The sequence below is a fragment of the Leptodactylus fuscus genome, chromosome 9 (genome assembly GCF_031893055.1).
Source record: "Leptodactylus fuscus isolate aLepFus1 chromosome 9, aLepFus1.hap2, whole genome shotgun sequence".
NCBI classification, from domain to species: Eukaryota; Metazoa; Chordata; class Amphibia; order Anura; family Leptodactylidae; genus Leptodactylus; species Leptodactylus fuscus.
In genome coordinates, this window is record NC_134273.1 from 83,601,651 (window position 1) to 83,673,739 (window position 72,089).

Here is a 72,089-nt window from a genome sequence, read left to right on the forward strand (position 1 = left end):
TGACCATGAGAAATGTAAATTTTTCGCACCTGTTTTATAACACATTTGTCTGTATGTAGCTTAGTGACAAGGGGGAAGGTACTGCTCAGTGGTCAACTTAATGTACATTTCCAGGAGGAATACAAGAGGGACGGTACAATGAGGTCTTCAGAGTAAGGCCTGGGCAAAAAGTGACAGACCGGCTGCTAAGGATATGCAGCAGATGTTAGGCAGTGCTCCCTTAGTAACCCGTCTGTCCCAAATGACTCCTTCCTCCACCCCCAGACCATGGAGTGAAGCTGGAGGAAGCGAACACCAAAGTTTTGTTCCAAAATGACTGATAATAATGATTTCTTCTTTTTCTAGAAACTACATTCACGGCCTCCAATGTCACAGAATCCAAGAGTCTATAAAAGACCGCACTGACAGAACCAATAAGTGACTGCGAGGATCGGGCCTACCCTAAAGATCCAAGGACGCCCCTGTAGAGAGACCCTGCCCTGGAATGACACGATCACTCCCGTTGAGCCCAAGCACAGACTCGCCATCGGGAATATCGTGTCGCTCCAAAGCTCTCTCTTCCACTCCACAGATGATGGCTCACGTGTGTATTATACCGTTCTGGGGTGGAAAATACATAATCCAATACAGCGCAGTCTCTGTAGGATGTATGATATCTTATCACTGTCTGACTATGCTTTCATGAATTAAAGGACAATTCCAGATCCAACTAATAAGAACAGAAAATATGTCAGGATGGTAGAGAAATAATAGGACAGATGGATATTTCACTTACAGCTGTAACTCCCATCAGAACTAAGGATGGAGAACAGGATTTTATTTGTTTAAACTGGAAGGTGCTTTGTTATATGTTCTTTAATATTCTAAGAATTAGCCAAAATATCATTATGTCATACTATTATACTTTTCTCCTATGTACAAGAATATAACTACTATAATACTACTCCTACATACAAGAATATAACTACTATAATACTACCTCCTATGTACAAGAATATAACTACTATAATACTACTCCTATGTACAAGAATATAACTACTATAATACTACTCCTATGTACAAGAATATAACTACTATAATACTACTCCTATGTACAAGAATATAACTACTATAATACTACTCCTATGTACAAGAATATAACTACTATAATACTACTCCTATGTACAAGAATATAACTGCTATAATACTGCTCCTATGTACAAGAATACAGTATAACTACTATAATGCTACTCCTATGTACAAGTATATAACTACTATAATACTGCTCCTATGTACAAGAATATAACTACTATAATACTGCTCCTATGTACAAGAATATAACTACTATAATACTACTCCTATGTACAAGAATATAACTACTATAATACTGCTCCTATGTACAAGAATATAACTACTATAATACTCCTCCTATGTACAAGAATATAACTACTATAATACTGCACCCTATGTACAAGAATATAACTACTATAATACTGCACCTTATGTACAAGAATATAACTACTATAATACTACTCCTATGTACAAGAATATAACTACTATAATACTACTCCTATGTACAAGAATATAACTACTATAATACTACTCCTATGTACAAGAATATAACTACTATAATACTGCTCCTATGTACAAGAATATAACTACTATAATACTCCTCCTATGTACAAGAATATAACTACTATAATACTGCACCCTATGTACAAGAATATAACTACTATAATACTGCACCTTATGTACAAGAATATAACTATTATAATACTGCTCCTATGTACAAGAATATAACTACTATAATACTACTCCTATATACAAGAATATAACTACTATAATACTACTCCTGTGTACAAGAATATAACTACTATAATACTACCTCCTATGTACAAGAATATAACTACTATAATACTGCTCCTATGTACAAGAATATAACTACTATAATACTGCTCCTATGTACAAGAATATAACTACTATAATACTGCTCCTATGTACAAGAATATAACTACTATAATACTACTCCTATGTACAAGAATATAACTACTATAATACTACTCCTTTGTACAAGAATATAACTAATATAATACTGCACCCTATGTACAAGAATATAACTACTATAATACTGCTCCTATGTACAAGAATATAACTACTATAATACTACTCCTATGTACAAGAATATAACTACTATAATACTACTCCTATGTACAAGAATATAACTACTATAATACTACTCCTATGTACAAGAATATAACTACTATAGTACTACTCCTATGCACAAGAATATAACTACTATAATACCGCTCCTATGTACAAGAATATAACTACTATAATACTACCTCCTATGTACAAGAATATAACTACTATAATACTACTCCTATGTACAAGAATATAACTACTATAATACTACTCCTATGTACAAGAATATAACTACTATAATACTGCTCCTATGTACAAGAATATAACTACTATAATACTACTCCTATGTACAAGAATATAACTACTATAATACTGCTCCTATGTACAAGAATATAACTACTATAATACTACTCCTATGTACAAGAACCTAACCCTACTACTACTGTTGTATATATTGTAGAGACATAATACAGTCCTGTTGCTGTAGACAGTCAGAAGTTGGTCTGGCGTGAACATAAATTCTCAGATCACCTCTTGGCTGTGCGCAGCATCCTGGGAAAGCAACACACCCCTGCACAGGTTTATAAATCATTATTTCGCTGATAATTTTTCATTCTATTTTATCCAGCAGGTGGCAGTGTTTCACTGCTCTCAATTTTATCAGGGTGGCAGATTTAAAAAAAAAAGTCTATATTATGGAGTCAAAATGTTACTTTTTTGTGATTAGTATAATAGTTTTTAGAAATAAACAGAATATATAATATTACGCTGTGTTATTTATTGAATGGGTTGATGATATTTTGGAATGGCTGGGATACATAGTAGATAGATAGGAGATAGATAGATAGATAGATAGATAGATAGATAGATAGATAGATAGATAGATAGATATGAGATAGATAGATTTGATAGAATAGATATGAGACTGATAAATAATGAGCCCCCTGAAGGACAAGACTCAAAACTCAAGAACTATGTCTTAATATATTACTGCTGTCTCCCAGTACTGCTCACTATTCAGTCATTCACAACACGGGGCCCTATTATGATTCTTGTCCAGGGTCTCAGGGCCTTGTCTACACACAACAGTGACATTTGGGGATCTCTACTGTAACCTCCATATCCCGGCGTTATAGACTAGATGAATAACACAAGTATCATGAAGACGTTTGGAGCCCAATAATAATATTCATTTACTTTTCTCTCCCTTAAGTAAATATCAGTGCGCTTTACCGTTATCACATGGTGAACCAGCAGACGCCGCCAGCAAACGAATATCATTATGAGAACCGAAGATCACTTGTGACTGATCTGCATAGCAAAGTAAATCCCAAGGAAATCGGCTTCAGGGTGATGGAGGCGTCTGGGAAAAGTCCTTCTGTACATAGCTAGGACTATATAACAGACTTTGAAATAATATATATATTGTACATTATGCTGAACCTGCAACTGCCATGTCACCCCCAATATTTACACTGCTGAACAGCTCAAAGTAGGCATTACTACAGTGTTCCCGAAAATCTACTGTAAGCTGTTACACCACAGTCCTGGGCACACAACCAGGGGTAGAATACACACAGCCAATGGTCTCTGGCAAAAATAGGACATTATCCATAGCCTGTTTAGATAAGGACGTCTGGATATTTGCATTGACTTTCATCGTTCTCAAAACAGACATGTGATGGCTGTTAAAACTGGTAGTCACAAGTCCACTTTTCATGTCGTGTGTGTGTGAGGCCTAAGTGCTCATGCACACACAGCTGTGTTATGGCCCTGTACAACTGTCATAAAAGTGAATTACTAGTTACTGTATAAAACTAGTCCAAAACAGCCCGTCTATCATGTGCTAAGGAGCGGTGCGGGGTCTGCCATGTGCCTGAGCCCGGAGGTAAAGATGGATTTGCATATTGTCCTCACCTAACCTCAGATGTGAGCAGACAATATACACTGATAAATTCTAATACAGCTGCCAAAAAATTTCTGCTCAACCTAACATATGTAATATTAACTCGTAGCATGACACGACCTACAAGGAACTGGACGCTGAATTTTATATAAAAAATAATTGACATATTCGAGTGCAGGGGGTCCATGTCCCTCCTGTCTTAGAGCCAGTGATCACGTCTGTATAAAGCTATATAGGTCATTGTTGTTCTAACAATCATGGGAGCAGAGAATGTAAGTGCCCCCCCCCATTGGGGTGTGCGGAGAAGGGTCTGCGCTGCTGGGCGATAACAGACATGGATGTCTTACCAACTTCTTACCATGGTCAGACAGACACAGGAAAGATCCTCTAATGACTTTGTATGAAATTAATTAAACATCAAATTAATTAGACGTTAATAATTATCTAATATTTTATAGGGTTAAGGGGATATTGTCACTCCTTAGGGAGAGACCACCATATAGGTGTGTGGAGACTTATTAAGCCTTTAGCACTCCACTTTGCAAGGGATCATGGGAAGAATATGCAAATCTGTCTTCCATGATGTAATTAGGAAGTCAGGTACCTCAGTGTTGCAAACCAATAGAGGGCGCTCACTGGAATGTGCAAGCCTGTCTTCCCTGATGTAATTAGGAAGACAGAATCTCAGTGATATAGCCCTATAGAGGCTGCTCCCTTTAACATCATGCTCGACCTTCCAAGAGGCCTTTGATTTGCAATGATGCTGGGATTATTACCAGGTATAGTCTCTCAACCGAGGACGGCCGTTTCGATGTTATTGCATCTCGTCAGCCAGACAGAGAAGACTAACCTGGTAGAGGTGAGAGGCTTAGACAGGGTTAAGGGGATATCGTCACTCCATAGGGAGAGACCACCATATAAGTGTGCGGAGACTTACAATATTTTATAGTAATAATTGGTCAACTCATTATGAAGCTGGAGTCTATAACTTTCTCACAGTAATGAATATGACGGCGTATATTTAGTTTCTGCAGACACTGATTGGTGGATCTGATCTTAGGGACCCAAACCCAACCTAAGAATAACTTTCCTTCTACAGAGCATGATTCTTGATATGGCGCCTATATATACATATATATATATATATATATATATATATATATATATATATATATATACTGTATATATATCATATATATATCCCCATTATGTATAGTAAGTATATGATAGAGGCTTGTGTGTCAATGGAAACAAAAGGAAAGATTTGGGATTTCATACTTGCTCTCTTCTCTTTCGTGTTGTTCTTCAGCTTTGTATAGATTGTCCTAATGCTGACAACATGATGGCGGTGATTCCGGTAGAGACCAAGAACTAGGAAAGTAAACAGACTCAGAATCGAACACAATTCACGGTAGTGAACAATTCAGATGATTATGGCAGTGGTTTAGGGGTATAAACCCCCTTCTACATCTAAATCTGCAGACACTACATGCACTGTACACTGGATGCATTACACACGCTACATAACCATATGGTTACGGCCAAATCTGGCCCTCCGGGTCCGAAATGACGTCACTCACTGTCACTGGAGGAATAACGTACGATCGGCCCATAATATCGCTATCAGTGGAATAAGGATTTAGTGCTTGGCCAGGGGGTGGCACCAGCACATGGCGCAGGTACAGGAGGGGGGGGGGGGGGGGCATTTTGGTGCATTTGAAATCGTTCCACATCAGCCTGAGAGATATCTTGGGGCGACCCAGTTCTTGTCAGAGGGAATGGCGACTATCCTGGTGCAGTAGCTACACATTAGCCCACGCGGCATCTCACTTGTACCCACAGAACATGGCAGAGGCGCCCCCACTGAGCATGTGCGGGGTATAATACTGTAATGAGGGATTTGTAACCCCTACAATTACACATGGTGCACATCCTATGGACAAGACAAGTTTGTTTCTATAACAATAACCTTAGAATATTCCAGAACATTGTGGAGTCCATATATATCTACCATGAAGATGCCCCAATGCCCCATATCCTGCACATCCATGTACTGTCTCCCTGATCCAATACACACCAGCACTCAGAATGAACTGTTTGCCACAACCAAGATGGCTCCTTCAGCCACACGCCACTTACTGACGTCACATCCTGCGACGGGTCGCCTTTGGTTCTAGAGCGATTGTCTTCCGTCTGACAACAAGGAAGCGCAGGAAGGTTCCGATACTTTACATTCCGACATGGAGGCTGAGCCCTGCGGCACCGCACCGGTATGGATATCTGAGGCCCTGCGACTACTGAATAACGCACTGCAGGGCTCCTGTGCGCCCTCTACTGTGTGGTACAAAGAAAGCAGCCAGAAGAACCTGAGGAGCAGAGACTTCCTGGTGCCCAGAGGAGCCCTGAAGAAAAGCTTCCCGGACGGAGAGGTGCAAGGAGGGTGCAGGGCATGGGGGTGTAATGGACTTAGAGGTGGCTCAGAAATAGCCGAGGGACTACAAGTACCAGCATGCTGGCGGTTATATGGTGAATAGAAATGCCTCAAATTGTCACATGAACTAAGTCACATGATGCGATTTCTGCTTTGCAGCTTTTACTGTAAAATGTGGCGTATTGTTTTTCGCTTTTGCATAAAATTTCCTTTAACTTCTATGGAGGGTGACGGACATACGACAGCAGCGGATTGTATAAAACTGCACGTCACATTGTATATCCTGACAACCGCACAGCACTACAATACCCAGCATGTCGTGGAAAGTCAGTATTATATCAGGTCCAAGTGCAGCGGGACTGCCGAATTGGGGTATCTAAGCCCGATATATCTGAAGAGGCATTGTAACCAGACCTAGCCTATGAGTCTGCCATGTATGAGACTGTCTGATGGTTTGCGGCTGTATCTAAGCCTGTCATCTCTGATACTGTCTGCTGAGCCATGTATGGCCTCTTACCATATGAGATACAGTCTGCTTCTGTATCTAAGCTTATCATGTACAATACCGTCTGTTGCTGAGCCACTGTATCTTAGCCTATCATATATGATGCTGTCTGCTTCCTAGCTGCTGTATCTAAACCTATCCTTTGTGTTTGCAGGTCCCAGCAGACCTGATCCAGAAGGTGATTTCCCTGGACGCCCCCGGCCTCCCCCCGGTGAAGACCTGTCTGCAGTCTGAGGCTGGACTTGTTGTTCAGTTGGACAGACCTGCAGTTTTCCATCGTGTGCTCAGAGACTTCACTCCATATCTGAAACCCCTTCCCTCTGCAGACGACGGTCTGGACGTTGTCATCCTGAACTGTGCGCCGCTGCACAGCGCTGGAACCCTGGACACACTGAGACTAAGTGACCTGAGGGCTGCGCTCTTGGCCGATCACCTGGCTGAAGTTCTCACATTGAAGGGGTCAGTAAATCCCTTATACTCTAGTCACAACTAAAGCTGTATTCAGTGTTCTCTATCTGCAGGATGAAAAACTAGTTGATTCATTGTCTGCTCTGCTGTATTGTATTGTCGGAGATGTAGTGTATTCTCCAGGCCTTATAGTTGTCTTGACAGATTTTAAATGACATCCGTCTAAATTCTGAATGCAGCTTTGGATGTGAATGTAGAGAAACTAATTATTTTCTTTTCTTTTCTTTTTTTTGCTTTGCTAGAAAACAAGTTTACCGGGTCCCCGCAGGAGTCTGCAAGGAGGTGGAAGAATTCCTGAGTCAGCTGGGGATCTCCTGGCCTTGTACTGTCGATGTATCATCTCTAGAAGAGACTGTTGCACATTTTAAGGACTTCCTAAGAGACTGCGTTGAAAATAGCAGAGATGTGGATTCTGCACCGTCACCGGGTCTATTCAGTGTGCAGCTTAAAACTTTCGCAGAGAAGCACAACCTATGCCTGCAAGGATATGACCCAAACCTAGATTTCTTCCTTGGTAAATCAATGTCAGGTCAACAAAGCCTGAAGGAGTGGCCAAAAGTGACTCCCATTTTGTATCAAATCAATATTATTTTATCAATCAGATTTTTTCATGAGCTGCAATGGCTGCAGTAACCCGTCACCGTCAGTAGGTGTCACTGCTTTGGTGCAGTCTGTATTGAGTTTGATTACTTATTAGAGAACTATATACAATCCTGACATCTGCTGGCCATGTGAGGGTATTGCATCGCCTGCCTTCCTGAGCAGATGAATACAGCGGTCAGCCATAACATTAGAATAAGTGACTAACACTGATTATCTCATGACAAGAGGTCGGATATTTGGCAGTTGGTCATGAGTTCTAAGTACGAAAGGTGTAAGGATTTGCATGATTGTGACAAGAACCAAATTGTGAAGGTGTCCACTAGGTCAGAGCATTGTCAAATTGGCAGGGCTTGTGGGGTGTTCCTGTATGCTGTGGTTAGTACAGTGACAGGGTCTTGGTTGCCCAAGGGTAAAGGAATAAATAAAAATGACCCCTCTTATTGTCTTAAAGTAAATCCCTTCACCTTTAATCGTTTTCTTACCTAGTGAATGAAGATGATCTGAGACAGGTGGCGAGCCTGCAGCGATCAGTCCAGGAGGCCGAGGTAAGCGATGGCATCGGCTACTGATAGATACAGTTGGATTCTCTAAGCTCTGAATGTCCCTATAACCAGGATCTATGTACATTTACAGCCGGGGTCCCCCTGTATGGTGCTGCACATTGTCAGCTGTGAGGAGGAGTTCCACCAACAGAAGCTGGACCTTCTCTGGAGGCTGATGGCCCCCTGCACTGGAGATGTCACTCAGGTACTAACCAGAGCTAGAATCTGAAAGGATAGGTCATTAGTATCAGATGGGCGGGGGTCCGACTCTCAAGACTCCATAGACTGAAGAGGCTGCAGCATTTGGGTGAGTGATGCGGCCCCTTCACTGAATACCAAGCACAGCACTGTATGTTGTGTAGTGGCCATGTTTGGTATTGTGACTCAGCTACATTCCCTTGAATGGGACTGAGCTGCAAACAGGCCATTTGGTCAATGAATGTGACGTCATTGGCCTGTGGAGTGGAAGTAGCCTCCAGCAGCTGATCTTTGGGGGTCCCAGGTGTCAGACCTTCTCCCATCTAATAATGATGACCTATCCTACATGACACCACATGTAGGGGTGGGAGGTGGCTGAAAGCAGCCCCATCTTTGTGATCCTGTACAACCCCTTCAAATACAAGGGTTTAGCTGCAATAGCTATGCCAGTTGTTGTCATGCTGGGTATTGTAGTTCCTCCACAGCTGAGTATCCTCAGGCCCTGATCTTCAGCATTATATGGGGTCTGCATAGATGTGATGAGCCTGTCTGCACAGGGTTAATATGAGCTGTGGGATCGGACACTTCCTGCAGTTGCAGCTCCTGATCCTGCTCTGAGATTACCGGGGCTCAGCTTCCTGCGTCATCTCCAGCCCTGTATAATACTGTAGTACACAGGCCAGATCAGCTAATACCCCAAGGACCTGATACATTTTGGGAATGCAGACTGTATGCAGAGACTTAGGCTGCTGCAGTGTAAAGCATGGAGGATAGAGCGTGCGGCTATGCTTGTTTAGATGAACAGACTCCATAAAGTTGCTTTACATTGCAGCTCTGCTCCTTTAGATTAGGTTGGATGTAGTTTAGGGGGGAAATTGGGGTTTCATTTGTCCTTGTATATAACAGATGTGATGCTTTTCGGGTGTTTGTTTTGCAGAAACATCTGATATGTGGCCCGGTGAAAGTTCTGAACTCCACATCGCCCGTCGCTTGCTCTCAGTACTTTCAGTAAGTGTGTAATAATTTCGGTCTCAGTAAGGGGATGTTCACACTCGCCAGATTTTTTGGAGACGTTTGTGCAAATGAAAGGAGTGAAGTTGCTTTGGCAGCAAGCACATAGAGTTCTGCAGGCCCTGGAGACAAATCTGCCACATAGAAATTCACTTACAGACCCATAGACTGTTATGGTTACAAGCTGAACTTGTGGCAGCCGCGTGTGTCTGAAACCCTGTCCAGTCGCCCATGGAAAGCCTATTATACTGTGTAATCTCGTATACTCGTGCCAGCAGTAGTTTCCTTATGCAGCTGTTGCAGCAGGGGTATACACTTCTCTATATATTAGGTTATATAGAGATGTCTACAGAGCGCCCACTAGTGGTGGCAACATAAAGTGAAGTTTCTTTTAGGCATTTATATAGGGGCACAGTGGAGTGGGGCTCCATAACCTGGTCAGGGCTGCACATCACTGTATTTACCAACATGGGGAGATCGGATCTCACTGCATTTCCTCTTTGCTCCTTTTCTTACACAGACTCCGGAAATCTCAGATGCTGGAGGCCTCGGTAATGAAATACGGAGAAAGTGTTAAAGGTTGTAGACTTTGTATAGTCCTCTATGTAAAGACACATATCCGTGCAATGTATAGGGTATACAGGGTCCCTCTGACAACACTGCACCTGACATGATGCCATCACGTCATCTCTCAGTAGTACAGCCTCAGGCAGACGTGTGGCCCTCACTTACCATGTGTTATTTACTGATGATGTCATATGTTGCTGAGATTATGTGCTATGATGTCATCATGTGCTTGCTTCATGTCCAGGTGAGAGCTGGGATGACATTATTACCTCTCTGACCTCGGCCGCGGTCAAGTTTGAGTTGATGGCGACTCCTCATCGCTCCCAGGTAATGTTCTCCCGCACACGTGTATATCTAGTAGCGGCGTCCTACTGCTGTCAGGGCATGCTGGGAGTTGTAGAGAAACCACTGGCGGTGTAACCCAACTAGGATCAGACTACGCAGTGTCTGTAGTCTGTAACCATGAAGACACATAGATCTGTATAGGTGCTGTATACTCACACCATGTCTATTTGCAAAGTTCCTTCATTTTTTTTATTTTAGGTGTGGACCAATAAGAAGGGGTTGCATAAGTCTACACACCCTGGAGACAACAAGGGTTGCTTTTTAGTCTTTGTGGACTCATGTCTCTTCTTTTTTCTCTTTAAGGTGAATCTGAACTTGGAGGAGGAAAACATCACAACCAAGGGAACGAAAAGTGGAGCGTTTGTGATGTACAACTGCGCTCGGCTGGCCACCATGTTTGACAGTTATAACAGCGCTGTCGGTCAAGGTACAGCTACTTGTGGGCAGCAGGGGCACCGACAAGGGGTCCTGCCGATATACAGGGTGGTGAATATTAGTCTTGTTTCTGCAGGTATATACCCAGATTTCGTGCCGGCTGGAGAGCTGAACTATTCCAGTCTACGTGAGGAGGTGAGACCGCGCTCCATGTTTTATAGGACTTGTATCAGATGGTTATGGAGAGCAGTGCCCCCTGCTGTGTATTATCAGTATTACTGTCTATTTCTTGGACACTGGAGGGGAGATCATGTTCGCTTTTGGATGGCTGCCTATTAGGGCTCGCTCACGGCTTCTGCTTCCTCATACAGGGAGAATGGCTCCTTCTCTTTAATTATATCATGATGTTCCCAGAGGTCCTCAGCCAGTCAGGACAGATGTCAGCGGCCTCCCCCAGGATCCGGGTCACAGCCAACACCGAGGCGGTAAGATATCTCCTGGGCTGGTGTGAGGACAAAGACTGAGACATTACCAAATGCAGGCAGATTAATATAACTAATTTAGCTCTGCTATACCTGTATATTCTGTATAACAGGTTGTGCCATTACAGACACTTATCCCCTTCCTCAGGATTGCTGGGATGCTGGTGAACATGGACCTGAAGGTCCCCCTTGTGAATAAGACGCCAGTGTCGTTGCATGACCAGCCCTCCATTCACTTCAATATGGCTGCTAGAGATGGCCATCCTATTGAAGTGATTGCAGCACGAGCCACACACGTGCACTGGTGCAACATTCACAAGGAGGCCTTAGGGGTCTTTCAGGCCCCTGTTCTCCTCATCGCTGGGGGTCCCAGCAGTCAGGCCTTCAGCAATCCTTTGGATACGGCTAAGTGTCTGTAATGGCACAACCTCTGCAACTAATACCCTGGATTCTAATATTGGGAGAAGGGTCCATTATTGTGACCTAGACATGATGCATATAGGAATCCCCCTCCACTGGCCATGTGTGGCATATTTGCCAATCGCAGGTAACACATGACCAGTAGGGGGCGACTCTTATCTGCCTGGGACACAAGTTTAACTTGCACTGGTTGTCAAAAATATTTTGCCATGTATAACTCCCATCATTGTCTATGGGAGCCGTACACTGCCCTGACTGGTTTATAGGGAAAAGTGATGGCAAGGCCTATCGGTTGTATCATACATGCTGGGAGTTTGGACACCACAACATTAGACATCCCTAAAGCTGTATGATTACAAATCTAAGTCTCCTATCATGGGGGCTGAGATAGGGATGGCCTGACAGTCTGGAGCCCCGATATTAGACCCCTCCACTTCTAGCCGTGTCTGCTGTGTCTGTATATGACTATATTGGTTGCATTTCAGGTCTGTAAGTTCCTGGTCAGTCTCAGTATGGATTTCAGCTGTTATTACAACAGAGTGCACGTCCTCGGGGTGAGTTAGAGCACTCGGCTTTATAAGAGGGTATTGGGGGGTTTCTGTCTCTCTAACTCAGCTACATATTTGATCTTGCAGGAGCCATTACCTCATCTCTTCGGTCAGATGTTTGCTCGCCTGCAGCTGATGAAAGCCGTTCAGACTGTGCTGCATTCTGCGCTGAAGACGTTGCATGTTAGACCATTGACTCAGATATAAAATGGTCCCTGGAGGGTCCCGCACAGTATGAGAGAGAATGAGACTGGTGCGCTACATGAACTCTGAACTGGTCACGGCCTAAGCGTGGACACTTACATGAGGACTGAGGATATCAGGAGGAGCAATAAAGAGGGATGGCCTGACACAGACACTGGAGGAGACGACATAACCAACTACACCCATCACATTACCCCATTGTCCAATCTCCTGAGGAGCAAATGAAGATCCTGACTGATCTGAGAGACAGATCTACAGATAAAAATGTCAATATTTTTTTACAGAGCAAATTGTGATCCAATCTTCTAAGTTAATCTTGTATATTAATACCAGTGAAACATATTACATAAAATATAATAATGAATTGCATTTACATGTATTGAGATTTTACTTACTATAAGGGTGCATTCACACTGAGTATACGCGGACTGATTCTGAACATTAAAACAAGTTCAGAATCAGCGCGTATAAAGCAGATCCCATTCATTTCAATGAGAGACGGCATATGTGCTCTCCCCATTGAAATGAATGGGCTGCTTTTTTCCCTATTGGTTTCAATGTGATACACACTTATCACCACCTCCAATATACAAGAATATAACTACTATAATACTACCTCCTATGTACAAGAATATAACTACTATAATACTGCTCCTATGTACAAGAATATAACTACTATAATACTGCTCCTATGTACAAGAATATAACTACTATAATACTACTCCTATGTACAAGAATATAACTACTATAATACTACTCCTATGTACAAGAATATAACTACTATAATACTGCTCCTATGTACAAGAATATAACTACTATAATACTACTCCTATGTACAAGAATATAACTACTATAATACTACTCCTATGTACAAGAATATAATTACTATAATAATACTCCTATGTACAAGAATATAACTACTATAATACTACCTCCTATGTACAAGAATATAACTACTATAATACAACTCCTATGTACAAGAATATAACTACTATAATACTGCTCTTATGTACAAGAATATAACTACTATAATACAACTCCTATGTACAAGAATATAACTACTATAATACTACCTCCTATGTACAACAATATAACTACTATAATACTGCTCTTATGTACAAGAATATAACTACTATAATACTACTCCTATGTACAAGAATATAACTACTATAATACTATCTCCTATATACAAGAATATAACTACTATAATACTACCTCCTATGTACAAGAATATAACTACTATAATACTACTCCTATGTACAAGAATATAACTACTATAATACTACCTCCTATGTACAAGAATATAACTACTATAATACTACTCCTATGTACAAGAATATAACTACTATAATACTACCTCCTATGTACAAGAATATAACTACTATAATACTACCTCCTATGTACAAGAATATAACTACTATAATACTACTCCTATGTACAAGAATATAACTACTATAATACTGCTCTTATGTACAAGAATATAACTACTATAATACAACTCCTATGTACAAGAATATAACTACTATAATACAACTCCTATGTACAAGAATATAACTACTATAATACTACTCCTATGTACAAGAATATAAATACTATAATACTACTCCTATGTACAAGAATATAACTACTATAATACTACTCCTATGTACAAGAATATAACTACTATAATACAACTCCTATGTACAAGAATATAACTACTATAATACTACTCCTATGTACAAGAATATAACTACTATAATACCGCCCCCTATGTGTATCAGTAAGTACAGAAAGCTATAAGTTAGTTCAGAGATCTCCTTGTAATTCTCGGTTTATTGCAGTTGTCTCATTACCATATACACGTATTTCTGGCGTTGCAGCCAGTGTTGCGGACTCTGGTGTTGAGGCAGCTCAAAGAATGAAAAACTGAAGTTGCGGCTGAAGTTGAGCTCGGTGACTGCGGGGACGGGGGGTAATTTAATATTATGGAATTTATTGAAGGATCGTCTCTTGGTTACTCCGGTTCGGCCCTTGAGTTTGGCTCTGCCATTAGCCTTGTCTTTCAGTGGCAGCGGATCAGAGAAATTCGCCTTCAGGCTCCAGCTGTCCTCATTGGCCGCCTCCTTCTGACTTTGGGGGCTGTCAGCCATGTTGTCAGGTAATGTCTTAGGAGACGGGATGCTTTGCAGGAAACACGTCAGCGATGTCTCAGAAGGAGATGCTTTGACCCATGGCGTCATATCACCGGTAAGGATGGGCTGAGGCTTCTGCTTGCCCCTGGTCTGTGGGGTCTTCAGAGATGGGGAGACATCTGCGCTCTTGTCGGGATTTCGGATGCTTACAGCTGGAGTATAAAGTAATATTAGGTCCAAGAACAAAGAATAACAGCTCAGCATTTTATCACTCGCATGCCCCTTTAAGTATAGAGAAATAGCATTCCGTGATTTACTTCCAGTCTTATTGGGAGAGGCAGTTTCTTAAAGGGATTTTCCAGGATTTTAATATTTAGATTATCACTATCTAATTGTTGGGGGTCTGGCATGCAGAACCAGCTGCTCAAACTTTCCCCTCCAGGCCAGTGCTGTCACGTTCATTGGACGAATTGTCCATTTATAACTCAGTCCCATTCAAGTGAGGTGAAATACCATGCACGGCCACTACACAATGTATGGCGCTGTGCTTGGTATTGAGTGAAAAGGCTGCAGTGCTCACCCAAATGCTGAGCTGATCTGTGGGGAACCTGGGTGCTAGATCTTCACCGATCTGATATTGATGACTTACCCTAAGTATAGGTGATCAATATTACGATTCTGGAAAATCCCTTTAAGAAACAGAATTTTTACATGGGAAATTGTGTTGCAAGGAAATGCTACAATGTCATCCGCCGTCACTATGTAACTTGTCTCTGGTTTGTCTTTTGCTTCTCTATTTAGCACATTTATTAAACTGAAATCCCGGCTGCAGCCGCGCCATTACTAAAGCCTCCGCCATGCCGAGTGCTGGTATAAAGGAGCAGGTGTATATAGATGGATTTGATAGGCATAGATTAGTATACAGCTGGCATCAGGTGTAGGCACCTTTCATGTATTTGTAGCAGAGTCCAGGCGCAGGTAACGCCCCTGACATACAATATGAAAACCATCGCAGTGCGGGGCGAGACTGACAGGTCCCTTAATGTGCCAAGTGCAGCAGAAGCCGGGCTTTGTACCGGACGCACACCTTTCATTACCTCAACTTGTCATTTATGGGTATTGGCAAGTGACCGTGATTTTTTTTTTTTTTTTCATGCAGCAGATGGAAGATTACAGCTGGTGACGCCTGGCACACCCTCAAACAGCACAATATGGGTGGGGGCGGACAAAGCTTTGATAGTGGCGTATATATACAATGCTATGCCCCAAACACCTGCAATAGGGAGCCCAACATCTCCCTATGGAAGCATGGCACAGACAGCCCGCCCTGCCCATATGTCCCCTGTACAGCCCATACCTGTGACCTTCCCCGCACCCTTCCTGATTAACGGCAAGGTGGATGGTTTTTCCTTCTCAGCCCCGTGTTCTGGTAACGTGTTGTCCGGGCATCTGGCGTTGGCTGATATCTGGGACAGAACAATAAGCAAACATGGCGGGTAACATGAGAAAACAATGAGATTATTGTGCATCAGTGACGTAGGAGATATAAGGGTGACAATATCTGTTGCGACCCTGCTTTACGTATCGATCCCAAGAACCAACTCGCCATCAGCCATAATACAAAAAATAAAAACAACTGACTTACCTTGTATATCGAACCGTCCTGACGACTTCCTCTGCCACTGATCCAATCACTGCCGCATTTTGGAGGCAACATTGGCGACTGTTCTGTCTGACGGCAGAGCCTGGGGGTCCGCGATGCCGCTCGTGTACCTGCTGCAGCCTCCTGACCCGGTACCATCACAGTCACCCTCTTAGAGATCCCTTTATCTGACCTCCGTTTCTTGGAGACGCTATTCTGGTGCATTGCAGAAGATGCTTCTGGTCCTCAGTAGACCCAGGTAAACTTCTCAGCATTTTTGGAGCATTGCACAGAATGGTTTACCTTAGTCCACAGATCTGCAGGGACGGGCATCCAAGTTCATTGTCCAAGTGTCACTGGTGAACCATGGAGGATCCTGCCGAGGACTCAGATCAGTGCAGATGAATTATTCAGTAAGGCTCTTGAGTTGAGAGTAGATTAGCCTTTAATGGGTGGCAAATACTCAATAATTCAGACCGGCATTGGCATTGCACATTTGTATCTATTATAAAAGCTGTCAAGAGAGCAACAGGCAGTGAATGGGAACCCAAGGATCGTATTCACATCAAACAAACAAAGAAGTCGTCGCTCAGGACCTTCCAGCTATAAAGGTCAACACTGGAGTAGGACAGAGATATATATATATACCTCCATCAACTGTGTTATACATGCTGAGTGTGAATATGTGTATGAATGAAAGGGTAAAGCCCTATAAAACGTGATTAATACAAAGAATATAATTATAATACTGCTCCTATGTACAAGAATATAACTACTATAATACTGCTCCTATGTACAAGAATATAACTACTATAATACTACTCCTATGTACAAGAATATAACTACTATAATACTGCTCCTATGTACAAGAATATAACTACTATAATACTACTCCTATGTACAAGAATATAACTACTATAATACTGCTCCTATGTACAAGAATATAACTACTATAATACTGCTCCTATGTACAAGAATATAACTACTATAATACTACCTCCTATGTACAAGAATATAACTACTATAATACTACTCCTATGTACAAGAATATAACTACTATAATACTACTCCTATGTACAAGAATATAACTACTATAATACTACTCCTATGTACAAGAATATAACTACTATAATACTGCTCCTATGTACAAGAATATAACTAATTATAATACTGCTCCTATGTACAAGAATATAACTACTATAATACTGCTCCTATGTACAAGAATATAACTACTATAATACTACTCCTATGTACAAGAATATAACTAGTATAATACTACTCCTATGTACAAGAATAGTAGTTATATTCTTGTATATAGGAGGTAGTATTATAGTAGTTATATTCTTGTACATAGGAGTAGTATTATAGTAGTTATATTCTTGTACATAGGAGTAGTATTACAGTAGTTATATTCTTGTATATAGGAGGTAGTATTATAGTAGTTATATTCTTGTACATAGGGGCAGTATTATAGTAGTTACAGTCCTATGAAAAAGTTTGGGCACCCTTATTAATCGTAATCATTTTTAGTTCTAAATATTTTGGTGTTTGCAGCAGCCATTTCAGTTTGATATATCTAATAACTGATGGACACAGTAATATTTCAGTAATACTTTTGCACCGGTCAAATTTTGGTTTAATGCATATTGCACATTTTCTGTTAGTACAATAAACCTCATTTCAATCCTGAAATATTACTGTGTCCATCAGTTATTAGATATATCAAACTGAAATGGCTGCTGCAAACACCAAAATATTTAGAACTAAAAATGATTAAGATTAATAGGGGTGCCCAAACTTTTTCATAGGACTGTATATTCTTGTATATAGGAGGCAGTATTATAGTAGTTATTCTTGTACATAGGAGCAGTATTATAGTAGTTATATTCTTGTACATAGGAGGTAGTATTATAGTAGTTATATTCTTGTACATAGGGGGCAGTATTATAGTAGTTATATTCTTGTACATAGGGGCAGTATTATAGTAGTTATATTCTTGTATATAGGAGGCAGTATTATAGTAGTTATATAATACTACTCCTATGTAAAAGAATATAACTACTATAATACTGCCTCCTTTATACAAGAATATAACTACTATAATACTACTTCTATGTACAAGAATATAACTACTATAATACTGCCCCTTATGTACAAGAATATAACTACTATAATACTACACCTATGTACAAGAATATAACTACTATAATACTACCTCCTATGTACAAGAATATAACTACTATAATACTGCTCCTATGTACAAGAATATAACTACTATAATACTACCTCCTATGTACAAGAATATAACTACTATAATACTGCTCCTATGTACAAGTATATAACTACTATAATACTGCCTCCTATGTACAAGAATATAACTACTATAATACTACCTCCTATGTACAAGAATATAACTACTATAATACTACTACTATGTACAAGAATATAACTACTATAATACTACTACTATGTACAAGAATATAACTACTATAATACTACCTCCTATGTACAAGAATATAACTACTATAATACTACTCCTATGTACAAGAATATAACTACTATAATACTACCTCCTATGTACAAGAATATAACTACTATAATACTACCTCCTATGTACAAGAATATAACTACTATAATACTCCTCCTATGTACAAGAATATACAGTCCTATGAAAAAGTTTGGGCACCCCTATTAATCTTAATCATTTTTAGTTCTAAATATTTTGGTGTTTGCAGCAGCCATTTCAGTTTGATATATCTAATAACTGATGGACACAGTAATATTTCAGGATTGAAATGAGGTTTATTGTACTAACAGAAAATGTGCAATATGCATTAAACCAAAATTTGACCGGTGCAAAAGTATTACTGAAATATTAACTACTATAATACTACCTCCTATGTACAAGAATATAACTACTATAATACTACTCCTATGTACAAGAATATAACTACTATAATACTGCCCCCTATGTACAAGAATATAACTACTATAATACTACCTCCTATGTACAAGAATATAACTACTATAATACTACTCCTATGTACAAGAATATAACTACTATAATACTGCCCCCTATGTACAAGAATATAACTACTATAATACTACCTCCTATGTACAAGAATATAACTACTATAATACTACCTCCTATGTACAAGAATATAACTACTATAATACTACTACTATGTACAAGAATATAACTACTATAATACTACTACTATGTACAAGAATATAACTACTATAATACTACCTCCTATGTACAAGAATATAACTACTATAATACTACTCCTATGTACAAGAATATAACTACTATAATACTACCTCCTATGTACAAGAATATAACTACTATAATACTACCTCCTATGTACAAGAATATAACTACTATAATACTCCTCCTATGTACAAGAATATAACTACTATAATACTACCTCCTATGTACAAGAATATAACTACTATAATACTACCTCCTATGTACAAGAATATAACTACTATAATACTACTCCTATGTACAAGAATATAACTACTATAATACTACCACCTATGTACAAGAATATAACTACTATAATACACTCCTAAGTACAAGAATATAACTACTATAATACTGCTCCTATGTACAAGAATATAACTACTATAATACTACTCCTATGTACAAGAATATAACTACTATAATACTACTCCTATGTACAAGAATATAACTACTATAATACTGCTCCTATGTACAAGAATATAACTACTATAATACTGCTCCTATGTACAAGAATATAACTACTATAATACTGCCCCCTATGTACAAGAATATAACTACTATAATACTACCACCTATGTACAAGAATATAACTACTATAATACTGCTCCTATGTACAAGAATATAACTACTATAATACTACTCCTATGTACAAGAATATAACTACTATAATACTACCTCCTATGTACAAGAATATAACTACTATAATACTACCACCTATGTACAAGAATATAACTACTATAATACTGCTCCTATGTACAAGAATATAACTACTATAATACTGCCCCCTATGTACAAGAATATAACTACTATAATACTACCACCTATGTACAAGAATATAACTACTATAATACTGCTCCTATGTACAAGAATATAACTACTATAATACTACTCCTATGTACAAGAATATAACTACTATAATACTACCTCCTATGTACAAGAATATAACTACTATAATACTACCTCCTATGTACAAGAATATAACTACTATAATACTACCTCCTATGTACAAGAATATAACTACTATAATACTGCCCCCTATGTACAAGAATATAACTACTATAATACTGATCCTATGTACAAGAATATAACTATAACTAATATATTACTGCCCCCTATGGGTAAGAATATGGATGTCAACATTTAGTATAATTTTTATGTTAAGGGTTTAATGTAAAAAGAAAATAAACTCCAAAAACTTCATAAAAATATAAAATTGTTTTATTTTCTTCCTTACACTGTCATTTATTTGTAGATTATTTCGATATTTTCTGGTGTTCGCACTTCACAATCTCCAGCCCTTGCCCGCAGATCACACATAAATGCCCTTTATCATGTACCCAACAGTCCAGCTCGGACACATCGGCCACGTGGCAGAATCTTGTAGCCACATGATGCAGACTACTGTCCCCGAGAGTCCATAAAGTCAGCCGCTGATCCACAGACACGGATACCAGCAGGTCATCTCGGAGGACGCGCAGGCCGGTGACATGCGCAGCGTGGGCCGAGTGGGCCGAGACTGAGCGCAGACTTCGGATCCCTCCTCTTGGACTATCTTGAGACTTACTGTCTAGTGTCAGCCAACTCACACAGATAGAATTATCATCTCCTCCGCTGGCCACCAGATATTGTCCATCCTTGGTCACCTGGACACAGAGACTGTTGATCCCACACTGGTGGGCCGAGACCGTAAAGCAAACGGGACCCAGATCTGTAGGAACAGAAGTCTGGTTAGATTTCATTATCCAATCTTTATCTTTATCATGTGTATCTGACATTTTTGTAATAATTCGACTTAAAGGAACACTCCGGACAAAATGAACACAAACAGGTCCATGGGGAGGGCGGAGCGTGACAAAGTGGTTAAGCTCTGCCCTGCTTAGGCTTTGCGTCAGAGACTGGGTGCAGCTATAGGGGTGCAGAGCCAAACCCTGATCCTCAAAGGTACAAGCCCTTAAATATTAGCAGAATACCCCTTTAAGTTCTTCAGCAGGTTGGAAAACCCGTTTCCATATACCCTATGAAGGAGTTAATAGTAGGGTTTCTTTTGCACTTACTGACTGTTTCCCCCACAGTTTACAGCTGATCCCTGTGATCCCAGGAGGGGGGAGTCTATTGTCAAGAGGACTTTCTTCCAAGTAGGGATAGTCGAAAGTGGAGATCCCCTTTAAACTTTTTTTTTTTGTAATATACAAGATCAGATATTGGGAGTCCATCCTAGAGAACGCCCCGACCTCCCCCTCCCCTCCTTATCACAGCCAAATGTTGTATATGGATCATGGATCAAATGTTCTCTTTTGTTCTAACCCCGGGGACATCCATCAGCACCTACTAAATGTGTAATGAGCCTCTCAATGAGCGCCGCTACTAATGACAGTACTCAGGAGCAGCGCTCTCCTAACCGCTCCCCCTGCAAAGAGACCTACAGGGAAACCTCTTAAAGGGAGTGTGTCAGAGGCTTTAAGTCTTAAAAACCAATATCAGTACCAGATAGGGGACTTTGTGCTTGTTGAATGAGTTAAAACCAACTTATGCCCCCTGGGCGGTCCCAAGCATGGCAGGATTACAGATCAAGGTGACGTTCAGAATAAAGGGCAGGTGTAGGCCGGGGTTTACTGACTATAGCCAGAGAACTGGTGGTGTTGGGGACCGCTCACAAAGCACTTGTCAATTCATTACCATATGGATAGGCCATGACTACCAGTTTGTGAGGGTCCAATAGGGGGCCGAGGCATAGAACAGCTGCTCGGGCCACTTTCAACACCCAAACTATACACTGCACGGAGCCAGAAGCAATGGCCTGAATAACTGCAGCTCAGATACCACTGAAAACAATGGGAGACGTGTTCCAGTGCCGCAGTCCACCCACTATATGAGGACTGGACCCCCCTGCCTCCAGCTCTGTGCATTGTATAGTGTGGGCATCAGAGGTGTCTCTAAACAGCTTACCCATAAGGACCGGCCTGTTGGTTCTCCACCGATCACATATATAGAACATTCCTGGACAATCCCTTTAAGCCCCCTGGTCTTCTGCTGCTGAATCTGGTTTATTAGCAATGTCTAACTTCAGTCGGCTAGGATTAACAGGGGTCAAATTGGAAACCAGAGTGAAAACCTTCACGCTTTACACTGCAGGCTGCAGAATACATTCAACATGTGATATGACATAGTGACGTCCTTCTATATACAACGCCATAAATAACGCACCAGCTACAGACTTACCCTGCAGAGGATAATCCGCATGTCCCGCCACCAGCATCCTATCAGCACATGATATTGTAGCAGATATATCCCAGAATGCAATGCGGCCATCAGTAGCCGCGCTACACAGCATGACCCTAAGAGGGAAAACACATTCATCTATCAGAGTATGGTAAAGAGGAACGGGGAACAATGTGTATTCCCAAATTGTCCCAGGAATAAAAGGAAACCAATTTGGGAAGGGGGAGCCATGCTTGGGATCCCCGCTATAAGCCAGAGTCAGAGTGGCACCCACTATGGAGGACTCAACATCCCATTTATTACATGGATGCCAATTCATATCATGTAATACCACATTTCTCCTGTAGTGGCCACTGCAGGAGGAACACACGGTCATAACAACTGATCGTCAGGGGTTTCAGCTGCCAGTATACATTTAGACAATCCCTTTAAGTCAAATATTCATTGTTCTGGGATATTCAACATTTTTTGGAGCTTTTTACCTTGAATTGTCACCGTCTGAGTGGACAAATGTCTCTACTTTCAGTACACAGCGCTGATGGTAGAAGGACTCAGCGACCAATATCATCTGCCCGGAAGTCTCACTCATTGCAAAGAACCTATAGAAAATGTAAAAACCATCAGGTAAGCCAGACATCATTAAGTGAGTAGATATTGTACATCACTACAGCAGTAGCGTGCGATAGTAGATATAGAGCAGCGGTTGTTGAATTTGTTTATTAGCCCCCAATCCTCCATGGGGACTGAAAAATCAGGTACACAGTCCGCTAGTCACGCAGTCCGCTAGTCACACAGTCCGCTAGTCACACAGTCCGCTAGTCACACAGTCCGCTAGTCACACAGTCCGCCGTCCAGCTCCTCCAGTCTTATCCAAACGGTAGTGTGCATGCAATGCTTTACAAGGGATTGAGGCTGGGCACTGCACACCATGCTATATACAGTATACCAAGGGAGTATTAGGCAATGGTGTACACCTAAGGTTTGGAGAAGGCTAGTAGTCATAAAGAGCAGCCAGGGACTAGTGTCACAGCCTGCAATGGCCACTAGAGGGCGCTCGCTGACCACATGTAATAAGCAGAGATGAGCGAACACTGTTCGATCGAGTATGAGGCCATTTGAGGTATTCGATTCTTTTCGAATACCAGGAGGCAAACACACTAAAAATTCGATCCCCCTCTCACCTTCCCTGGCGCTTTTTTTGCAGCAATAACTGCGCAGGGGAGGTGGGACAGGAACTACGATAATGGAGGCATCGAAAAAAAAATCTGAAAAAGGAATTGGCTGGCTAAATCAGGTGACCTCCAATTTATACGAATAATGGATTTAATATCCAGGTCATATGAGACTGTGAACTATGTGACTGTGAGACAGGGACAGATCTACAGGCAGGGTTAGCTAGGGATTACCTTTATTTAGGGGGGAATTTTACTCACCCAGCTCTTTGGGGCTCTATCTGGTCGGGATCCCTGTCAGCTTGCGATATGCGCGAGCTGACTTTTTCCCATAGAAATGCATTGACCAGCGTTGATTGGCCGAATGCCATACAGAAGTACAGCATTCAGCTAATCAACGCTGGTTCTGCCGGAGGAGGCGGAGTCTAAGATCAGTCCACAGCAGTCTCCATTCTGGTCCGGTCTCAGATGTAGCAGCGTTGAGTGCACGCTGAGCTCTGCTACACCCTCAGATGTAGCAGAGCTATTGGCGTAACACCTTTGTGCTTTTAGAAATCTGAAATAGGGCTTACTTTTATTGCAGTGCCCCACAGGTTTCTTTGTTAACAGAGCTCTTTCCCTATGCATCTAAGTGGTGTGTGTGTGTATATATTATATATAATGAGCGATAACCTTGAAGATCACACAGTCAATGGCCAGCATGGGTGGGACAGCCATAGTGTGCCCTCAGCCAAAATGGGTTTTCGTGCCTTATATATTGATGACCTATCTTTAGGACAGGTCAGCAATATGTGATCAATGGGGACTCCTGCTGATCAGCTTGCTGAAGAGGCCACAGCATTCAGGTGAGCGCTGCAGCATCTTCACTGTATACCAAGCACAGCACTATATATATTGAAGGCTGTGCTTGGTATTGCAGTTTAATGGGACTGAGCTGCTGCTGTACCACATGACCGATGAATGGGATGACATCAACAGTCTAGTATAGATCCGAGTATTGGATATTCTATATTGATGATGTATCCTAAGGGTAGGTCATCAATATATAAGTCCCAGGAAACCCCTTTAAGTGCTCAATAACTGATGGAAATATGATTGACGATTCCTACCTTACAGATCCATCACTGCAGGCTGCGGCCAGATACACGCAGGAGGACGCAGGGTTCATGCTCGCTGGAATCTCATCCACTGTTGTGACGGACAAGTATCTAACAAGAAAACAATAAAAGTATTTTAAATGGGATGTTAAAAACAGCAACCAATTTATGTAAATGTTAAACCTTTGATGCTAATGACCCCGCATTTACAGTGGTGGTGCTATGTGGTCAATGCCAAACATGGAGCAGTCACAGGAGTTGCGCCCACAAGATCTGCAGAGGAGGTCATCTCTACTTTATAGCTGATACTCTGCTGCAACGGCTGGGACTGGAGACGACTAATCCTGGCCATTTAACCCCTCAGATGCTGCAGTCAATAGCAAATACAGGATTTATGCATATAGACAGAGCGGGTTACCCAGTGCAGATGACAGCACCAGAATCTTACCTGGTTTCTGGATCCATCTTGAGCATCCTGTGTTTATTCTTGATTCTATCCCAGTGCTTGTCCAGTCTGTGAGACGCTAAGTGTACGACTTGACACGTCGCGCTGCCATTATCCTCCTTCGCTTGAATCAGCAGCCGATAAACCTCAATCTGAGCTCGACCTCCAGCAGTGAACAGCAGGGTAGAGAGGACGCCATCTTGATGTGCAGTCCTAGCTAGCGCCAAGGTTTTCACACTGGAGAGATGGTCACTTATAGTCGATAGATTATGAAGGTGTTTGGAATTTCCATTGAAGGCCCATATACTAATGGTGGTGTCTTCACTGCTTGTAATAAGGATGTCAAGAGGTTCCTGGCTGGAATTCTTAACTGTCCCAGCATATCTAACACTTGTCAGTTCTCTGCCATGCAAGGGTTCCTTTAGTACATTCTGGATTCTTTCCACTGGTTGACTATGGTAGGCGAATACATCACCAGATTTGATGTAGGTGAAGACTTCTGTTGGACCTTCCTTTTTGTAGCTCCAGGACCTGTGCCCTCCACCGCAAGGGATGCAAAGCAGCTTCTCATTAGTTCTCGTACTCCACACCACAAAGTCAGTGGAATGAAAACCAAGGACGTGTAAGTCTCCGTTGGGCGTGAAGGACACACTTTCGATCCATTCCATCCCCTTACAAGACTTGAGTTTTCGGAGCATAACTAACTGGTGCCCTTCCACTTTCAACTGTCGGTAAAATCCATCTCGACCACTGCTGTAGACAAAGCCGTCATGGTATACAACTGACGTGACACCTAATTTGCCATGAAGGCCAAAGAGAACATGGATTGGCGCTACTTCTTGCCCTTGTGAGTTTCCAGTATCAGAACTTTGAGGGTTGTTGGCACCTGATGAACAGATAGCCTTGAAATTTTCACAAGGAATCTTCATAGGAAACAGCACCAATGATCCTCTGCGGTCACCACACACGATCAAGCCTTCCTGGGGCACAAGGGCTATGCTGGTGTGCCACCTCTGCTTGCAGGTAGGTAGCAGAAACCTACCCTTCTCTATGACAGATGTGATATCTCCAGAAACACATGTGACTTCAAGCCAAACCATTACCCCGTTAGGACCAGAAGAAAACAGGCTACATGTGTCTGGTGAGGAAGTAACCCACGTCAGGCTGTGCACTTTACCCACATGGGGCGTTAACTCCTTGCAAGTTCGGGCAGAGGACAGGGAGAAGATCTTAACGCTGCCGGTTATGTTACCAATGGCACATAGGATGAAGTCCCCCAATCTGACCACCTCTAGGAGACCATACGATTTATAGTTCCTATCCTCCAGCACTAAGGTCCATTGCTTGCTGGTAAAATTATAGGTGCATACAAAACCCAAGGCCGTCATTACAATGAGACAGTCTATATCTGCTAACATTATTGCCTTTGGGGCCCCAGCATACTTTGAGGAATCAAAATTTATGTTACAAAGGTTACTAGCGGGCAAGGATTTTTCTTTAATTGGCCAAAGTCGGATACCAGAGTCTGCTCCACCGGTTGCCACCAACCCAAGCTGGTCTTGGACGGCGACAGCTCTGATGCCTCGACCTTTGTGACCCTTAAAGTTATGGACAATGTCACCGGCATAGCTCCATACAATACAGGCAGAGTCCTCCCCAATACTGATGATGTTGTCTGGGAGGAGTCTGACTGACCACACTCGTGCTTGGTGCCCGTACAATACCAGAAGACACTGGACATCTGGATCGTAGTCAGTAAGACTGGGCACGTTCCACACCCTGAGACTGCGATCATCAGAGGCAGAAGCCAAAATACCCTTCAGTGTATCATAACATATGCTGAAAATGACCCCTTTATGCCCACTTATTCTCCTCCGAGGCGCTACTCTTCCTTCATCATTGATCTGGTCAGACATTCCCCATATGACAAGCTGGTTGAACACTGTCCCGGAGATCAGAGTCAGATCTTCCCAGGTTCTTCCTACAAAATGAGCAGAGTACAAGATGCATTTTTCCGAGCAGTGAATTTCCTTCAGGACTTTACCCTTCCTGTAGTCATAGTACGCTACTGAATTGTGCCCCAAGGCGATGCCAAGGTAAGCGGCAGACTGCACGCCATCTCCAAGCCACTGGACGTCCCAAATCCAATCATGCAGAACTCGGAGCTCACAGGCTCTGGACAGGCTTACTTCCTGATCTCTGCTGCCAAAATTCAGGACGATGAGACCTTTACTACCAAACACACACAAGATGGAGGAGTCCGAGTCTCCTGAACTGGAGATTTTTATCCCATGGATGGTGTAACCTGCGAGTACGTTCTCCTTCAGCCTGACTGGGGTCAAACTGCTGCTTCTTACACTATAAACGGTCAGGACGGGACCTTCACCTGGAAGATAGAATGTTATTATGGTCATTAATACAACTTACACAGCAGTTATCTTCCAGCTTTTCTAGGCTCCTGAATGGCAAACCTCACTAACTACACAATATTCGCTATGAGACATGTAACTATATAATTACATAGCCTTGCCATTCAGGACTCTCTAAACTCAGGAAAGACAAGAACATCTGTGGGAGCTGCAATGGCTACTACTCAGCTTTCCCAGAATATAGCAAAGAAATATAGGGGGGGGGGGGGTATGTAACTACATAACAAGGCATGCTTGTCATTCAGTAGTCTGGGAAAGTTGAGTGACGCATCTGAGCGCTGATATGGTAGATTCGGGCCATTCACTTACAGGTCCCGGTTGGTCTCTACTACCTGGTCCCATCTCAATACATTCAGTCCCTAACAGGAGGAGGTCAGCCCTGCAGCGAGTGAGGAGCCATGAAGCAGAAATAAGTAGGGAGTGCGGAGCAGCACAGGATTGTGAGTGTGACTTAGGGCAGGTAGGTTCACAATAACGTAATTAATGTTCGTTGCTCTCATCCTTCATAGAATTAGAGCAAGGGCCTTTAATGTTAGTAGATTGGCAAATGCAGACAGAGCCCTCTGTATCTGATGTCCATCTGCATTCACTCTTAAATGACAGAAGAAAGCATTAGTCATGGGTTTTCTTAACATGAACTCTTGGAGACAAACATCAGACATAGGGGGCGCTGTCTGCATTTGCTACTCTACTAACATTAATGTCTGTGGTTCTCATTCTATGATGGATGAGAGCAACGAACAGTAATTAACGGTAGTGTGAACGTCTCCTGATATTTTTTTAAGCCACTCTTGTCTTTCTGAAAAAAAAGATTAAAAAAAAAATTGATGGACTGAACAACCCTTTTAAGAACGAGATGGAAACAAATATTCTCCCCTAGAGCTCACCGGCCAGGAGATGATCAGCCACAAACTCCAGTGCAGTAATGGGAGCCACCAAAAGCTGCGACTCCATCTTGGTCATTCACAGAAGCCTCACAAGGACACAGCCACAGTCTTCTCTCCGGGTGCCTCCATTAGTCTAAGAATAAAAAACATTAACCGCATTACTACACAGGTCCAAACGGTCCCGGATTCAGCAGGACAGTCCCTGATTCCCAGTGCTGTCCTGGTAGGTAAGTCCCGGCTTCAACTCATTCAATACAATGGCAAAGCAGGGAACCGTCTGCGCCCTGCTTCATTATTCAGCCTGTCTCTGCTACCAGTGTCTCAGTGTGTGTGTGTGTGTGTGTGTGTGTGTGTGTGTGTGTGTAACTGCTGGGGGATATTATAATGTGGGGGCATATTCAGAGGGGCATTATGTAGGGGAGTACAGTGTCAGGGCCACTATAGGGACGTTATACTGTGTAGGGCAGGGATAGCGAACCTTCGGCTCTCCAGCTGCTGTGAAACTACAACTCCCAACATGCTCCATTCACTTCCATGGGAGTTCCAAGAACAGCAATGCAAGTATGCATGCTGGGAGTTGTAGTTTTGCAACAGCTGGAGAGCCGTACGTTCCCTACCCCTGGTGTAGGGGCACTAAGAACATGGGTGGGGCCATTGTGGAAGTGGGCAGGGCTGGAGGCGAGTCTTACTATATATAAGTCCACAGCAGCGCGCTCAGCACGTCTCACATTCTGTCCCTCTTTCAGTCCTTGAAGTTACTGGTACAACAAACTCTTGTACAGCAAATATAAATAAGGCAGCCTCCAAATACAGCGACACGTCTCTCTATGGTTGCGTCTGGTATTGCAGCTCGGTTCCGTTAAAATGAACAGTGCTGAGCTGCACTACTACACACCACCTATCGATTGGGGTGGCGCTGTTATGAAAAGAGATGAGGCTTATTTATCTAATCCTAGTGAAATTTATCTGTGGTACTGTAAATGTCACCTGAGGCTCCTCAGGGGTGTAAAAGCTACAACTTTCAGCGTGTATTGGAAGAGGGCATGCTGGGAGTGTCCTGGCAGAGGGCATGCTGGGTGTTGTAGTTCCACAACTACCAAGGAGCACCGGGTTACCTAGTACACAATACACAAAGCTGAGTATAACTGATGAGTTTGCAGTGGCCATTCTGACAGGTATATGAGGAAGCACAACAAGTCACAGCAAGCCTAGCATATAAGGAGGAGGTGCAGGGACACGAGCTGCCTCATAACCGTCACTGCTCCTCCTCCTCCATCTCAGTGACACAGCTTTCTACCACACGCTGATACAATGTAACAATTCCACCCCATAACAGTTCTGCCAGGCTTCTCATACTCACACATGCCTTTCACATTGCACTTCCGCCCGGGTCTGTCACGTGCTTCCGCTCATCCCTTCCGCCCAATCATAAAACAAGATACTTCAACCTCCAGAAATGTAAGCTGAGCTGTGATTGGCCGAGTGGTTACAGAACGGAACGAAAGCCCAGATGCTGTTGCTAGGTGATGAGCCGCTGTGGACACGTGACCTGCAGGACCATGTCACACACAATTACAGCCCCAGTACTATATAATACATTTATTTAGAGGTTTGCTGCAGCCCCTCGTCATTATTGAGGCTCATTCCCCCCCCTTAGTGTATATGAGGCAGGTACCTGATGGTGGAAAGACAATCAGTGCTGCAGTGTAAAGCATGGAGGGCAGCAAGTACAAACAGTGAGAGCAGGCAGATGAATCATGGGAAATGTAGTGTGTCCACGGATTCAATGCATGTAAATAACAGTAATAAGAGGAAGAGCAATTTCTATAGAGCCAAGCAAAGTCTGCACAAGGGAATAGTGAGGATTTAGCACTGCAGTGGATGTGTTTGCAGATGATTATTGGAAGCTGGACAATCCCTTTAAGATGCGTTCCTTATTGAAAAACATTGGGGTCATGTGATGGTCACGGTAATCTGCGATCTTGCAGCCAGAAGTGGCCTTTATGGACGTGTATATGGCGGTAATGGAGCAATAATAGTAACTATTGGGACAATTGCCTGATGAGTATAATTGCACGTTCTTGTAGGTTTGATAATGGCGTGCTAAAGTGTGTAACATGGACACAGACAGCAGAAGAGATGTTTGGACCCCTAGCTCTCCAGTACCTCATCGTCGAGTACCCCACCCCCACCCAATGACATACATTGAAGCTCCAGTGCACAGTAAGAATACAAGAGTAGACTTTATTTACAGATCTGTACATTTCAGCAGTGTTAGATACAGGACTGGTATACACAAGAGACACAGGATGATCAGCAACATTTATGAATACACAGACACGAGTATAAGAATGGCGATCGGCACACGTCACTGATCATAGATTATAGGCACATGTCCTGAAGACATCCATGGTAATGCACAGTGGCTGCGGTCTGCTTGACTGTCAGGCGTATGGACTATAGTCTTGTATCTGGTGCTCCCTATAAGACAGATAACTGATATTAATAAGACCTTACGACAGTCACAGACTCTGATAGGGCCGAGCACTTGGTTCTGTTAGACTGAAGTATAATCACTTTTGTAAACCTTGCACTGAAAATATTGATCGAAAAATTCCAACTATCCAGACCAATGTCTGATATCCAGACTAAAAACACACCCTGTGTAGTCTGATCCCCCTGTCATGTGTTGCTCCATACACGGTTAAACTTGTAGGACAGGAATAAGCAAGCTTCAGCACTCCAGCTGCTATGAAACTACAACTTCCAGCATTCTTGCTTATTTTGGAACTCACATAGAGGCAAATGGTGAATGCTGGGAGTTGTAGTTTCACAACAGTGACCTGTTCTCCAAAATGAAGGTGTGTTGCAGGTTCCTTTGAGCTATGCCCTGGCTTTGAGTGAATTGTTTAACTCACGTTGGCTTCATGAATGGTGATCTGCTCGTGGTCCATGGTCAGATAGGTGACGGCGTCATGAATGGAGGGAAAGACTTGAGACTTGGTGATATTTTCGTTATATAATTTACCATCCTCCAGCCCTGCTATCACTGTTGCTGTGGAAAGAAACATAGATCATGGCACTCTGGCCAAGAAACCATCCAGCTTTCCCAGACACCAGAATCACATCCATGTACATCCGATTAGTTTTGCAATACATCCAGGTCATGTGATCCGATTTGCAAAGCCCTGCTTGCATTAAATATCCCCTAGAGTTCTTACCATTGCAGCCAGCCAGGTAGACGTCCACCTCAATTTCTGCAAAATTCTTGAAGATCTGTGAAAAACAGAATTTTAGTAATATTTAGAGAGGCTGAAAGAATAAAATGTTAAAAATATCTCCCAAACTTGTTAGGACTGGATTTTCAGGTGACTTTAATGCGACCGTGTGAATAAGGTTGTCAGATTATATTCTAATTCTGGACTGTGGCTAAAGGGTTGTCAGGTCTCCTACTGATGTAGACTGTGTGAATAAGATGTCAGGTCTTTTCTTGATTCTAGAACTTTATAATTAGGTTGTTAGGTCTTATTCTAATTCTGGATTTTCCTAAGTCCTACAGAACCCAGATACTTTGGGAAAAGTGGCATCTGACAACTCAAGCACAAAAGCACAACTAACCACAGCCCGTTAATAAAGAACTGATATTTGAAGTAATTTTTATACAAATTTTTACTATTCAACGCACTTACTTTCCTCAATACTTTGACACAGACTGTATCTACAAAATTCACCGCAGAGAAATCCAAGATTAAGGAATGGAAATTCGGCCTCTCCAGTCCCAGGGCCTGCAGCGTGCTCTTTCCACCCCTCTCTTCACTTGCAGCGTGACCTGGCACAACAATGATGGCTCCCTCGGTCGTATCCTGCTCCTTGGGCTATTAGGATTTAAATAACATAGGTTTTAAGGCATTCCCGAGATTATATACTATGTACTGTATGATACTTGTGAAACTACAACTCCCAGCATATGGCTGTCAGGGCAAGCTGGGGATTGTAGTAGTAGACACTGCTGTATAGTATCATAATATAGTCAGGAACCATATTTTTACTTGGCGTACTGGATTAGAGTAAATCTGGTTCTGGACCTTTAAATTTACCTCTTCTATCTCATAATCAAGTTTTCCAAGTTCCAGGCGGTCAAAGGCGATATTGTCATGTCCCATGATCTACGAGAAAGAAGATGTGTGTACAGTAGGGTAGGACGCCATAGTCACTAGGTTCATGCAATTTGTGTGACTTTTCCCATTACCACATGGACAGAAGGCCTTAAAGGGGTTGTCTCAAGAATTAAACTTTTCATATATCCAAAGGGGAGGGGCATGACCCCTGTTCTTGTGATCAGTGAGGGTCTCCTCAAACAGCTGACTGGTGGGAATCCTGGGTGTCCGAACCCCGCTTCATACCCTACAATGGTCAATAGATAGGTCCATATACTGTAGTTCTTACCTCAATGCTGGGCTCATTCTCCTTCTTTGCTTTCTTCATTGCTTTAAGCTCCCTCTTCTGCTTTTTCTTTATGGCTTTCCTCTTCTTCTCGATCAGTTTCTCCACATCTACCCCGCACTATAATAGGCAATATGGACAGACAGCTATATCAGCTCTATTAGGAGTCCAGTGGGTGGTCCTACTCAGTCATTGACAGTCTCCTCTCTATGCATGAACTGACAGCTGTCAATCACTGATAGAACAACATGACCAATGTGTCAGGTATAGACTGAAAGCTGGAAAATCCCTTTAAATTCCCCTTTAATTTTACCTTGCGGTAGAGTGTCTCCAGATACTGATCTGCGTTGGCGTAATAGACCGTGGAGGAGGAGTGGAAGATTTTTATACTTGGTATCTCCTTAGCCTGAACATGGACACATGTATAAATAGTAGCTGAAGGTTGTACTCTATTCAGTGGCAATAATCTTCTTTTCTGGATGGAAACTATCAGCAAGCTGCTGTTGACAGATCTGATAGCCTTATTGTGTGGCTTGGTTTATTGCTATTAATTCTACCAATGATGTCTTGCTGTGACTGCCCAATACAAGCATCCAAAATTCACATTATACAATGTAATGTTCTGAACTCTGCTGTGCAATAAGATATAAGATCCATCAGTCCTGCTTACTGACAGTCACCATTTAGCAAAAGATTTTACAACACAGGTAAAGGCTAGTATTTTACTAGAATTCTGAAAAAAACATACAGATGTAAAGATCCGAGTACCTGATGACACCTCGACACGTCTCTGTAAATACTTGTTTCATATACTTGGCCTAGGATGGAGTAATTGGATCTGAAAGACCAATAGATGAGAGATAATAATAGGTGAAACATATAGAAAAATTATAAATAGTCCCTACAAAACCCTACAAGAAGCTTCACCAAAAGTGCCATTTTTATTTCTAATATTGTGACTCTGATTGGATAAATGAGAGAATACTTTCTACCTGCAGCCACCACTAGGGGGAGCTCCTGCATGTGGATGTGTACAGCTAGTGGCAATCAATGAAAGCTGTATGACTATATGCATTGAGCTCCCTCTAGTGGTGACTGCAGGTAGGTGCTATAATAGTATTAGGGCAAGAGGCAGATCAGTGACAGGCACCATAGCAGTTGCGTCCTCTTCCATGCATGCTGTGAATGCCTATCATAGACTACTCACAGCTGGGTCCTGAAAATAATAGTCAGCAAGGAAAATGTGACAGAGATGGCCAAGCCAATGTCCATATTGAAGAGGATTGTGGCAGCGAATGTCACCAACCAGGTCACCTGCAACAGAAAGACATCAGTAAGTAAATAAAACTACAACCATGTGTCAGTCCAAACTGTCTAGACTGGATGCAATTGTAACAAAACCCTCAGCTGTGAGAAGTATTAGTTAATTGCATTATAGAATGATTAAAGGACATGGTTGCTTTGTCCCAGAAACAGCGCCACTCCTGACTATGGATTGTGTCTGGCATTGCAGCTCATCTACATTGAAATTAATGGGGGTGAGCCCACCCTATAGGCAGGGGTGGCGCTGTTTTCTGGAAGAAAGCAGCCATGTTTTTCAAACCCTGGATATCCTTTGCTGATCTTTTATAGTGGTTGTCTGAGACTGCATTTCTGCAACCTGGGACCTCAGACTTAAGGGCTTTGCTGGAGTCCTGATTTCTGGATATTCAGCACTTACCAGGTCAACTTTGTTGCTTCTCCATAGGACTTTGACTTCTGAGAACTGTTTAAACATCCCCTTTAAATTGACTATGATGATCGAAGCCAAAATGGCCTAAAAAAAGTGAATACACACAATGATGTAAATCTGCAGACATTACCATAAATAACTGCATATTAGGTATTTGAAGACTACAATAATTTTAGTCATCCCTTTAATACAAATTATTATAAGGCTGATTCATTGCATATATTTTGTTAAAGGGGCTGTGCCATTCATAAAGAGGCTGCAGGGGAACTTTCGGTCCCCCGTCCTCCTGTTCACTTCGGGACCCGGCGATCAAACACTTATCCCGTGTCCAGTGAATAGGGGATAAGTGTCCATAACAACACAACCCCATTAATGCTCATTGGAGACTAATGGAAGACCATGCTGTACTTACCTTGGGTAAATTTTGGAAAAGTTCCCCAGCCCGTAATATGATGATGAAGACGACAAAAGATGCTATAGCACTGGCCACCTAGACATATGTAATAGAGGACAAAGATAAGAAGATAAAGGGCTGTTCAGGATTAGAAGATCATGGCTGGTTTATTCCAAGAACAGCTCCACACCTGTCTACAGGATGTTTTGGATATTACAGCTCAGCCTTATTGACTTCAGTAGAGCTGTAATTCCATACACATCCAATGGAAAGGTGTGGTGCTGTTTCTGCAGAAAGAAGCCATGTTTTTGTAAAACTGAACAACCCCTTTAAGACCTGGATTGACCGCTAGTAGCTATACAGCTGTAGTAGAACTATCACTTCCATCCAGACGTTCCTCTGCCGAAATCCCAAATATGTAATAGGGCTTTGACTTACCATGTGCTATCTATAATATTGGTGTCCTTTTATGTTGTAGAAAGATGTTTGGGCCCCCCGAGGCTCCATGGCCCCATAGCAGTTGCTACCTCCGCACCCATTGTAGCTACATCCCAGCTTGAGACGGTCAAGGCTTGCTGGGGGTTGTACATTTACATCAGGTATAAGTCTACAGGTTGTTAATATATAATGGCAGCCATAGTGGATGTCACCCAGCTTTTTCCAGGACAGATATAAATAGATAACACACCTGGCTGTTTCCTCCAGTACTTTCTTGAACCGAAGACCTGGACACAGAGGCGCTAATGGCGAAACACTGGAAGAAGCTGCCAATAAGGTTACTGAAGCCGATGGCGATGAGCTCCTGTAAGAGAACAAACGGTTAATATGGCGGCAGCCCGATAACCACACCCAGTATATTACATATATGTGATCTGCCTATAGATGACTACAACTCCCATTGGATCTGCCTGGCTGCAGACTGCTCTCCCCATATAATTCGTCACCCAAGGTGTAGCCCCTCACCCAGAATGCCACCCTGCTCTATATGGTCTCACCTGGTTACTGTCCACTCTGTAACCGTGCTTAGAGGCGAACACTTTCCCCAAAGAGATGGTTATGGCGTATCCTACCACAGCAATGGTGAAGGCATTCCCAACAATATCTCTGAGCAGACTGAAGTCAGGTAACATCGGGACCTTCAAGCTAAAACAGATAATATGACAACGTGCATTATCGGGACCAAATAACCAATATGTCTTGCGATATTGTTGGTTACAGTCCAGAATTCAGCACTGATGTTTGGTTTTCCATAATCCTCTGCAAAGAGTTAAATGCTAAAATCTTGTCAGTCTGCAGCCACCACTAGAGGGAGCTACTGCTTTATTATGGAATTTAAGGGCAGATACATAGAGTCCTATGAAGTGAGCTCCCCCTAGTGATGGCTGCAGATAGGGGTTTCCCACAATTGACTACTATGGTATATATCTACAGTGATATTAGTTTTATATAAGACGTATTTTATATATTGTTTTACTCACCCAACAGGGATGTGCCCAACATTCTCAATTCCAAATTTATTGTGTAGTCCAACTCCATATGATATTCCAGTGGAGACAATGAGCTGAAATGATAAGATTTACTAGTTACATTATTATACAGTTCTCTCTATAGGAAGCTAGGGTGATAGACAGGGATGTAGTAAGTGACCAATCACTATAAACAACATTAGCAGCATGTTAGACATATTACAAGCCTATGACTATTTTGGTCTTTCCAAAAGTCAGATATAGATAAGAATATGAAACTAAATCACACCAGGATTCTGTGTGTATTTTATAGGGATATTTACCATGATCAGTTCAATGGGAACTGGAATTAGAAGCTTGGAAGCGAACTTCTCGTTCAAAAATTTCATCAGAATGAGAACGACAATGGCGATAATACTGGTGACCAGCGTGCCGATGTTGGTTTCCGTAATCCTTGAAAAAATCTTAATAAGGGTCTACACAGAAAGGAAGAAAACAGATAAATCTAACAAAACTTCAACACTTTGGTCATCCAACAGAGTAAAATTGAACCACCCTCCCCCAACCACGTAACTTACATATATCAATGACAGCGGCTGGGTCTTCTGGCTTATTCTAATGCCAAAGAGGTATTTCAGTTGTGACATCAGCACATGGACGGCAGAGGCTGTGGTGTAACCACTTATTAGGGGGTCTGAGAGATAAGTGACCACAAAGCCAAACTGAATGAGACCCAGGGCTATCTATGGAAGGACAAAGTATATAGAGATCAGCACTGACTATAGCGGTAAAAATGTATTCAATAAATACATATGCATGATAGATTACTTATCCTGTACTGATCAGTTACATCCAGTATTATAATGCAGAGCTGCACTCACTATTCTGCTGGTACAGTCACTGTGTACATACATTACATATACTCCAGAGCTGCACTCACTATTCTGCTGGTGCAGTCACTGTGTACATACATTACATTACTTATCCTGTATTATACACCAGAGCTGCGCTCACTATTCTGCTGGTACAGTCACTGTGTACATACATTACATTACTTATCCTGTATTATGCTCCAGAGCTGCGCTCACTATTCTGCTGGTACAGTCACTGTGTACATACATTACATTACTTATCCTGTATTATACTCCAGAGCTGCGCTCACTATTCTGCTGGTGCAGTCACTGTGTACATACATTACATTACTTATCCTGTATTATGCTCCAGAGCTGCGCTCACTATTCTGCTGGTACAGTCACTGTGTACATACATTACATTACTTATCCTGTATTATACTCCAGAGCTGCGCTCACTATTCTGCTGGTGCAGTCACTGTGTACATACATTACATTACTTATCCTGTATTATGCTCCAGAGCTGCGCTCACTATTCTGCTGCTACAGTCACTGTGTACATACATTACATTACTTATCCTGTATTATACTCCAGAGCTGCGCTCACTATTCTGCTGGTACAGTCACTGTGTACATACATTACATTACTTATCCTGTATTATACACCAGAGCTGCGCTCACTATTCTGCTGGTACAGTCACTGTGTACATACATTACATCCCTTATCCTGTATTATACTCCAGAGCTGCGCTCACTATTCTGCTGGTACAGTCACTGTGTACATACATTACATTACTTATCCTGAGTTACACTATTCTATATATAATACAAGCTATAACTCAGTACAGCCCTTTATCTTATGATAGAATATCTTACTTGAAATATTCCTACAAGAAAAGCAAGAGCCATAGAGAGCTCGACCCTCAGTAGGTCTCTGGCATCTGTGTCTAGAAAAGTCGAATTTTCTCCACGCATGAAGTTTTCATTCGGCGCCAAGGATTCAGTCACACTGGCGATCATGACACACACTACAGCAAATGTACCTGAGTGACAAAAGAGACTCCAATCATAAAAGTTCCTACTAAATCGCTAAACCTAAAGTCAGCACAATATAAGATAGAGCTGCGACATAACAGTCATGGCATGCTGGGAATTGTAGTTTCATTGTATCTGGAGAGTCAGAGAGTCAAGACTTCTACTCTAAATGGTGATATAGATATATACCTTCCCTATGTATATAGTAAAATATATACCACCAGCTATATGATAACCAATGTCAGGTCATTATAATATACCTATGTTATCGTAGTGGCAGATTGTTGCACCCGGATACTCAGCACAGGACTCACCTACAGATATATGTCTAGAGGTGCCCAGAAGAAAGTATATAAACACAGGATAGAAGGACGTATAGAGGCCAAAGACGGGGGGCAGGCCGGCCAGAAGCGAGTACGCCAAGCCTAAAATCATAAAGCACAGTGTAAAGATGATATACATGGATATTATAGTCTGGTAAGGCCGTGTTCACACAGATTTCTAAAATGATATATTTAATAACCATCACACATTCATTTTGAGAACAATAGAAGTCTATGGGTATATTCACACGGTTTTTCATATGGATTTTGGTGAAAATTCGGATAAAAATCCCAAACCTTAAAATACATAGCCCAATGATTTCAATGGGATTTCCCACTATTAGTGGCTATTGCATACAAATCCGTACGCAGAATTGTATTCCGTAATTCTTGGTGCGGTTTCCAAACTGATCACAGCCCACAGAATGTGCGAAGATCCGCGGCAAAGTCAACCACAACACCTCTGATTTTTACCGTGATTTTTCATTGAAAATAGCCATGGCATGAATTTACATGTCACAAAAACCTACCATAAGGGTGAATTCACACTGAGTAAACGCTAGCTTATTCTGAACATAAAACACGTTCAGAATAAGCGGCGTCTAAAGCAGCTCCATTCATTTCTATGGGAGCGGGGATACGAGCGCTCCCCATAGAAATGAATGGGCTGCTTCTTTCACTCCGTGCAGTCCCATTGAAGTGAATGGGGAGTGCCGGCGTGTACGCTCCGGCATGAGCAGAGCTTGCCGTATACGCCGGCACTCCCCATTCACTTCAATGGGACTGCACGGAGTGAAAGAAGCAGCCCATTCATTTCTATGGGGAGCGCTCGTATCCCCGCTCCCATAGAAATGAATGGAGCTGCTTTAGACGCCGCTTATTCTGAACGTGTTTTACGTTCAGAATAAGCTAGCGTTTACTCAGTGTGAATGCACCCTAAGGGTGCATTCACACAGAGTAACGTGCCGCGTGACCTGGCACGTATACGCCGTGAGAGATTTTGAGCGCTGTATACGCTCCCATTGATTTCAATGGGAACCTGGATCGTATATGCGGCATTATTTTGCGGCCGTGATTTTGCGGCCGGAAAATAAAGTGGTGTATACGAGACTAACTCCCATTGAAATCAATGGGAGCGTATACGGCGCTCAAAATCTCACACGGCGTATAAGTGCCAGGTCACGCATCACGTTACTCCGTGTGAATGCAACCTAACGGTGTAAAACTTGGCCTTGTTTCCAAAATGCTACTTGACATTCCCCAGTGAGGCAGATTTATAAAATCGGTCTTAGGTCGGGCCCCACGTGGCATAAATCGCAGAAAAAAACATGGCGTTTCTAGCAAATGCCATCCCCACAGTGCGAGAAATCGCAGCATGTCAATTATACCTAAGGAAACGCCGGCAGTTTCCATATAGGTATAATGGAAGCAGAGGAAACCTTATGGCTTATATCAACCAATCACAGCGCAGCTTTTATTTTGTATTCTGCTCTTGAAAAATGAAAGCTGCGTTGTCATTGGTTGCTACGGGCAACACTGTCCATTTCTCTTTCAGTTTCAGAAATCTGTGTGGATGAATAAAGGGACATTGTGATCATTTCACTCACTAGGCCTCATTTATCAAATCTAATTACTAGGAGACTATCTTTGTATCCCATGACAACGAATCAGAACTGAGCTTTCATTGTTGAAACTGCTCTAGTGAAATGAAAGCTGAGCTGTGATTGGCTGCCTGGGGATACATTGATGGCCTTCTGCTAGATGAGGCCCACAGCGTTGTATTATGTGACATCATACCAAACCCATTAATAAACATAATATATGAGCACACCATAAATAATTCACATATCACCGCAATACGTGAAACATACACAACAGTGACACAATCCTTCATGATTTATAGATCATTTACCCTGCGGTAACTGGATTATACCAACGCTAATCCCAGAAATGAGGTCGCCCAATATCCAATCCCTGACTGGATAACGTGGAAGCCACCGCAGGATCGGGACGTACTTCAGCAGCAAAGACTTGGCCGTGTCCCGAGAACATCTTAAAAACAGAACAGATAGTGACATAAGTTTCTGTGACCACCATTGTAGGTCGCCACTCAGCTTTCCCAGGTCCTACAATGCCAAATGCAACACGGCAGCAGATTACGTACATCGCGAGCCATATCTACTTCCTTAATTTCAGGGAAGCTCTCCGACTATTGAGACTGTAATGGCAGCCATTTTAGTTTTCACCCAGACACAAAACTTGGAAAAGCTGGGTAGAATATGTAACAAGTTGACCGATGACGCGTTGTACTCACCGTATGCGGCTCCTCAGTCTCCTCCATAGGGGAGGTCTTACAACTCTGGTTCTTGGTGCTATTCTGTCTAGGTCAGCCTCAGTGATGGCCTGCGGCCTCGTAGAGTAACATGGCCGGAGCACAGGGCCTTCCTTTTCCTGTGTCATCATTATCTGCCTATATTAAACTGACATTACTGTCGAAGAAAAGACATTTTAATATTCATATTAATCGATGAAATAGAAATAGACATATTTGCAATTCGCTTACGTTTTTTTTTTGTATACAGCTCTTATACAGATTTATATGTTTCCATGATAACAGACAACAAACAAGTTCTGTGTCGTCTGATCCTGCAGTGTTAATAGGAATTAGGAAACAGCATAAGAGCTGCATACATAAATGACAATGGGTTGTAACGAAGACAATTTGCAATGTTGTATATAAGGCAATGAAGCATGTATATAACTGAGGTGTCATTGTAATGGCGTCACATTCACAAGGGTCTAGGATGCTGAGATATTGGGAACTGTTTGACAGGGTCCTAAAATAAATAGCATCTTAGAATAGGGTTACAATCGCAGCCATTCAGGCATGCTGTTACCTGTAGTTCATCTGAAGCCTCCTATACATCAAAGCAAAAGAGAACTTACCATAAAGTGACCGATTTCCATCATAAACGACAAGCATTGACCTAAAGCTCAGTAATCCCAGCCGCAACGCACCCATGTAACCTTCTCCAAATTGTACAAAGCGATTGTCACTGCTGTATTTATACTGGGTCACCCATATTATTGCCCAACACGATTTCTCTGCCCACCGGCATTGACTGCTCCATAACAAAGGCGCCATAGAGCGACGACCGAAACCCCCAACACTCATAGAACAATTATATCACAGTCATCTTGGCGATGCCAGTCACATGACCTGACCAAAACCAACAGGTTCCATCAAAAGGCGCTATTGTGTGCCCAATTTGGCTGCTCCTAGTAAGTACCCAGGTGTACAAATTTCCCTGTGTGTAGACGACAAGCACAAGGCTGCACAAATATTTTATACAATAACTATTTTCAAGCACCGCCGTACAAAGATGACCTGGATTGTGGCGGACAATGGCTTATTATATAAGGCAGAGGACAATCAGGTGACACCTTACATAAAAAGTTTAATAAAGTTCACGCTGTATAGTTTACACCTCCTCAGGTGTAGGGTGAATTGTCGCAATGTCTTATGATTAATTGGCGTGAAGCCCCTCCCCTTTATGTCGTTCCGAGCCAAGGCGTATACAGGGGTGAACCTGAGGCGGAAGACAGAAAGCCGCAACCCCCCCCCCCCCCTGGGAGGAGGGGGCGGAGCGAAAGGGGGGCGTGTCAGAGCAGTGTTAGCAGGCAGGGAGAGGACCTGCTCTCTGCCTGAGCGTGAGGGGAGGCCGGTGGAGCAGCGCTGCGTCCACAGGACCTCCCCAATCCACCGCTCGCTTCCCTTGCCGGGCTGCCAAGACGGTGACGCTAAGCCAGTCCAGAACAGCTTGTCGCTTCAGGTCGCCTCATGGGAGGTGCGGTGCTGGGTGTATGGTACAATGACATCAAAGAATTTCACTTACTATCGACTGACATAACGTTCCTTGTGAGGTGCTAGAGGGGAACATACAGGAGGTTGAGCAACAAGTTAGGGTCACTGTTGTCGTAGTCAGAAGTCTATGGTGGTATGCAGTACGAGTCAGGAGACTTGTCACTTATTCAGTTGACATCGGAGGACCACACCTTAAGAAATTCATTATAAACTACCCATTTCATCACTGTTTGCTTCCATTGGGAGAAGCTCTGGACAGAATCAGTCTCCTTCCCCCTCTGACAGTTCATACGATAGTCCTTCTCTTACAGAAGGAGTCTTCTTTATTATACTGCCCCCTACTGCACAGTCTCTTCATCCTGACAAGCAGGGCAGAAAGCTATTTCGATTGGCTGCCCTGCGGTGAATGGAGGATCACTATGTCGAGTAACTGAGCATGTGCTCCACAGAACTCAGCTCAGTAGATGGACGCGCACAGTGCTATACATTCTGAACACCAGGTGGTGCCAAACTATGTATGTAAATGTCACTGGAGTGTTTTTTTCTGATCTATACAATGAATATGATATTTATTGGTAGGACAAGTCCTTTATAGAGATCTCTAATATTGGTTGCTGTGACTTCTTCATCCCTTAGGCTCCGTTCTCACGGACTAACTCGCCGCTCATTTAGACACGTAAACATGTGTCAGAGCGCGGTGCTTCAAAACAGATCCCATTGATTTCAATGGGTGCCGGCTTACGAGCACTATACATTGAAATCAATGGGTTACAAAGCCTCCCATTGATTGATGTGAAGCACGCATAAGCCGGCACCCATTGAAATCAATGGGATCTGTTTTGCGTTACTCCATGAGAGCGGAGCCTTATTGTATAGTATGCTTGGTATTACAGCTCAGCCTCATTCATTCCAAAGGGACTGAACTGCAACACATTCATATAACTAATGGACATGTCACTGGCCTGAGAAGAGGAATTCAATATTACCGGACAACCCCTTTAAGGGACCCCTCAAAATTAGGAGTTCCATTAACTATTAAGCTAACAACGTCACACTGTTCCTAGCCTAAGATAAACAATGTATTTTCTTTAATTGCAAAATAGCACCACCATTGTCAATTGGCAGTGCCTGGTATTGCAGTTCAGCCCCATTTAACCAAATGTTGCAGACATTCTAGGAGTTTTGGTGCCACCCCATAGTCATACTTATGCTGCATATATTACTTGATACATATATACAAAAGAAGGATAACAATATGAGCATGAAAAATAGATTTTATTAAATTCAGACGTATATCAAATGTTCCAGTAAAAACTCTTAATAAAAAGTAATATGCCCGCCTGCTTTTAAAATAGTAGCCCCTTATTACGCTGGTGGATAGAGGGTCTCCCGTCTGTCTGGAAGGTTTGTGGATTGCTTGCAGTAGACATGGATGGTTCCTTTTGTTCACTTCCCAAAAGTAATATATTATAACAGCATTTGTCCACCAGGGGGAGTATTTACTTGGTAGATGATGCAGCCGCAATGCCCAGGTCTTCAGCACCCACAATCTCTGCGTTCAAGCATAGCATACTAGGAGTAAATCCTTGCTCTCATAGCACTGTTGAATTAAACTGGGATAACAAACACACAAGGATTCATTATTTTCTCATATCAATTCAAGTACTGTATAAAATACTGCAATTTTTATGTTGGCCACTAGAGGTCAGCACAATAAGGAAAAGCACCACATTCCTTTACAGCTTACTGCAAAGTGTGAAGCTTGAACACTGACACATAGCGGATATCTTAGACCGAAGCGTTAGTCTATCCGTTCAATTTCTTTCAAACTGTGAGAAATTATCCAATTTCATTTAATGTGAGGTTAAAAAACTAAATTTTTTTTGGTCATTAAAGGGAGGGGGCTTATTCGTTTAGAAACCAAATTAAATGACCCTTTAAGATGAAAAATATATTGAAACACTTACACTTCCTTCATCTGTAGGTGGCTTTTTACTATGAACCTTCGAAATATAAGTGACAGCGTCATGGATGGACGAGAATAGCTGGCGCTTGGTGATTGTTTTACTGAAGAAATTCCCACATTCCAGCTGGTCTAGAACATTCTCTGAAAAAAAATAAAAAATTTTAGGATGTTACTCATCAGGCTAATACCCATAGGTGTCAGGACAATATTAGATTAGGGCTCTTTGGTTCTGTGCCATCTCTTTTAAGCCTATGGAGCACCAGGGTGCATGGTGGGGGCAACACATCCAGTTTCTGACATCGGGCATTTCCATGCAGGGCGGCTTTAACATTCACTCTCGATTGCCGGCCAAATGGGAACGCAACCTTAATGTGATGGGGCTGTGGTGTGGATCTCCACCTCATCATTACAAAAAACGAGAGCCCCCTACACATCCCCATCTGGGTGCTTCCTATTCCCCACACTATATAGGCAGACAGGATCACTTACCATGGCATCCAACAAGATAGACGGACACATCAATTTCTTGAAAATCCCGAAATATCTAAAAAATAAAAAGATTAAAAAAACACTAATTTAGAAGTCCAGGGCTTTTGTAAAAATACTAGTAATGGTTACACCATAAGGGAGCTTTCACACGGAGTTTACGGTGCGCTCATTCAGACACGTAAACACGTGTCAGGGCTCATTCACATCTGCGCCCGGTCTTCGTTCATGCAGGTTTCCGTTTCCTGCACAAAACAGAGGCAGGAGAGGCATGCAGAAGACGGAAAGCTGAGAACGGAGATTGAACACTAGTGTGAACCTAGCGTCAAAGTGACCACTGTAAAACACAATCCCATAGACATCAATGTGTGCCGGTCTTATGTGCGCTATACATTGAAATCAATGGGCTTAAAAGCCTCCCCCCCACTCTACCTAAGGCTAAGTTCACAATTGTGCGCGGGTCTCCGTCAGTCAGATCCTCTGTACACATAGAAAGCGAGGCAATCTAGTATAGGACCCATGTTGAATGGGTTAAACTCTATCAAAGAGGCCAAGGAATAAATCCTCACCTATTTTTGGACTCCTGTTCGTTTGTTGTATTATCTACATGTGATCACATGATCAGACATATCACTTGGAACTTGCACCTACCGACCGGGTCAGGTCTTTTTTTTGGTGCTGCTTTGTACATCTATCTATCTATCTATCTATCTATCTATCTATCTATCTATCTATCTATCTATCTATCTATCTATCTATCCATCCATCTTGTATATATGAAGATCAGTAGATCAGGACATTTACACTTCATACAGGACTTACAGTTTTCAGGATCTTAATGCTGACGGTATCCACAAAGCTGACGGTGCTCAGGTCCAGGATGAGCGAGTGGAAGGGACACTCGCTGGACTCCATATTGTACATTGTGGGCTCTTCTATGTTCTCATAAACCGCATCTCCTTCCGTCTCTGGTTCCTTCACCTCAGGGATCTGCGGACAGATGAACTCAAGCTCATTTACCTAAAGAAAAAAAAAATAATCAGATGAAGTTAGGAAAGAAAAACCAAGGAAATGATAAGAAATACGATGTCCAGTCAGAGAGCGCCCCCTATACATTGAGCTTCTCCTCACACACACCTTAGATATCTCACTTACTTTTCGGTTTGTTTCCTCAGAATTCTTCTTTGTCTTTAACCCTTTCTTTGCCTCTTTCTCGGCCTTTTCCTGCAGTTGCTTCTTCTTTTTAGCTTCTTTCTTCTTCACTTCAATAAGTTTATCCACATCCACGCCGCACTGTAAGGAGAAGAAGAGCTTTTACTTTGCTGCCTCCGGCACATGAGAGTGGAGATATGGGGCACATTTTGGGATCTCTGCACCTACCATCCTTTTTACAGCATTGGCATATAATTCGGCATTAGCAAAGTACAGCGTGCAGGAGGACCTGAAGATCTTCACTCCGGGGAACTCAACGGCCTGCAAGACAAATATCAAGAAGACTAAATAGACGTCCAGTATATGCAACAGCAGCGTAACCAGGGTGGGCTAGGGGGGAGCGAGACCGGGGGCACAAACTTTTACTTTATCCTAGAGCTTTGTCCCAGCTGAAGGAACGTATAGGTATAATGTGGATCTCCAAAGCCCCAATTGCAAAATCTGTAATAGCCCACCCCCCAATAAACCATGTGCCTTATAGAATACGGATGTAGTCTTTGGACCCTCTAAGTCTTAAGGGTTTACCTCTGTACCCCCCATAGCTACACCCCTGCCCTCACCCAATACGACTGAGCCAATCTAGGACATAACTGTGCTATATGCATTAGAACACTGGTCTATATCCCCACCTGCTGGGCACAGCTGGTATTGCATTAGTTCTAATATTTGTATAAATGTATCCAATGTTGATTCCAATGAATAATCTCTATCAATAAGAGACCACAAGTTTAGAAAATAAGACCATATTAAAAAGACGTTCTTAACCCATTAATAGGGTCGTTCCGTCTTATAGTGATGGCAAAGGAGCTCTTAGGAGCAATGACAACACTTTTCTTGCTCCAAAGAGCTCATTTGCATATTCCAAAAACAGCAACATCTCAGTAGGTGACCTTAACCTATCTGCGGGCTGGGGTGACACATTAATCCTAAATTTTGGGTAGAGTTACCCTTTAAATCACTTACCTGCTCACACTGGGACACATCTCTGTAGATATCGGTGCTGGAAACTTGTCCAAGAATTGAGTAGTGAGGCCTGCGAGGGAACAGATCGCCCATGTTATACTTATACATCACCCCACACATTACTATTGGTAGAATTACTGACATATCATCATGTGAGGTTTTACATAGGACTGCAGCTCTGCGATACCACATGACAACATGATGTAATACAGACTCGGCTCTGCTGCATCTGCGGTTATATCTGCGCATGTTCTTGAATAAACTGTACTTACCACTGTGTCCTGAAGATGACGGTCAAGAGGGAGAACCCTACGGAGACAGCCAGGCCCAGGTCCAAGTTCAGGAGTATCGTAGCTATAAAGGTGACTATCCAAACTAACTGTAAGATAAGGACACACCAGAGTAAAGGAACGGACAGCGACATGATGGAAGATGGTGGAATAGTCCTTTACAAGATGAACGTTTGTTCTCTGTTATCAGCCATACTAATTTGTAGTGCAGCATAAAAGAAAATATTAGGCTTAGTGGACAGAGTGAAAATTGCACAACATAGTACTTTTTTTACTACAATAGAACATTTCATAGAGACACATTCCCTTTAAGGGGTTGAGTGACAGATGTTCACAAAACTCCCTGCCCATATGATGTGATATATATATTATATATACACACACACAGAGATGTGTCCCAGTATATATATATATATATATATATATGTATAGATGTGACAAATATTGGCCGTTCCTCCTCTAATGCACCTCCTTACATTTTAGCATTAGTCGCCCTTTATTGGTCACACATAATGAATATCTCTTACTAGATCAATTTTGTTTGACCTCCATAGCGCTGGAATATCCTTGAATTGCTTGAAGATTCCCTTTAAATTCACCACAACCACTGACGCCAGTATAGCCTGGGTGAGTAGAAAATACAAAAGAAAGAAAATTTAAGCCAAAAATTGAGGAGTGTCTATTGACGTGGCTTCGGGATGTAAAGTAGATTGAAACCGTTCACTGACAGCAAGCAGAGATCTTGAAAACTGTGCAAACGTAATGGATACACCCCATTATAGTAACTCAGCAGCCTCTACCCATACAAGTGTCAGTTTATACTGTAGTTTTGGCATTCTATTCATGTAACAGGAAACCAGGGGTTAACAGAATAAAAATAGAAGTTTCAAAAACTTTCCTCTAAAAATCTATTCAGTATTTACAAAATAGTGCGACGACTCAGTCTTCTTACAGGAACTAAAGTCACACAATATCCGCTATTGTATACAAAGCCTCAGGCGCTGCCTCATGTAGGATAAACTGACCCAACCTGTGAGAGAACACTGCCCGGCGGGACACACATACACTTTTCTGATAAACTCACCGTGATGAAACTGAACTCACTTTTGGCAGGGACTCAAACAGCTCGCCAGCCTTAAGGATGATGACAAGAATAACCGCGGCCGATACAGCACCGGCTACCTGAACACAGAGGAGATAGTGACAGATGAGCAATCAGATCCAAGAGGGCGCTATACTATGTTCCATGTAATACTGCGTCTGTATATGTGGGAAGGTACAAAACTTAAAGGGGCTCTCCATCTAGATTTATTTTTTTGATATATGACTATAATACTGCCCCCTATGTACAAGAATATAACTACTATAATACTACTCCTATGTACAAGAATATAACAACTATAATACTGCTCCTATGTACAAGAATATATCTACTATAATACTGCTCCTATGTACAAGAATATAACTACTATAATACTACTCCTATGTACAAGAATATAACTACTATAATACTGCTCCTATGTACAAGAATATAACAACTATAATACTACCTCCTATGTACAAGAATATAACTACTATAATACTTCTCCTATGTACAAGAATATAACAACTATAATACTGCTCCTATGTACAAGAATATAACTACTATAATACTACTCCTATGTACAAGAATATAACAACTATAATACTACTCCTATGTACAAGAATATAACTACTATAATACTGCTCCTATGTACAAGAATATAACTACTATAATACTACTCCTATGTACAAGAATATAACAACTATAATACTACTCCTATGTACAAGAATATAACTACTATAATACTACTCCTATGTACAAGAATATAACAACTATAATACTACTCCTATGTACAAGAATATAACTACTATAATACTGCTCCTATGTACAAGAATATAACTACTATAATACTACTCCTATATACAAGAATATAACTACTATAATACTGCTCCTATGTACAAGAATATAACTGCTATAATACTGCTCCTATGTACAAGAATATAACTACTATAATACTACTCCTATGTGCAAGAATATAACTACTATAATACTGCTCCTATGTACAAGAATATAACTACTATAATACTACTCCTATGTACAAGAATATAACTACTATAATACTGCTCCTATATACAAGAATATAACTACTATAATACTGCCCCCCCATGTACAAGAATATAACTACTATAATACTGCTCCTATGTACAAGAATATAACTACTATAATACTACTCCTATATACAAGAATATAACTACTATAATACTACTCCTATGTACAAGAATATAACTACTATAATACTACTCCTATGTACAAGAATATAACTACTATAATACTACCTCCTATGTACAAGAATATAACTACTATAATACTGCTCCTATGTACAAGAATATAACTACTATAATACTGCTCCTATGTACAAGAATATAACTACTATAATACTACTCCTATATACAAGAATATAACTACTATAATACTACTCCTATGTACAAGAATATAACTACTATAATACTACCTCCTATGTACAAGAATATAACTACTATAATACTACCCCTATGTACAAGAATATAACTACTATAATACTACCTCCTATGTACAAGAATATAACTACTATAATACTACCCCTATGTACAAGAATATAACTACTATAATACTACTCCTATGTACAAGAATATAACTACCATAATACTGCTCATATGTACAAGAATATAACTACTATAATACTACCCCTATGTACAAGAATATAACTACCATAATACTGCTCATATGTACAAGAATATAACTACTATAATACTACTCCTATATACAAGAATATAACTACTATAATACTACTCCTATGTACAAGAATATACCTACTATAATACTACTCCTATGTACAAGAATATAACTACTATAATACTACTCCTATGTACAAGAATATAACTACCATAATACTGCTCATATGTACAAGAATATAACTACTATAATACTACCCCTATGTACAAGAATATAACTACCATAATACTGCTCATATGTACAAGAATATAACTACTATAATACTACTCCTATATACAAGAATATAACTACTATAATACTACTCCTATGTACAAGAATATAACTACTATAATACTACTCCTATATACAAGAATATAACTACTATAATACTACTCCTATGTACAAGAATATACCTACTATAATACTACTCCTATGTACAAGAATATAACTACTATAATACTACTCCTATATACAAGAATATAACTACTATAATACTACTCCTATATACAAGAATATACCTACTATAATACTACTCCTATGTACAAGAATATAACTACTATAATACTACTCCTATGTACAAGAATATAACTACCATAATACTGCTCATATGTACAAGAATATAACTACTATAATACTACCCCTATGTACAAGAATATAACTACCATAATACTGCTCATATGTACAAGAATATAACTACTATAATACTACTCCTATATACAAGAATATAACTACTATAATACTACTCCTATGTACAAGAATATACCTACTATAATACTGCTCCTATATACAAGAATATAACTACTATAATACTGCTCCTATGTACAAGAATATAACTACTATAATACTACTCCTATGTACAAGAATATAACTACTATAATACTACCACCTATGTACAAGAATATAACTACTATAATACTGCTCCTATGTACAAGAATATAACTACTATAATACTACTCCTATATACAAGAATATAACTACTATAATACTACTCCTATATACAAGAATATAACTACTATAATACTACCTCCTATGTACAAGAATATAACTACTATAATACTACTCCTATGTACAAGACTATAACTACTATAATACTGCCTTTAAGTACAAAATATAACAACAACAAAAATTCCATCTATGGACCAGAAAATAACTACAATATAATACATTATAGCTTCACCTGACTGTTTCCTCCTGTGCTTTCTTGCACCAGGCTCCGGGACATGGCTGTTCCAATAGTAAAACACTGAAAAAAGCTTCCAACAGAATTGCTCAGTCCCAGGGCTATGAGCTCCTGCCATATAAATATGATACATATAGCATTAAAAAAAAAACAAAAAAACAAAACTATCATCTGTATATAACATAGTTTGGTATAGTTACAGTATGTGTATGCGCTGTGCACAGAAACTAAGCTCAGAACGGACTCCACTTCCCATATATATTGTTAAAGAAAAATGCTTCTTTCTCCTCTTGCTCTTCACTCATCATGGTTTCTGAATACTCGGTATCTATAGTCTGGAGTCCAATCACAGTTGACAGCTGCAGCCTGCTGAAGTCTATGGTGAGGAGGAGGATGAGCAGACAGAGAACAGAGAGGTAAGGAACTTTTGCTGCAGCTTCAAGTGTCAGTTTTATCTCCTCACAGAGCTGAGTTATCAGGTATTGTGAAGAGCTAAAACACTCCCTGAATGCTGCAGCCATACTGCTTCACCTTCCCCTGTCCAAAGACTTTAACAGTTTGCAGCATTAAGTTGTGTGTTGATTCCAAAATGCAAATTTCAGCAGTGTTTAGAAACAGAGATAGGTGCAGGGGAAGGGAAATAACAGGAGAAAGAAGCATTTTTATAAAATACCTCATCTGCAATATTGAGGTTTAAAATTTATTTGCACTGTTTTATCAGGGGTGTAATTTGAGGGGTGCAGAAGGTAGTAGTCACTGCCCCTCCCCTACCTCAGAGAGAGATAGGATTTACTCAAAGGGGTAGAAAGGAGACTGTCAGCGTGGAATGTCAAACTCCTCATCATCCAACTATGCCAAATAATAAGGCCACACCCACTGCAAGTGCAAGTAAGGACGCCGACACCTCCTGAATACAGAGACTGTCCCAGATAGTCAAAGGGTCAAGAATGTTCAACGCGTTTCCCTTAATTATTAAACTTATGCTCGATTCACACCGGCCTTCGGATTTCTGTTCATGGGGTTCACTTACTTCCCATGATTTTCTTTCTAATTGAGTCCTCACCTGGTTACTGTCCACATTGTAGCCATGTTTAACGGCAAACATCTTAACCAAGGAGATGGTGAAAGCGTAGACAACCACGGCGATGGCGAACGCATTGCCGACCACACTGGCAAACAGATCAGTCCTCGGTACAATAGGAGCTTTGAGCCTGCAAATAGGAACATGAAGACTGATAACACAGAAGAACAGGCTATACTGTACTAAATAGTGTAGAACCTAAAATGTACACCCCCCCACACACCCACCCCGTAACAAATCAGCGACATATACAGAGAAGTGCTGACCTGGACTAATGTGAATACAGCACTTTGATTGTAATAACAAGTTCCTATCTAGCTCCAGCATATGACCAGGCCTGTGTTTCTGATCCTATCTCTCTGCTCACAACTCCCTCGCCATAGACTTCTATAGATGTGTAATCTCAGTCATGTGACCTGCAGCATCTCTCAAGATGAATGTAGCAGAATTATCAGAGTCAATGTCAGATAAGAGGGGGAAAAAAGCATTTTATTCTGATCAGATATATTACAAAGTTTCTTATAAATCTCGTGTACTATTGATTTAGCTGAAGAATATTAGTTCTGTCTCCAGCCACCACTAGGGGGCACTCACTGAAAATGAAATTATGTTACACAGACACCGTATAAATCTGTATATAGTGAGCTCCCCCTAGTGATGACTGCAGGTAAAAGGTATAACATCATCAAGCAGGAAAAGCAGCACAGTGATGGCCACTATGGATAAAGTGAATGAACTAGAGCTGCAATACCACATACAACCTGTGAATAGGTGTGGCGCTGTTTTATATATATATATATGAAAAAAGTAAAGCAGCCTTGTTTTCTTACTTACCCAGTTGGGATGTTTCCTACAATATCCACACCATATAGTTTGTTCAGATTTACACCATATGATATCCCAGTGGCAACAATTAACTGAAAACAGAGACAATACCCATTACAGGCTGACTGCCGAAGCGACTAGGATGTCTGTGTAATGCATGCTGCTCTGGGTGTGAATGGAGTGTAATATAGTATGTAGATAGCTAGATAAGGGATGGATCCATAGATAGATAGGAGAGGGAGAGATAGGAGAGGGAGAGAGATATAGATAGATATTATATACTCACTGTGAACAGCTCTATAGGTATCGGTATAGGTATCTTTGAGTTGTATTTCTCATTCAGATATTTCACAGTGAACATGACAGTGATGGCGATGACTCCTATGAGCAGGGAAGCAATGTTGGTTTGTGGGATTTTGGAACACAGTTTGAGGAAGGTCTATGGGGGAGAAAGGAATAATTACCAAAGTTTATAGAAATAAGTCTCCATCACTTCTCAATTTACACCGCAGATTTCTTTTATATGTCATCCAGTTTGCTGCTACTATAAGCGGCAGAATTTACAAGTGCACATTCTATATGTCCTGTATGTACTTCACATTAGCTGTAGAGTTACCCCTATGTACTTACATAAATCAGAGATAGAGGATGGCTCCCCTGACTTATCGCCACACCCAGGATACTTTTGACTTGAGACAAAGTAACGTGAATGGCTGCTGCACTGGTGTAACCACGAATCAGGGGCTCAGACAGGTAGGTGACAACAAAGCCAAACTGCACCAATCCCAACAAGATCTGCAAAGAATGAGACATTTTATTTAAACAGTATAGTAGTTACAGTATACTCTAGTGAATATGGGGGAGTATTAGAACGGTTATATTTTTGTTACATGGGGCAGTATTATAGTAGTTATATTCTTGTACATAGAAGTAGTATTATAGTAGTTATATTCTTGTACATAGGAGGTAGTATCATAGTAGTTATATTCTTGTACATAGGAGGCAGTATTATAGTAGTTATATTCTTGTACATAGGGGGCAGTATTATAGTAGTTATATTCCTGTACATAGGAGCAGTATTATAGTAGTTATATTCTTGTACATAGGAGCAGTATTATAGTAGTTATATTCTTGTACATAGGAGGTAGTATTATAGTAGTTATATTCTTGTACATAGGAGCAGTATTATAGTAGTTATATTCTTGTACATAGGAGGTAGTATTATAGTAGTTATATTCTTGTACATAGGAGGTAGTATTATAGTAGTTATATTCTTGTACATAGGAGTAGTATTATAGTAGTTATATTCTTGTACATAGGAGCAGTATTATAGTAGTTATATTCTTGTACATAGGAGGTAGTATTATAGTAGTTATATTCTTGTACATAGGAGGTAGTATTATAGTAGTTATATTCTTGTACATAGGAGGTAGTATTATAGTAGTTATATTCTTGTACATAGGAGGTAGTATTATAGTAGTTATATTCTTGTACATAGGAGGTAGTATTATAGTAGTTATATTCTTGTACATAGGAGCAGTATTATAGTAGTTATATTCTTGTACATAGGAGGTAGTATTATAGTAGTTATATTCTTGTACATAGGAGTAGTATTATAGTAGTTATATTCTTGTACATAGGAGGTAGTATTATAGTAGTTATATTCTTGTACATAGGAGTAGTATTATAGTAGTTATATTCTTGTACATAGGAGGTAGTATTATAGTAGTTATATTCTTGTACATAGGAGTAGTATTATAGTAGTTATATTCTTGTACATAGGAGGCAGTATTATAGTAGTTATATTCTTGTACATAGGGGGCAGTATTATAGCAGTTATATTCTTGTACATAGGAGTAGTATTATAGTAGTTATATTCTTGTACATAGGAGCAGTATTATAGTAGTTATATTCTTGTACATAGGAGTAGTATTATAGTAGTTATATTCTTGTACATAGGAGGTAGTATTATAGTAGTTATATTCTTGTACATAGGAGTAGTATTATAGTAGTTATATTCTTGTACATAGGAGGTAGTATTATAGTAGTTATATTCTTGTACATAGGAGTAGTATTATAGTAGTTATATTCTTGTACATAGGAGGTAGTATTATAGTAGTTATATTCTTGTACATAGGAGTAGTATTATAGTAGTTATATTCTTGTACATAGGGGGCAGTATTATAGCAGTTATATTCTTGTACATAGGAGTAGTATTATAGTAGTTATATTCTTGTACATAGGAGCAGTATTATAGTAGTTATATTCTTGTACATAGGAGTAGTATTATAGTAGTTATATTCTTGTACATAGGAGTAGTATTATAGTAGTTATATTCTTGTACATAGGAGTAGTATTATAGTAGTTATATTCTTGTACATAGGAGTAGTATTATAGTAGTTATATTCTTGTACATAGGAGGCAGTATTATAGCAGTTATATTCTTGTACATAGGGGGCAGTATTATAGCAGTTATATTCTTGTACATAGGAGTAGTATTATAGTAGTTATATTCTTGTACATAGGAGCAGTATTATAGTAGTTATATTCTTGTACATAGGAGTAGTATTATAGTAGTTATATTCTTGTACATAGGAGGTAGTATTATAGTAGTTATATTCTTGTACATAGGAGGTAGTATTATAGTAGTTATATTCTTGTACATAGGAGGTAGTATTATAGTAGTTATATTCTTGTACATAGGAGGTAGTATTATAGTAGTTATATTCTTGTACATAGGAGGTAGTATTATAGTAGTTATATTCTTGTACATAGGAGGTAGTATTATAGTAGTTATATTCTTGTACATAGGGGGCAGTATTATAGCAGTTATATTCTTGTACATAGGAGTAGTATTATAGTAGTTATATTCTTGTACATAGGAGTAGTATTATAGTAGATATATTCTTGTACATAGGAGTAGTATTATAGTAGTTATATTCTTGTACATAGGAGCAGTATTATAGTAGTTATATTCTTGTACATAGGAGCAGTATTATAGTAGTTATATTCTGGATGGTTATTGTTGGTGGGGTAACAGGGAAGACACCAGGTCTTGGGGTGCTGTAATCTTGGTCCTGATCTACTACAAACCTTACCTGAAAGATGCCGACCAATAACGTTAGGGCTGAGGCCACTTGTACTCTCGCTGCATCTCTGGCTTCAGTGTCAATATTTGAATCATTCTGTGATGTCATAAAATCTTCAGATGGTACTAAGGACTCAGTCACACTTCCCACCATCACAGAGATCACGGCAAATGTTCCTATTACAGAGCAGGAGATGTTCATGTTATAATACATTTTCATATTTCACTTACAGTCATTTTATGTATAGGATTTAATACACTGAAAGCCCAAAACACACAAACGTTGCAGCCAACATACAAACACACGTGTTACTTTAAATACATTTACCTGGAGAGATGTGTCGTGATGTTCCGAATATGGTGTAGAGGACAATAGGATAAAATGATGAGTATAAGCCAAATACTGGGGGAACACCGGCCAAAAGGGCATAAGCCAAACCTAAAGAGATACAAATGTAACAAGCACATCAACAACAACTAAGAGAATCTCCAGCAAAGTGGACGACCAGCCCAAATACTAACCTCTCCCCTTTCCTTTACTGCACTTATAGGAGGGTCTGGTTTGGTTGGAGGGGGTTTATTTTATAGACTGAACTACCAAAATGGCTGCTTGAATGTGATTGGTTGACATAGGAAACCATTCCGCCATCGCTCTGCGTTGCTTTTTAATACACAAGTGCATGATCAGGTTTTACCTTGTGGGAGCTGAATGATGCCGACACTGAGCCCCGAGATGACGTCCCCGAGGAGCCATTCCTTCACCGGATAACGCGGCAACCAACTAAGGATCGGGATGAATTTCAGAAGAAGCGATTTTGCAATTTCCCCAGAACATCTGCAATATAAAGAAAGTGAATGTGACAACTCTAGGTTATCATCAGGTTCTAGTTGTGTAATTAATATGCATATCTATAATTAGCATGGAATTCTCATCAGCAGACAGACACCCATGGATAACAGGGATTATGTGACACCCTACAAGTCCTTAAAGGGTTTCTACCAAAATTGAAAGGAATAACCCATAGGTGTCTGCACATTGGGGGTCTGACCTCTGGAGCGCAGGGTCCCGTGTCACGCGGTTTAATAAAGCATGTATACTGACTGTAGCCTTAATATTGGATTCTCTCCAAGCAATGCGTGTTCGTTCTTGACTCACCTAAACTTATTCCTCACGCTGCTGAATAGACGTGCCCTGGAATCTCGAGACCTTGGAGCGATTTCTTCTAGTTCAGCCTCGGTATAGATTGGATTCTTACTTAGACTGTCAGGGCTGGGAGGATCAGCCATCTCTTAGTACAAGTTACTATAAAAATCGGAAAAGCAAAACCTCATTAAACAGGGATCACATGAGTAAGGAATCCGACTACACGGGGTTTGTTTGTAGTCTGTAAGCATGGAGATACAATGCTCTGCATGGGAGCTGGAGAACTGAAAGACACATGAATGGGAGTGAACACACATGTATGCAAGAACACATGAATGAAAAATAGTTATACATGTCTATTTAGGTTTTTACTGCAGATTTCACCCTCATACATGGATAATAGCTATGGAAAACCCGCAACAGAAATTACACAATGTATTCTACATAAAAGACCCCGCACAATGTGGTGCAATTTTTGCAGCTGTGGAGCCTTTTGCAGATTTTCTGCTGCGGAAAGAGTGCACAGTGTGTTACATGTAAACAATCTCAATACCAGTGGGAATCCCAGAGGTGGTAGCACATAGTAGCAGTAAGCCATGACAATATGACATGAATATACATAGTGTCATACAATGGCGGTACAGTATATCAGTACATAGCAGGTCATAGGTGACATATTACAGATCCAGCCAGGTGTATTAAGCCTAGTCATTCAGATATGACATCCTATGGATTACAACGAAGAATTGTGAAGATAATCTTGTTTCCCTTAGTCCTAACAGCGGCACAAGACCCCATAGTGTGCCGCTGGTAGGACGACAGGGAAGCATCATTACAGTCCTACCTATGTCAACAGCAGAAATCTGCGCTTTCCAAGGCTCCCAGGGCTCATATAAAGGAGCTGTGCATTGTAGGCCTCTGTTTGCTCCTATGTACAGGGACTTTGATCTGTCGCTGATCGCTCTGGTCTAATGGTTAATGCATAAAATCCAAGTAGATATGAGCGGGCAGCCGGCCTTAAGGAGCACTCAGCACTTACCCTTTATCCTCTTACTTAACGAGACCTGGAAACGACTTAAGGGTGTGGAACCAGGTAATTATATAATAAAATATGTAGACTTGCAAATTTCTGAGGTGCAAAGAATACAAATAATACAACATCTGAGAATCGCCAGTGAGAAGAAATGAAGCTGAAGGCTAAGGAAACTGCATTATACAAGCAGCCTGGGCCCTAGGACTTGTTTACATGTGGCCCTTTAAGTGCCCTGGTGCAGAAGCTTAGCTTGGAACCTCCACCCCGTTCACAAACCTTAGTAGATCCCATCCATCCATTTTGTAGCTTTTACATATCAATTTCTTTCTCCATCTTTCACTGCCATGAAGATTTGTTCACAACATGTCTGTGTACACAAGCTTCCCATCATTCCTGCCGCCTGTCAGTGCACCCTACATAGCGTCGTCCATAAAATCCCTCCTTGACTATAGGTTACTGACTAACTGATATTTTTGCCATTAACAGGTTATTTTTATCCTTTCTGACAGTGGCAGGCTGTGCATCATAAACCTTCTCCCCCCAGGTTAGCAGACGGCAGGGGAGGTACATTTATGATGCACAGACTGCTGGCCATCAAAGGAAGGAAAGAAGGTTATCCAGCCCCAGTGTGTTGCAGGAGACCTGTGGGCCCCCCTGGTTTCTGGGCCTGGTCCCTGCAACCTCTATAGTTACACAACTGGCTACAGGTGACTTTGGCCATGACTCCCGTTACTGTCGCTCTGTTACTCATTCTCTAAATAAGAAGAGTCATATTGCAACACTGAGGATGCTACAACGTTTGCAACTAAAAGTCACACATGCAGCACCCAAAGCGGGGGTCACAATGCGAATCCATTCACAGGGCGACGAGACAATTATTGGGCAGAATTCACAGCTAAAGTCATTCTGTAACTGTAGCCGAAAAGAAGATTTGCTTCTACTGGCAATTGCATAACTAACAATTCCCTGCTATACTTACATTCAGTTTTCCACTACACAACCAAGAGTGAACCCTGTGATAAAGGAGAAGTCTGCAGCCTGTGGCTCTAAAGCTCGTATTCTGCACAAATCCCTGGCAAGGCATGCTGGGAGCTGTAGTTGTGCAACAGGAGGGCCACAGAACCTGAAACACAAGTTTCCATGAAGTGTCGCTCCAGTGCCCTATACCTAGAGATTGGAAGGGTGTATGTGTGAATAGGACGCCTGTTGTGCATTGGGAAATGATTTATTACATTATATGGCGGATTCCCCGGGTGCAGTGTAACACCTCGCACCGTCCACGTGTCTTACATGCAGGATATTATATGGTTTTATATACGGATTTTCTGAGGATTTGATGTGATTTTTATAAAATGTTGAAATCCACATGAAGTCACAACATCAAAATCAGCAACCGAGACATGGAGAATATTCTGTAGTGTACAACTATGTTATGTGTGAATCTGCCCTAATGTGATAAATCAGAAAGAGAGGCGCAAGTAACCCGGGAGGGAATGCCATTAATATGTTAGAGAACTGCAACATGAGCAGAACTGTAACCATACAGGGTGAGAGGTCATACATGTGCGACCAAGCCTGAAGAGGCCCCGGGTCATGTAAGGGAACACCAACACTTATTGTCTGCACTGTACTGTGACATCACTGTATGTATTATCCCTGTACTGTGACATCACTGTGTGTATTATCCTGTACTGTGACATCACTGTGTGTATTATCCCTGTACTGTGACATCACTGTGTGTATTATCCCTGTACTGTGACATCACTGTGTGTATTATCCTGTACTGTGACATCACTGTGTGTATTATCCTGTACTGTGACATCACTGTGTGTATTATCCTGTACTGTGACATCACTGTGTGTATTATCCCTGTACTGTGACATCACTGTGTGTATTATCCTGTACTGTGACATCACTGTGTGTATTATCTCTGTACTGTGACATCACTGTGTGTATTATCCTGTACTGTGACATCACTGTGTGTATTATCCTGTACTGTGACATCACTGTGTGTATTATCCCTGTACTGTGACATCACTGTGTGTATTATCCTGTACTGTGACATCACTGTGTGTATTATCCTGTACTGTGACATCACTGTGTGTATTATCCCTGTACTGTGACATCACTGTGTGTATTATCCTGTACTGTGACATCACTGTGTGTATTATCCTGTACTGTGACATCACTGTGTGTATTATCCTGTACTGTGACATCACTGTGTGTATTATCTCTGTACTGTGACATCACTGTGTGTATTATCCTGTACTGTGACATCACTGTGTGTATGATCTCTGTACTGTGACATCACTGTGTGTATTATCTCTGTACTGTGACATCACTGTGTGTATTATCTCTGTACTGTGACATCACTGTGTGTATTATCTCTGTACTGTGACATCACTGTGTGTATTATCCTGTACTGTGACATCACTGTGTGTATTATCCCTGTACTGTGACATCACTGTGTGTATTATCCTGTACTGTGACATCACTGTGTGTATTATCCTGTACTGTGACATCACTGTGTGTATTATCTCTGTACTGTGACATCACTGTGTGTATTATCCTGTACTGTGACATCACTGTGTGTATTATCCCTGTACTGTGACATCACTGTGTGTATTATCTCTGTACTGTGACATCACTGTGTGTATTATCTCTGTACTGTGACATCACTGTGTGTATTATCTCTGTACTGTGACATCACTGTGTGTATTATCCTGTACTGTGACATCACTGTGTGTATTATCTCTGTACTGTGACATCACTGTGTATTATCCAGTACTGTGACATCACTGTGTGTATTATCTCTGTACTGTGACATCACTGTGTGTATTATCCTGTACTGTGACATCACTGTGTGTATTATCCTGTACTGTGACATCACTGTGTGTATTATCCTGTACTGTGACATCACTGTGTGTATTATCCTGTACTGTGACATCACTGTGTGTATTATCCTGTACTGTGACATCACTGTGTGTATTATCCTGTACTGTGACATCACTGTGTGTATTATCCTGTACTGTGACATCACTGTGTGTATTATCCTGTACTGTGACATCACTGTGTGTATTATCTCTGTACTGTGACATCACTGTGTGTATTATCCTGTACTGTGACATCACTGTGTGTATTATCCTGTACTGTGACATCACTGTGTGTATTATCCTGTACGGTGACATCACTGTGTGTATTATCTCTGTACTGTGACATCACTGTGTGTATTATCCTGTACTGTGACATCACTGTGTGTATGATCTCTGTACTGTGACATCACTGTGTGTATTATCCTGTACTGTGACATCACTGTGTGTATGATCTCTGTACTGTGACATCACTGTGTGTATTATCTCTGTACTGTGACATCACTGTGTGTATTATCTCTGTACTGTGACATCACTGTGTGTATTATCCTGTACTGTGACATCACTGTGTGTATTATCCTGTACTGTGACATCACTGTGTGTATTATCTCTGTACTGTGACATCACTGTGTGTATTATCTCTGTACTGTGACATCACTGTGTGTATTATCTCTGTACTGTGACATCACTGTGTGTATTATCCTGTACTGTGACATCACTGTGTGTATTATCCCTGTACTGTGACATCACTGTGTGTATTATCCTGTACTGTGACATCACTGTGTGTATTATCCTGTACTGTGACATCACTGTGTGTATTATCCTGTACTGTGACATCACTGTGTGTATTATCCTGTACTGTGACATCACTGTGTGTATTATCCCTGTACTGTGACATCACTGTGTGTATTATCCTGTACTGTGACATCACTGTGTGTATTATCCTGTACTGTGACATCACTGTGTGTATTATCCTGTACTGTGACATCACTGTGTGTATTATCTCTGTACTGTGACATCACTGTGTGTATTATCCTGTACTGTGACATCACTGTGTGTATTATCTCTGTACTGTGACATCACTGTGTGTATTATCCCTGTACTGTGACATCACTGTGTGTATTATCTCTGTACTGTGACATCACTGTGTGTATTATCCTGTACTGTGACATCACTGTGTGTATTATCTCTGTACTGTGACATCACTGTGTGTATTATCCTGTACTGTGACATCACTGTGTGTATTATCCTGTACTGTGACATCACTGTGTGTATTATCCCTGTACTGTGACATCACTGTGTGTATTATCTCTGTACTGTGACATCACTGTGTGTATTATCCCTGTACTGTGACATCACTGTGTGTATTATCTCTGTACTGTGACATCACTGTGTGTATTATCCTGTACTGTGACATCACTGTGTGTATTATCCTGTACTGTGACATCACTGTGTGTATTATCCTGTACTGTGACATCACTGTGTGTATTATCTCTGTACTGTGACATCACTGTGTGTATTATCTCTGTACTGTGACATCACTGTGTGTATTATCTCTGTACTGTGACATCACTGTGTGTATTATCTCTGTACTGTGACATCACTGTGTGTATTATCCTGTACTGTGACATCACTGTGTGTATTATCCCTGTACTGTGACATCACTGTGTGTATTATCCTGTACTGTGACATCACTGTGTGTATTATCCTGTACTGTGACATCACTGTGTGTATTATCCTGTACTGTGACATCACTGTGTGTATTATCCTGTACTGTGACATCACTGTGTGTATTATCTCTGTACTGTGACATCACTGTGTGTATTATCCTGTACTGTGACATCACTGTGTGTATTATCCTGTACTGTGACATCACTGTGTATTATCTCTGTACTGTGACATCACTGTGTGTATTATCTCTGTACTGTGACATCACTTTGTTCCCTGACCACACAGTAAAACACGATAAGGGCTCGTTCACATCTGCGCCCGGTCTCCGTTCTGCAGGTTTCCGTTTCCTGCACGAAACTGAGCAGGAGACGAAAAGCTGCAGGACTCTTTCATTTGAATGGGTTTGAAAGATATTTGGCTGTGAGCGCCGGTGAGTGTTTTATGCTCTCCGCCGCGATATAGTATTTTTTAAACCGGACACAGAGTCGGACATGCAGTACTCTGTGTCTAATTTAAAAAAATGGTTTCGCGGCAGAGAGCAATAAAACGCTCACCGGCGCTCACGGCCAGACCCGGTCTGACAGGTTTCCGTCTTGTGCATGCAGAAGACGGAAATCACAGAACGGAGTCCGGGCGCTAGTGTGAACCCAGCGTAATATGTAACTGGAGCGCAAAGATTCAATGATAACAGGTGAAGGGGAACAGAAGTCACACTCAGTCTATATCTTGGCTACGGTATTCTCTCCAAATACAATGCAGATTATTATTATTATTATTATTATTATTATTTATTTTAAATCTGATTTTTATTAAGAGGAAAAGAAGGTTTTACAATAAATGCAGAAGGGAAACAAAAGGAACCAATACAACACTGGGTAAAGATGGGGGGAGCGTAGAAACAGCGTCCCTCTCTTCAAATCAAAGTCATGAACAAAACATATATGAAATACACAGTTACATGTTAACACAGATGTAGAAGAGAAAGTGAGTGAAGTTAAAGACGGGGGAGGGAGACGGGAGAGGGAGCAAGTAAAAGAGGGGGAAGGGAGAGGGAGCAAGTAAAAGAGGGGGAAGGGAGAACACAAATACAAAAATTCACAACTAGAACAAGAAGAAGAATATACCTGGGTAAATTTCAGAGCTGCGTAAATCAGAGGCAAAATGTGTCAAGTCACCGCAGGGCAAGCAGGTAATAGCTATCAGGCACACCAAAGAGAGAAACATAATAGCAGCCAACACTAGTGGGCAGTCAGAGAGCCGAAGTGGGGAGGGTTTGGGGCTGAGAGAGGGAGGGAGGCTTCCTAGACTCCATAGGAGAGGACCAGAGAGACCACTTAGAGCGAAAACTAAAGATAGTGTGGTTCTTACTGGCCAGCCTACGCTCTAGGGTGAAGGCTACGCCAACATGGTGGATGAGTTCACTAATGGTCAGGCAAAGTGCAGACTTCCATTGACGGGCAATCATAGATCGGGCTGCCAGCACTGCCCAACACTACCTGCGTGCCCGAAGGAAAAAGGCCAGGGTCTAGAAAACAAAGAGCTAGGCCAGGGGAAGGATGTATGACAAGGCCAGCAATGGAGGACATGAAGCGAAACACCGCCACTCAAAACGCTAAAATCGGAGGACAGTCCCACCATAAATGCATAAACGAACCCACGCCACCGCATCCTCTCCAGCACAGCCTCAAAAAGGAAGGGTCTACATGCGTCAGTTGACTAGGAGTCCTGTACCAGCGTAACATTATCTTTAGGGCCGTCTCCCAATGTAGCGCCCCCCCTGGACAAACCCACTAGCCTCATACCATTCTGTCAAGGAGATGGGTCTGGCAAGATCCGCCAGATACATATTAGGTATCCCCCGATTAGGAGATACCTAACATGGATGTGTTTCACAGTATTTAACTACTTTTATATGTGTTCTAGGGAAAGGGGGGTGATTTGAATTTTTAATACTTTTTACATTTTTTTATATTTTTTTTTTAACTTTTTTTTAATTTTTTATTTTTTTTTGCATTTATTAGACCCCCTAGGGGTGCTGAGTCCCAGGGGGTCTGATCACTAATGCAATGCATTACAATGCTAATACATTGTAATGCATTGTAAAATACCAACACTTCTATTTCAGGCTATGTAGCATAATGTAATGTAATGTAAGTAATGTAATGACAAGCTGTGGAGCCTTCACAAGGCTTCCAGCTGTCATAGTAACGTGACGCCGGCCTCGGAGCTTACTCCGGGTGCTGGCGATCACAAAGAAAATGGCGGTGCCCATGCGCGGCCGGGAAAATGGTGCCTCCGGCGCCTCTGACTGCGGCGCCAGAGGAGTTAATGCCTCCGATAGGTCCGGCCCATGGCCTAGACACAACGTTGAAGCGGACCCTAGATTTCTTACCCTCTCATATAAAATTAGAGAGAACACGCTGGGGCTTACACAAGTACGAATCAGGGAGGGGATAGCAACTGTGTAAAACCAATACAGAATCAAGGGCAAAGCCATCATTTTAAAGATAGAAATTCTGCTCGCCCAGGACAACATAGGCTTAGAAATAGCCGTTAGGAGGTTGGTTAGGAGATACCTTGGTCAGAAGAGGGATATAATTAGCAGAAAACAGATCAGAACTCGGGGCCGTCAAAGAGATGCCAACGTAAATGATACTGGAGTCATTCCATTGATAAGGAAATCTAAGGCTAAGATCATCCTACAGAGAAGGCGCGATAATTATGGGCAGAATTTGGGATTTGGAAGGATTAACCCTATAGTAGGAGACCCTACCAAAGTTCTCAAGAGCGGCAGTAGCCGCCTTTAGGGAGGAGCTAGGGGAAGACAGGACCAAAATGACGTCGTCGGCATACAGACCAATTTTGTGTTGCTGACGGCCCACAACAATACCTTCAATATCAACATCTGCTCGAATGGACTCCATCACCAAGCCAAACATAATGGGGGACAGGGGGCAGCCCTGACGGGTCCCATTTCAGATCTTATTATTATTATTAGCATGGAATATACCAGTGAACCTTTCCTATGATGTGCTATTATTCTGTATTTATATGGTCAGATACCTGGGATTAGTCGCCTCTCTGTGGCTTCCTCTATAATCCTCCTCCAGCCGGTGCTCGGCCTCAGGATTTCCTTACCTGTCATTATTACAGATTCTTCTCGTTCCAGATTCCTCACATCTTCGCCATCGTCAGCCCCGTAGAATCAGAAAGCGTCTTCCATCCATTGTTATGCCTGAGGAATGAGAGGCCGCGAGCCTGCCTGTAGTCATGGGGCAGAACATCTTCACCCTCCTCTGCGGGTTTAACCCATTAGCAGCTATTACAGCTTAGTGAGGACGGGCAGGTGGTAAGACTGTGCGGCCTCGCTTAATAATGCTGCAAAACCTAATATTTCTGCATGTATTTTCAGCCACAGTTGGGGGCTTTTATATTCTTTCACCCGAAATCTCTTGGACATGAATTATGTCTATTGCAGATAATAGTTTTATATACTTTATTTCACAGCCTTTTATATCCTAACCCAAGTGCGATATCTGCAGACGTGTGACCAACTGCAGGATTAACAACAGATCTTAGGAATAGGCTAGAGGGGGCCCGGCCGACTACAAAGGATGGGAAGGGAGACGGGGATTGACAGAATCCTCTACTGATTCTGAGAACGAAGGGACCCAGCACTGCAATTCCCATCACAGCAGGAGGATGGTGGGGGCGCTGCTATCCCTTTCATTATCAGGATTTAGGGGGTTCCAGAGATCGCACCTCACAGATACCCCAATATTGGAAATCGCCCTTTAATTTATTTTGGTTCTTGTTGCTTAAGGATCAATATTTCCTGCATTTGTTATGTGGGCCGTTCCTTTGTTTCAGACAGAAGTAGGTCAGATATTTCGGGCATGTTTTGTGTTGTTTTTACTACTTTGCTTTGGTCAAAATAAATAAACCTGAGATGTAAAAATATTATTTTATTTCCAGGTGTTGAATAAAACAGACCTGTCGGAGCCGCCTGGTGCAGGAAATATTTGGGAAACAAGTCTCTATAGCCTGAAGGGGTTATCCAGGGACTTTAAATTGACTTACCTGTTCTGGGCATTTGTGGCTGATGGGTCTGGGGGCTCTGGGCTGGAATCAACCCCTGCCCCCCCGGTCACAGTAACTCTAAGGGTACCAGGCATTACCAAACTGGTTGGTATGTACAGCTGATAAGGCCTGGAGAATCTGGAAAACACCCAAACCACAGGGCCAGTGAGCCGGGGAGTGCCCGAACAATAACGCACATGGGCAACTGCTCTGAGACAAGTGGACTTGTCATATTACCCGATATTGCAAGAGAATGACACACACTGCACGCCTTAAGGATTTTTAGGGCAAAGCCATGTCCCCCATGTCAATGACCATACTCTGATACATATTGACTGACACATAAAGTGCTCAAGTTTAATATAAAGTGAGATTTGCCTGTTCTTCTGGGATTCCAGTAGGTCATCCCTTCAATTTCGGCCTTGGTGTGGCCCTCTCCATGTACCCTTGTAGTACTGTCTGTCAGCCATTGCTCCTTCAGTCTCTGGAACCTTTGCACTTTGTAGAATGATAATCTGTCCACCACTACTTTGGTTTCATCTGAGAAGACGTCCCTGCTGATGGCAGAACCTGGCAGTGGCATCTATAGAAATATAAGACTATCCTAATGCAGGTAAAGGGTTAAGATTTATTTTGCATAAAGTCCTTATTGTTCTATTATTCTAATCAGTCGGATCAATATCAATCTAAGTAGATGTCATTGGAAATAAAATCTCTCCATCATCACAACTTGTAACACAAGGAGCCAGCAGGGGGCGAGCTTCTCCCTGTAGATGTGGCTTGCTCTTCATTCACATTGAGGACGACTCTCACTCAACACAATAGCACCATATGACATAGCGGGGTAAGGCCTTGTTATGGACAGCTATGTGTACTGTGTATTCCTATAAAAGGCCTTATTCACATGACAGTGACATTTTTCATGTCCGTTTTTCGAACGTCTTTCACATGACCACTTTAAAACCCATGAATGTCTATGGGACTATTCACATGGCTCTATCTATGTCTATGTATGTCAGTTTTTTATGGCAGTGACAAACGATCCGTCCAAAGGACAGACATGTGAATGGACCCATGGACACTGACTGGCCACAAGATGATCATTCCAACAATCGCCATCACATGGCCGCTTTACATTGTTGGGTGAATAAGGTCTATAGTTTTTGTGAAACGTTCCTTAGTTCAGGCATAGTCCTATACAGTAGAGTACGGTACATAAACCTATCTGTGACTGGCTGCCGTTTCGGCATTTTGGCGACTTTATAGACTATAGAGTATAATCCGGTTAAATCGCGGTTATTTCTGACAAGGAGCTGGACTCGCTGTTTTGTCCATTGACAATGTAGGAAACTGCATCGTGGATTGAAGCAAAAATTGAGGCCTGCGTGATGTTTTCACTGAAGAAATTGCTGTTCTCAAGTTGTCGGAGCACAGAGGCTACAAAAGAAAAAACAGGCCATTAGCCAGCCGTCCGAAAATGGTGCGTAATTTTACTGTCAATCATTGCAATTGCCTTATTGTGGCTTGTGATGAGCTTTTGTCCCGGCTTATGGTAAAAAGTTCAAGGGAAACTGTCAGCGGGAGAGGGTCCATTGTACCCACTAAATTGCCCCCTCCCGAAGTGTCAGTCAGTGGATCAGCGTGTGGTGTGTGCTGGGCTTTACAGGAATAGTCTGTAAGAAGTCGCGGGCTGTGCCAGCCCTATTAGATGAAGGGCCTCATAATGGTGTATGGTGGGTGCAATTGTTCCCCCTTAGCTTTTAGAGGACATCTACAGCTGAATCGAGGTGCATTATACTTGCCAACAGTGTAGCCATGGCCATGTGAATCAGGGGGCAGCCACTGTGAGGACCTGCTGTGCGTCTACTCATACAAAGCCCTTGTCTAAAGGGACCAGGTGCCCTTTAAGAACTTCTGATTTGCTTTCGAGTGTATATTGTATTCTTGCATTTGCTTAGGTCATCATGAAGAGGGGATAATGGGAATGGGGTAACACATGACTGTACAGGATTCAATTGTAGTCTATAACTATGGAGACACATAAGTGTAGCTGGAGCTGCAGACACAAAGGTCAAGACTAAAAAAGACTAAAATATTAAATCGCCGTTGATTGAAATAGCTAATTGTATCACTGAAGACTGATGTGGTCACTTACAGGGACAGTTTGCAATATAGACATCAACTTCAACCTCACGAAATTCCTTGAAGATCTATCAAAAGGGAAAATATGAAGACAGAATGATGCAAAAACATTAAGAACAATAGATTTTAAGATAAGATAAGATAATCCTTTAATTAAAAAAAAAACGGAACCCCCCTTTTAAAGAAATTTTCACTTACATTTTTTAATATTTTCGTTCCGACTGTGTCTATGAAAGTGACAGCTGAAAAGTCCAATATAAGAGAGTGAAAGTCAAGCTTCTCCAGCCCCAAAGACTGGAGGGTGACGGGACCCTGTGGGATGGACTCACTGAGAGTCCTCAAACTTCCTATCACCCCGTCTTTGTTTGTTAGAAATTCCAATCCGCTTCCCTGGAAAGAAGATAAAGAGATTCAGTATCAGTATATAACCCAAAAGAAAAGCTTTAAGAAAGCTCCCAACAAAACATCTTCTCCCTGGCAAGCAACGGAGCCATCATTACATCCATTAGCTACGACAACCCAGTCCTTAAAGGGATTGTCTGATTTAGAAACCCGTTTTCAAATACTGTTTAGAAAAATCTGCTTTGATCAGAGAGTCGGGGTCTCCATTACTCATAGACGAATCGCTACAAAGAGTGTCTCCCACTCTGGAGGACCCAACACGGCCATACATTACATGGACAGCCCATTCTTTGTCCTATATGTTACAAAATTAAAATAGTGACCTCATTGGTTGTCGTATGCGACCCCTCCCACTAATTTTTTAGAATAGTTATAAGAGTCACATGGTAATTAAGAAAACCAGATGCAGATTACAGGGGTCCTCATTTACATATTTGTCACAAATTTACCAGCACAGTCTATAATTTTTGGAAACCGTTTTGGCACATTTTGCATGTCCTGGTTTGATAAGGTGGTTTGACGTACCAAGCCCTGTCCCCGGGTGGCGAGTCCAGTTAGTTCAGGGACAGGTCAGAGCGTTTAAGGTTATGTTGAGGGGTCCAGGGCTGTGACTTACTCTAGGTTCACATCTTCAGACCCAAAAAACAAAAATCCAATCCGCTTAAAAATTAGATTATAATGGGGTCCGCCAGGTTTCTACCCAATTTCTGGGCCTATTAGATGCGCAGACACCTGTGTGACCACTCACCTTTTGTGTTTTGGCCAGTATAATTTTGGCCATGTTGATGACTTTCTGCAGGCCTTTCCTTCTCCTCTTGATGGCTTTCTTCTTCTTCTCGATCAGTTTGTCCACATCCACTCCCATCTACAATACAAATGTTTTTGGGAATCTGACACTTACGAGAATGACTTGAGTATCACACGGTGCCTCTCTTGCTTTAGGCGCCAAATGTCTTACCTTCATCTTTAAGGATTTTTTATATAATTCTGCATTGGCAAAGTAAATGGGTGAACAGGACTGGAAAATCTTCACACCGGGGATCTCTTTGGCCTTGAAAGAAAGACAAAACCCTCCTATAAGCATGAAATCCTTGCATGGATAGTCCCTGAGGTCTCTCAGCAGCCCATAGCAGTAGACCCATGACCCATAGACGCAATGCTAAGTTATATATATTTGCTTGTGGTATTTACCAAGGTATTTTGTTCGGCATCTCTGTAGATTTCAGACTCAGCAATTTGACCCAGAATGGAGTAATGAGGCCTTTGGCAGAAAACATAAAAATAATACTCAGCATGTAACGTAATCTTCATATAACACAATACAAAACCATCACGTGTCAGTGTGTCATTGCCTGTACCCCAAGGAGTTAGCAGTAGGGCTGGTTCTTGCCATTGTAGTTACCTGTAGTTACCACTAGGGAGAGTTCTCTGCACTCTACACAGTTGTGTTCACTACTAACTATATAAATCCACATACGAGTTAGCTCCCCCTAGTGGTGGCTTAATGCAGCCAGAATTATATTATCTATGCTATTATAACTATTTCCAATCCTACATGATAAAACTCACAACTGAGTCCTGAAAGTGACTGTGAACAAGCCAAATACGACAGCCACAGCCAGTCCGATGTCCAGGTTCAGGCAGATGGTGGACAGGAAGGTCACAAACCATATAAGCTGGAACATAAGAAGTCTATCAGTCATCGATTTACATTATAATTAGAAGCAATCTTACTCCAGTAATTTTCCGTAATGCGTATCAACAAAGGGAGCGAATATAAGATAAAATATTCCCACTGC

At 41.4% G+C, this 72,089-nt stretch overlaps 5 protein-coding genes across 6 annotated transcripts in view; 1 reads left to right on the forward strand and 4 right to left on the reverse strand.

Moving 5' to 3' along the window:
- Positions 1-6,230: 6,230 nt before the first annotated feature.
- DALRD3 (DALR anticodon binding domain containing 3) lies at positions 6,231-13,039 on the forward strand. 2 transcript variants are annotated; one of them, XM_075286398.1, is made up of 13 exons: positions 6,231-6,456; positions 7,118-7,422; positions 7,674-7,945; positions 8,521-8,579; positions 8,668-8,781; positions 9,712-9,782; positions 10,306-10,364; positions 10,597-10,679; positions 11,001-11,124; positions 11,209-11,267; positions 11,444-11,557; positions 12,460-12,528; positions 12,610-13,039. In XM_075286398.1, exons 1-13 carry the CDS (start codon positions 6,268-6,270, stop codon positions 12,727-12,729), a joined length of 1,638 nt encoding a protein of 545 aa, XP_075142499.1. In that variant the 5' UTR covers positions 6,231-6,267; the 3' UTR covers positions 12,730-13,039. The 2 variants fall into 2 exon arrangements, with proteins under 2 accessions (XP_075142499.1, XP_075142500.1); XM_075286399.1 differs by lacking the exon at positions 11,444-11,557.
- A 7,918-nt stretch (positions 13,040-20,957) lies between these two features.
- On the reverse strand, positions 20,958-29,102 carry WDR6 (WD repeat domain 6). Its single transcript, XM_075286395.1, has 6 exons — positions 28,976-29,102; positions 25,663-28,045; positions 25,227-25,325; positions 23,428-23,544; positions 22,946-23,061; positions 20,958-21,434 (listed from the first exon to the last, which is right to left on the reverse strand). The coding sequence occupies exons 1-6, from the start codon at positions 29,049-29,051 to the stop codon at positions 20,980-20,982; spliced, it is 3,246 nt and encodes a 1,081-aa protein (XP_075142496.1). The 5' UTR covers positions 29,052-29,102; the 3' UTR covers positions 20,958-20,979.
- A 2,304-nt stretch (positions 29,103-31,406) lies between these two features.
- On the reverse strand, positions 31,407-41,682 carry LOC142217946 (solute carrier family 26 member 6-like). The gene is made up of 20 exons (XM_075286285.1): positions 41,534-41,682; positions 41,132-41,271; positions 39,211-39,321; positions 38,738-38,904; positions 37,589-37,753; positions 37,334-37,486; positions 37,023-37,105; positions 36,540-36,687; positions 36,233-36,346; positions 35,563-35,640; positions 35,139-35,234; positions 34,626-34,732; positions 34,187-34,256; positions 33,732-33,824; positions 33,422-33,538; positions 33,073-33,141; positions 32,665-32,850; positions 32,197-32,251; positions 31,894-32,030; positions 31,407-31,456 (listed from the first exon to the last, which is right to left on the reverse strand). The coding sequence occupies exons 1-20, from the start codon at positions 41,680-41,682 to the stop codon at positions 31,433-31,435; spliced, it is 2,262 nt and encodes a 753-aa protein (XP_075142386.1). The 3' UTR covers positions 31,407-31,432.
- A 2,709-nt stretch (positions 41,683-44,391) lies between these two features.
- Positions 44,392-59,137, reverse strand: LOC142217944 (solute carrier family 26 member 6-like). The gene is made up of 20 exons (XM_075286284.1): positions 58,937-59,137; positions 58,105-58,251; positions 57,644-57,783; positions 57,277-57,387; positions 56,959-57,125; positions 54,491-54,655; positions 54,147-54,299; positions 53,870-53,952; positions 53,018-53,165; positions 51,952-52,065; positions 49,106-49,183; positions 48,529-48,624; positions 47,984-48,090; positions 47,712-47,781; positions 46,917-47,009; positions 46,692-46,829; positions 46,359-46,556; positions 45,540-45,594; positions 45,052-45,191; positions 44,392-44,697 (listed from the first exon to the last, which is right to left on the reverse strand). The coding sequence occupies exons 2-20, from the start codon at positions 58,233-58,235 to the stop codon at positions 44,677-44,679; spliced, it is 2,208 nt and encodes a 735-aa protein (XP_075142385.1). The 5' UTR covers positions 58,236-58,251; positions 58,937-59,137; the 3' UTR covers positions 44,392-44,676.
- A 9,894-nt stretch (positions 59,138-69,031) lies between these two features.
- Positions 69,032-72,089, reverse strand: part of LOC142217947 (solute carrier family 26 member 6-like) — a 12,836-nt gene continuing 9,778 nt past the window's right edge. Inside the window, exons 12-18 of the mRNA XM_075286286.1 lie at positions 71,860-71,966; positions 71,482-71,551; positions 71,249-71,341; positions 71,039-71,155; positions 70,087-70,278; positions 69,902-69,956; positions 69,032-69,183 (exon numbers count right to left, since the gene is read on the reverse strand). Of these exons, the coding sequence (XP_075142387.1) occupies positions 69,032-69,183; positions 69,902-69,956; positions 70,087-70,278; positions 71,039-71,155; positions 71,249-71,341; positions 71,482-71,551; positions 71,860-71,966 (786 nt within the window). The remainder of the gene's footprint in view (positions 69,184-69,901; positions 69,957-70,086; positions 70,279-71,038; positions 71,156-71,248; positions 71,342-71,481; positions 71,552-71,859; positions 71,967-72,089) is intronic.

Excerpts from the sequence above, each read along its gene's own strand:
- DALRD3 (XM_075286398.1), top strand. The coding sequence starts at position 6,268 with ATGGAGGCTGAGCCCTGCGGCACCGCACCGGTATGGATATCTGAGGCC. Across the intron at positions 6,457-7,117 it reads AAAGCTTCCCGGACGGAGAG|GTCCCAGCAGACCTGATCCA; the intron begins GTGCAAGGAGGG and ends TTGTGTTTGCAG. Across the intron at positions 7,946-8,520 it reads AAACCTAGATTTCTTCCTTG|TGAATGAAGATGATCTGAGA; the intron begins GTAAATCAATGT and ends TTTCTTACCTAG.
- LOC142217944 (XM_075286284.1), bottom strand. The coding sequence starts at position 58,235 with ATGGCTGATCCTCCCAGCCCTGACAGTCTAAGTAAGAATCCAATCTAT. Across the intron at positions 47,010-47,711 it reads ATGTGTCCCAGTGTGAGCAG|GCCGTTGAGTTCCCCGGAGT; the intron begins GTAAGTGATTTA and ends TTTGTCTTGCAG. Across the intron at positions 46,830-46,916 it reads CCAATGCTGTAAAAAGGATG|TGCGGCGTGGATGTGGATAA; the intron begins GTAGGTGCAGAG and ends TTCTCCTTACAG.
- LOC142217946 (XM_075286285.1), bottom strand. The coding sequence starts at position 41,682 with ATGATGACACAGGAAAAGGAAGGCCCTGTGCTCCGGCCATGTTACTCT. Across the intron at positions 34,257-34,625 it reads ATTATTTTCAGGACCCAGCT|ATCCAATTACTCCATCCTAG; the intron begins GTGAGTAGTCTA and ends TTGGTCTTTCAG. Across the intron at positions 33,825-34,186 it reads ACGTGTCGAGGTGTCATCAG|GCTAAGGAGATACCAAGTAT; the intron begins GTACTCGGATCT and ends GTCCATGTTCAG.
- WDR6 (XM_075286395.1), bottom strand. The coding sequence starts at position 29,051 with ATGACCAAGATGGAGTCGCAGCTTTTGGTGGCTCCCATTACTGCACTG. Across the intron at positions 25,326-25,662 it reads AAGATGGATCCAGAAACCAG|ATACTTGTCCGTCACAACAG; the intron begins GTAAGATTCTGG and ends TTTTCTTGTTAG. Across the intron at positions 23,062-23,427 it reads TCAGACGGTGACAATTCAAG|GGTCATGCTGTGTAGCGCGG; the intron begins GTAAAAAGCTCC and ends TTTCCCTCTTAG.